Source organism: Prionailurus bengalensis, chromosome E2 (genome assembly GCF_016509475.1).
Source record: "Prionailurus bengalensis isolate Pbe53 chromosome E2, Fcat_Pben_1.1_paternal_pri, whole genome shotgun sequence".
NCBI lineage: Eukaryota > Metazoa > Chordata > Mammalia > Carnivora > Felidae > Prionailurus > Prionailurus bengalensis.
Window position 1 is genome coordinate 23379310 of NC_057352.1, and position 70787 is coordinate 23450096.

Consider the following 70787-nt stretch of genomic DNA (forward strand, 5'->3'; position numbering starts at 1 on the left):
GAGCAACATCAAGGACAAACACACTTGTGTAAAAACTGGCTGGATGAACAAATCCAATGGGTCCTGGCAGTTTAATGCAATCCTATCATGGAAGGAATAACAGTCCCCGAGTCACGTCTATTTCTTTAAGATCTGTGTCGCCTGCCCATACACATGTATTTCAGAGGCTCAAAGCCATCTCTTCATGCATGAAGAGAGGGTGTGAGCTGTTTCACCTTCTCCCCATATTTCCTCCTCAAACTAGCAGTGAATCCAGTAACAGTGAGTATACCTGGCTGTGTCATTGTCATCTCCACGTGGGCAAATGCACTGCACAATTACTTTAAACCAAGAGGGAAAAAGTGGTTCTTGATTTATATCACACCCCTTCCCAGCGACCTTCTTTCCTTGCAAACCCAGGCTGGAGGTTCCTCTGACTTCTGGCTTCATGAGGTCCCCTGTCCCTAGTGGAGGCTGGGAAAGCATTCCCGTCTGCTCTGTGTGGCCTTGGCCAGGTGCCCGGGGCTGTCCTCCAGCCTGGGCTGTATCCAGCCAAGGGTGCAGCTGGCATCAAAGAACAGGAGGTCATGGCATCCGGGCTTAACATTCATACATGCCTGCAGAGAGGTTATTTCAAAGTTGTTTTTTATTCAACTGTTATTCAGCAATATACAATACAGTTTATAAACAAGTGTCTGACCTTGTTTCCAATCTTTATTTAAAAATAAATATTATTGACAGTGAATTTTAATTATGATAAGATGTATCTTTTTTTAATCAAAATGTCTCAAAAGAAATAATTTACTTTAATAAAAAAAAGGAAAGCCCCTAAAGAAAAAAAGTAAATAAAAAAATCCCTAAACACAATAATCTACTAAAAATATTTTGCTTTGTCAGAAAGGCTTTGACCCAACATTTTTACATAGTATCCTAAAGATAACTGCTCAACAGTTCGTGCAAAATGAACACTTGGAGGAAAAGTTTAGAAAAGAAAAATACATTGAAGTAGAGAACTCACTGATCCCATGCATACCGCATGGTCCAAATTCCATCTTATTTGGAAACTAGATGCATTATTTTAGGTGTTCTACATTTGTGTAACTTCCCCAAAAATATGATTTATTTTCCACATGGACTTGGTCATGCTTCTCAGTCTCTCTGTGTCCATCTGGTGATGCGAGCCTCACGCCGGGTCTGGGCAGGCCGTGTGGGCGGGCTGAGGTGCGGGGGGGATGGCTGTGTGTGTCAGTGCCCCACCAGCAGGCGAAGAAGCTTATGCAGAGCCAGCAGGAGCAGGGACAAGAGTGGGTCTGTGGCGGAGCTACGGCCAGTGCCTGCAGGGGGTGAGAAAATGGGCACGGTCAATGCCGGATTCACGAGAACCTAGCGGCCACGGGCAAACCCAGGAGAATGAGACGTCCTCCAACTTGGACATCTTGACCTCAGTACTCAGCTGGTGCCTAGTGGCACTTCTGCACAACGATGAAGCATTTTGCTGTTTGTTATTTACAGACCACACGTTTTAGGAGCCTACTGTGGTCAGACACCAGGTACCCCTGGCCTAAAGCTGTGTGTGCTAGATCGCAATTGCAGTTCTAAAGTCCCAGTTGTTATTTGAGCTGAATAAGAAGACAATATGCCAGCCACCACCCCCCTGCTCTCCCCAGAACTATATTGGAAAGTGCCTTCTGCATCAAAGGCCCAGCTTCCCCTCTCCTCCAAGGATACTCCATGATTGCACACAACTCCAAACCTTCCAACCCCTGTCTGAACTACACAGTTTAGTATTCACAGATGCCGTCTTAGGCATCCTGATGTTTCTGTGAGTCTTGTTTTCATGCACTGTTGGTCTAGCCTACCTTAGGGTCAAAGTGGGGAACTCAGAAATCATTGGTTGATGGAGGTGAGGGGTTCCTGGTTCCTAGGTTCTTGGAGGAGTGACCCTTGCACTGTTCTAGTGAGGTCACTTCCATTTGCTTAACTGGGGCCCCTGGCCCACCACTGGAACTGTAACATGTGCCTTCATCCTGCCTCCCCTGGGCTGCCTGCCTGGTGTCTTGCCCATCTGTCATTGGGGTCTGCGTCTAGTGGAAGACCTTCGGTGCAACTGGAGGAAAGCCTACCCGTGAATCACAGGCTTTTCCCTGGAAGGTGGGATGCTCCAGGGGTCCTGAGAGGAGCCAGGGAAGAAGTGCTACCCAAACCGTGGGGATGACGTCACTGTCACTGCCACCCTGCTTAGGGTCAGACTGCATTAATGTAACAGTTTCTAGCCCTACCCTGCTCACTTGTACCATCTGGAGGCCTCTCTCCTCCCTTCACTTCAGCCAGCCAGCTGGGCTGGAGCTCTGTGCCTGGATGGAGAGAGGCAGGAGGCCCTTCCCTGTGCCAAGCAGATGGTACAGAGGCCGTGGCCGCCTCTGCTTATCTGCCCACGGGAGCTGCAGCCAGGCAGGCCGGGTTTCTGGCTTTCCTGACCAGGCTGGGCCTGAATCCATGACCTCCCCCTCTCTCCAGTTGGAAGAGCCATTAATCTTCTATCTAAGGTGTTTCCCCCAATCCCAAATCCATCTTGTTCTGGCAATAACTGTGTCCTGGGCCTTAGTGTCCCTTTGTGAAAGGAGGGGGTAGGATAATGATCCAGGGGCCATTCCTGCTGGAGACTCCAAGATTCTATGTGCCCATTTTGGGAAACACAGGCTGGGTTCAAACATCTGAATGAAAAGGGGGTGGGAGCCATCTGCAGTGCACATCTCACCCACCATTACCTGTTTCCATGCATGGTCTGAGACCCCGTGGAGAAGCACAAGGACAGGACAAATCCAGGTGCGCTAACCTTCCTCTTCAGACACTAATTTTTTACACAGTTGTCCCTCCTGGCCCTGCTTGCAGCCTGGCAGGAACTGACATTCTGCCCCTTGCCATCCATCCATGGAAAGGACCACGGTGTGGCCGTCACTCCCAAGACTCGGGTCCTCCTCCTCTGCTGCTGTCACTGCCACACATCACTGGGAAGAATGAGGGTGGACGTGGTGACGGGTGTGTTGATGGATGGCCAGGTGCCTGGGCTCAGGTGCACGGAAACCAGTGGTGCTGCTGGCAGAACGCTGCCTCCTGGCCACACAGGGCTTGTGTGCCCAGACTGGGCCCATTGGCCTCCAGATCTCCTGGCTCAGAACTTCACGCTCCTGCAAACCCAACACGCAGCCAGGTGCAGGCAGGATAGAAACAGCCACACGAGGCCCTGGAAAGCAGATGTCCATGTGCAGTAAAACACTGAGCCTCAAGACACACGGGGGCAGGACGAATGGCAATTGGGCTCTCGAGCTGGACAAGGGAAGTGTTGCCTGTGGAACTGGGGACAGAGGAGATGTGAGGAGACATTTTAATTTGCCTCCAGAGACTGCTGACTGGCCTTTCCCGCTGTCACAATATCACCTACTCACATTGAAAAGTTTTAAAATTGCACAAGACTTTCCAAAGACCCCGGGTTAAAACAAGCAGCCTGCCACTCTGTTTTGGGCCAGAGTGGGAGCAGCAGGGGCCAGGGGCTGAAGTGGTGGCTCCTGGAGACCAGAGCCTGTGGAGGGCAGACACCAGAGTCTGTGGTGTCTCTGCTGGTGGATGTCTGTGGGGGCTCAGCCAGGGTTTGGCTCCTGGGTGGCACCTCATCTACTCCCTGGCCCAGCGTCACCACAAAGGGGGCCAAGGGAGGTGGTCAGGGGCAGCAGGCTGGCACCTGGGAGAGAGGCTTTCAAGCAAGCCAGCTATGTGACCTGGGGGAACACCCTTTACCTCTCTGGGCATTGTGCCACCCACTCTATAGAATGGGGATGCGCATATGCATGGCTCTGTAAAATTAACACGTGCTTGGCATGTCTTTCCAGGTTGGGGTCCAGATCAAGCAAGATCACAGTGGTAGATTGCAAAAATGGCCACAATCTCCTTCCCCCCTCACCTCTTAGATCCCAGCATCCACACCCTGTGAGAGTGCGTCCCCCCCACCCCTCCGAGAGTCTGGGCTTGGTCACATGACTTGCTTTGGCCAGTGAATATTATCAAATGTGAAGTAAGCAAAGCCTTAAAAAAGTGCTTGTCTAGGGGCGCCTGGGTGGCTTAGTCGGTGAGTGTCTCACTTCGCTCAGGTCATGATCTCACAGTTGGTGAGTTCAAGCCCTGCGATGGGCTTTGTGCTGACAGCTCGGAGCCTGGAGCCCGCTTTGGATTCTGTGTCTCCCTCTCTCTGCCCCTTCCCCGCTTATGCTCTGTCTCTGTCTCTCAGAAATGAATAAACATTAAAAAAAATTTTTTTTAAGTGCTTGTCCACTGAGGCTTGCCCTTCCTCTGTGCCTCTTGTAACCCACTGCCTATGAACAAGACTGGGCCAGCCTGCTGCAGGATAAAAGCCATGACACGTCCCAGCTGGGCTCCCTCTAGCCCAATCAGCCCTCAGCTGAAAGGGCAGCTGTCCACATGAGCAGGAATGAGTCCACAAGAGACTGGCAGGGGAGTTTCCCGACTGATCCACAGGATCATGAGCTAAATAAATGGTTCTCGTGTCATACCAAAGCCACCGAATTTGAGCGTCCTCTGTTACACAATTACGTAGAGTCAGCTGCTCTGAAAATAGATACAATTGAGAAGGGTAACATAACTCTTCTCTGAAAAGCGTTGGAGAAAATATATGGGGGGTTGTCCTTCCCTCAAGAGGGATGCTTTCCTCTTTTTAGGAAAGAGGACATGGCTACTGGTCCCCCTTCACTGTCCCCAGCGTCTGCTGCCTCAGTCCCTGTCTTTGCTTTCCTGGAGTGAGGCAGGACTTCCCTCTATTGCCTGGGGCTCACCTGGACCCTCCAGGGCCAGGAGGATGCCTTTGGCTCAGCTGAGGTAGGAGCTCCTATCTTGGCCTCTGCAGTGTGGGGATGGCTCTGTTCCTATGAGGCTGCTGTGTCTGGATGCTAACAGTCTCTGTATCTATTTCCTCCCCTCCTAAGAGCACCAGGAATAGCACTGGAACACGCAGAAGTTTATTTGTCATGATTAAGCTGGAAAATCAGGCTGCTTGAAATCAGGCTGGAAAATCAGAGGTGAGGGAAGCCCTCTGATGGAATAGTGGCTGATTCATTCTTTGATTTAACAAGGATCATCATTTTGCTAATCATTCTTAAAGAAATCAAAGCTGCTTTGGCTCTGCGAATATTAGCTTTTATCATTGAAATGGTGAACAGGATAAGACACCTGCTGGAGCCATTTAAGAGGCTCCCAAAGAAAACAGTGGGGGCACTCAGCCCCCATGGGCACCGCAAAGGCACCAGCCAAGCTGCTTCTGACTGGGAAATCCCACTTTTCCATTTACACAGCAATGGCAGAATGCCAAAAGCCCTGTCAGAGAACAACACAGAAGCTTTGAGGCCTGGTGATAAAAGTGAAGGAGGAGGTTTTGCTTGGGTCATTCTCTGGGACCCTTGCCTGCACTGGCTGGAGGCTAAGCCCATGAGTCAGGTTCCTGGTGGGACAGTGCCTGCAGGGGAAGCAGCTGCCCACTCCCACTCTGTCTCAGACTCCCACAGGCGTGGGTGCACTGAGGGGACCGCCCCCGCTCTGTGGGCATCAGGAGCATGGTGAGCCGCTCCCCAGCTGACCAGTGGGGACACTAGCCAGGGAAGCCACTGTCCTCCCTCCATGTGCCCTGCTTGTCCTTCCCAGGGTCACAGATGGTTCCCTGGCTTCGGGGGTGACGTCTGCCCTGCTGTGGTCTGTAGCCCCTGTCATGCTGGCCGCGGGCAGGAGGGAGCTAGGGGCCTGCTGACAATGTGCTTGCTGTACTGGAGGGGTTGCCTGGGTCAGAGCTTTGCAAACAGTGCCCCTCAGAGTCCAGGGTTGTTCAGGGGCTGTTTTTGTGTTTGTTTATGCTATAGCTTGAAAACTAAAATTTGGTTCAAGTTTGTAAAGAATAAATAAAATTCAGATACATTGGAGGCCTAGCTCTACCTCCAGAAACAGATCCTGGGCTAAGTTGGAGGTTCACTCTGGCCACAGCGTGATGCCTGGCCTTTCCCCGTCCAGCATTGCACTAGAACATTCAGAAGCTGACTACAGCAGCCAGAGAACTAGTCCAGTCTCTCTGGACAGAGCCATCCCACCAGTAAGCATGGGTATCCTGACATAAGGACTGTGATGGGGATCTTGGGGACAGTCCCCTCCATGTCACACAGAGCAAGGCCACATGAATATTCTGCATTTCATGCTGTCACAACACATCTCTTAAATATAGGCTTCTAGGCTAGAAAAGGTAGGAAGTCAAGTGAGTGCCCTGGACAAGACCCCTGTCAAGGCCAATGCTCAGTGCTGGGCCTTTGCCCTTTTGCTCTGCCTCAAAGTGAGAGAAGACGGCTGGCCCCAAGAGGCAGCAACCTTCATGGGCTGGCCTTGGACATGCGCTTAGACATGGGATGGAGGCCTGTCTGGACTGGCCCTCGCTCCCATTCCCATCAGTGCCCTGCCCATCCTGCACCCACAGCAGAGGGCCAGCCCCCAGTCGAAGGAGAGGACACCCTCTTAGAGCAACCCAGTGCCAGGGTGCAAGAGGCTTCTCTCTGGGTTTAGAGGGGTTTGTGGAGTCAAGCAGAGAGGGCATGTAGGAGTCACCCTGGCCATGGTGGAGATGCCCGTGATCTGGAAGCACCAGGCCAGAGCTGAGGGCAGGGTCGGGGACACTTCTGGGGCCTGGCCTCTCCCTCTTCTTCACCCTACCCCCTTCTCCAGCCCTGCCTCACTGGCTACAAATCACCATCTCCTGCAGAGCCCAGGGGCAACAGCAAGGAAAAGGGGAGGAAAGAAAAATGGCCACTGGAGGCTCAGTCTTGTCTGCAGAGGGGTCTGACTTGGCACACACAGTTTCAAACATTACAAATTGGGGCGCTTGGGTGGCCCAATCGGTTTAAGCGTCAGACTTCGGCTCAGATCATGATCCCATGGGCTCAGATCTCCCTTCATGGGCTCAAGCCCCGCATTGGGTTCTGTGCTGACAGCTCGGAGCCTGGAGCCTGCTTTGGATTCTGTGTCTCCATCTCTCTCTGCCCCTCCCCTGCTCACGCTCTATTTCTCTCTTTCAAAAATAATAGACGTTAAAATTTTTTTAAAATAAAAATTATGAATTATAGGGGCACCTGGGTGGCTCAGTGGGTTAAGTGTCCAACTCTTGATTTCAGCTCAGGTCATGATCTCACGGTTTGTGAGTTTGATCCCCGCATCAGGCTCTGTGCTGACAGTGTGGAGCCTGCTTGGGATTCTCTCTCTCCCTATCTTTCTGCCCCTACCCTCTTGCTCTCTCTCTCAAAATAAATAAACAAAAACTTAAAAAAATTATAAATTATAATCCAACATGTAAAACTCAGAGACCTTTACCTGAAAGCACAGATTCAGGTAACCCTGGGCATGGTTTCCTCCAAGATACATGACCAGTAGCCGGCTCCTCTTCCAGCAGGAATCTGCTGCTCCTTGCTTGGTCCTGATCCCCAAATGGACCCAGGGTGGCTGCTAGTTCCCTACTTGGCCCTCAAATAGTTGGGGCTTCCTTTGTCCAGCCAGTCTCATTCCTCTCCACCACACTGCCTGGGGCTCGGTGGGGCCTGAGTTTGCAGCCTCTGAGCCTCTGCTGTAGCATCCAGGAGGCCTGGCCAGTGTCCCGTCTTGGTTCGTACAGCACTGTGTGAAGCTGGCTCTCCCTGCTCTGACGCTTCTGGCTTTCCCATGGCCGCTGCGCCCACCTCCCTGTGGTTCTCTACCTCCCCTGGATGCCGTGGCGAGCAGCCCGGGCAGCCCGGCCACAGCTGAGCGGGAAGATGCTGCCTTGCAAGGAGGCTGCTTCCCTTGTTGACGTTTTAATTAAAGCCTCTTCATGGATATTTATTCAAAGGGAGTCAGCAAGGAATAACCGGGCACTAACAGAATTGGACAGAATTAATTTCTGCCATAAAATTAATGTGTGCTGGTAACTAGGGCAAAAACTAGGCGCAACCAGTGCCGTTGGGCTTTAAAGGAAACAGAGACGTTTGGAAGGAGAGCTGAGTGTGGATGAAGAGATGTAGGAGAGCAGATGGGATGTGGGTCCCTTGGTCCCGTGTTGATCCACCCTGCTGGCCTGGCCTGCCCAGGTCCTGGGTTCGAACACAAGCTGTCCTCTGGTAGCCTAAGTGTCCAGGCAGTGGGGGGAGCCTAGGCACTCCCTGGGGTGAAGGGGGGCAGAGGCAGGTGTGGGACACTCATTTTAGCCTTGCTTGCTGTGCCTTCTCTTCCTTGCCATGGCCCGAGTGACCTCCTAAAGCATCTTCTTGTCTCCACAACACCCACTGCTCACCCCCTTCCTTCAGACACACCCAAGAACTCTCCCTGAGGTGCATAACCTCGATGCGGCCCCTCTACCCACAGGAGAAAGAACCTCCGGCTCATTGCCACAGCTAGGACTTCTCTGTGACACTCCCAAACAACCTCACCTTTGCTGTGCCCGGCCAGCTGACCTGCACTCCAGTCCACTGTTCCTGGTGAGTGCCTACAGCAGACTCTGGGCTCACCTGCAGAACCTCCTTGTCCTTTGTCTAGTTCTGACCTCTGCCTCAAGACTGGAACAAGCACTACCTCCTCCAGGAAGCTCTCCCTGAGCACCTAGGCACAGAGGGCTTGGGACAAATGTCTGTGCTGTTCATGTGGCCCTTTGTCTTCTCCCCTTCTCCCCCCACTCCCATAAATGCCTTTCTTACAACATGTCCTACCCCTCCACCTTTCTGGAAGCCCAAGCACCAGAGGGCTGGCCTCAGACCTCCTCCTCTCCTCTGCCCCCAGCAAGCAGCCCCACCCCCCGCAGGGAATGGATCTGATGCTGGAGCAGATGACCAGCAGTGGGGAGTGCATGGCAGGGGGCAGACCCAGCCAGGCTCAAGCAGATAGAGGTGATCAGCTTCAGGATAACTACAGCAAAGCTGGCTAGCTCTTGTTCAGACAGGCACTGTCACAGGTATATTACATCAAATACAATCCTCATAACTGTAGGAGTCACTCTTTTATTCCTACTCTACAGGTGAGGAAACTGAGGTCCAGAGATGTGAAGCAAAGTACTCAAGGCCTAGGGTTGCCAGAGAAAATACAGGACACCAATTCAATTTGAATTTCAGGTAAACCATGGATAATTTTAAGTACATGTATATCTCAAATACTGCACGGGTCCTACTTAACCTAAAATGCTACCTCTTGTTTATCTGAAATGCAAATTGAACTGGGGGTCCTATATTTTTATTTGCTAAACCTGGCCCTACCAAGGCGGCACTAAGAGAAACGGCAGAGCCCAGACTTGCACTCAGACAGTGTGGCTGCCGTCCACACACCTACCCACCACATACGCCACCTCTCGGGACCAAAGAGCCAGACCCTTTCCCCAATGCCTCGGCTTGACCCCAGCCCTAGGCTGCTTCCAAGGGAGACCTCAGGGGGGATGAGATGTTTTTCTGTATTTTAACCTTCGTAATAGCTTTTTATGCAGCCAACTTTGTTGTGAACGCCTTTCCAGCTTCTATTTCTTTTGAAATTAGATCTTGCCTCAAATGATCCTTTAATGGTGTCGCTTAATGAAAATGGTAAACAGGTCTTTCTGTGTGGTCAGGAGGCTGGCATTGGTAGGGCTAGAGGTAGCCCAGACCACAGTAAGCATCAAGGTTCTCCCCATGCGAGGGTGGTGGGGGGGCCTCTCTCAGTGCTGCTGGGTCCAGGTCTCAGGGGGATCCCCCACTGCCCATCCAGATTGTCTGAGCTCTGAGCCTGCAGGATGCTAACAGGCACATGATTCTGGGTTCTCAGTGCTGAGAAAATTCTCTCCCTTCACCCTCTCAGTGGACTTAGGAGGTAGAAGCCACTCCCCTCTCACAGGCGAGACCCAGAGAGGTTAAGTGGCTTCCCTAAAGTTGCACAGCTAGTAGGCAGTACAGATACAGGAGTTAATCTGCAGTGACTCCCTGGTACCTGTGAATCGAACCTAGATTCCTTAGCCTGCTCGAGGCTCTTCCTGACCTCAACCCAGGGTCATTTCTGCCTCCCCTGCTTCCATGATGCTTCAGATGCCCCCAGCCCCAGTACACTGGGGTGCTGCATGGAAGCCACTCATGCTGTCCACTTCACTAGTCAGACCTATCCTGTCTCCTCTGGCTGCCCACAGCCAACCCACCCTTCCCTGCCAGCCCAGCCCAGAGCCACTTACAAGGTGGCTTCCAAAACAGTTCTCACTCTGTGCACTTCTCCGCCCTGGCCCACCTTTGCTGGTCCTTTTACCCTCCCTTCACATCAGCTCTCTCCTGACAGGGCCACGTTCTTGACCCACATCCACTAGCTCTAAACAGACATGTCCCTACCCAGAAAGAGGCCACAGTGCCCTTTGCAAACACAAAAACACTTCACGTGCAAACACACGATGCCCCCCAATCCCCCAGGGGCTCCATCCCAGGTTGAAGACCTAACTCCTGGCCCCACCCCAGACCACCTTGCAACTTCACCCCTCCCTTACAGCCCCACCATCATCCGTGCTGCTCACCCCGTGTCACCTGTCTGCCTCCTCTGCACCCCCAGGCCTCCCTCAGACACTGCATCCCCCAGACTCCAGCTGGAGGCTCCCTGCATCCTATGGGCTTTACAGCAAGTTCTGATCCTTCCCAGCTATGTTTGGTGGCCACGGAAGGTCTACCTTTTGACTCCTCTCTCCCACCACCCTGTGCGCGTCCCACACATAAAATATTCATCAAATGAATGAATGGGAGTCCTTCTTAGGTGTCCCCAGCTAGTCTAAGCAGCCACGATGCACCAGACATCCACCAGATGCTTCATGCTTGGAATCTCATTTTTCATCTTCAAATACAAGCTAGTGCTGGGGGCCCATCGCTATCACCCTGATCTGACCTTTCAACTGCCCGAGACTGTGTGCACACATCTCTTTGTCCAACTTTTCCTCAAACTAGTTTCACCATTTCACATTCATTTTCCCTGTATTCCGATTTCTTCATTAAAAAATTTCTGTTCTATTAGGTCACATGCAGCTTTGAAAGCCACTTCAAATTATTTTCTTAAAAGGTGGCATACTCACACACACACACACACATAATTTGTATACTCTATATAATTTATATACTTACATATTACACACACACACACACATATATATATATATATATATATATATATATATATTTGGACTATATCAGTTGCTTTCAAATCTCCTAAAGCAGTATAACCCCCATTTTAAGCTAATTGCTGCATGGAAGCCTGATATTTCAAACCATTAGAAAAACAGAACAGCTCTGTTTGAAGCTGGGGGTAGGGCTGGGGCTCAGGGTTCCAAGGAACACCGTTTGGGAACCATCCACCAGAGGCTCAGGTCTGAAACTCACAGACCTGTGGATGCTGGGGTACTAGTGTGCCCATTACACAGATAGGGAATGGGCTTCAAATGAGTGGACCCTGCCCCTCTTTGGGGGCATCCTGCCCTTTTTAAATCCCTCATGTCCCCTCCATAGCCTTCATGTCCCTTGACACAGAGTCTGCCTCACATCCCCTGGCTCACGCAAATGTTGGGTACTCACTCAATGCTGGTTCAGTGAAGGCTGTTCAGTGTGTGGGTCCTTGCCTCAGCCTTCTCCCCCTGCTCCATGGAGGTGGGCCTGGCCAAGATGAGGAGGAGTGACAGACAGGAGCCTGAGGGCCAGGGAGGAAAGCCTGGAGGCCCCTGAGTCTGGCACGGCTGGGACACAATAGCAATCCTTTCCTCTAGGCTCTGCCTCCATGGTGTCTAGATATTTCTTTCTGTTTCATGCTGAGGACTTTTCTTCAGAACACAATTTAACTGAAAAGGTTAACACATTTTAATTGCCCAGGGATAGTGCTCTGAAAATTCTAGAACATGTGCTCATTAAATAAAATTAGCACAGAGGAGCTGCCCAGGATATGTCACGCATTAAAATATGACTCTGTAGACTAGCATGCATTATGAATTATTGCCTTGTGTATTTTTTGTTACATTAGTCTTTAATGCGAATACAGTTATTCATCTGCTCACCTGGAGATTTGATTTTTTAGATGCTTGAAAAAATGTATCCACGTTAACTTTTACATGGACAATATTCAGCAAGTCTTGGTCAGGCTGCATTCACCAGAGTAACCAGAGTTCAGCGCTCATGTCCTTCACTGGGAGTGATGCTGGTGCCTTGTAAAGGCTGAGGTGTTGGGGGAGCTGGAGCAGGCTGGGGACTAGCTGTGTCTACTCACCCCACCCATCTTACTATGGTCTGGGGACTGCAGAGAGAAGCAAGGGCTGGCATGGAATTCTGGGCCTAGTCAGTTTGTGCCATGCCACCACCTGGGACCTTTCTCCCTGTGGCCTCTATCCTAGAAGATATGGACTGAGTATGCAGTGTAACATGTGGGGAATGCCAACGCTGGGCATGTCTGCAGCCCCAAGCCCATTCATCCTGTAATACCCAACTTGTCTCCCACGTGGGCCCATCTTCCCATTCCTGTTTCAACCACGTATCCACTCTTCCTTCCATCCCCCCACTCACCCATTCACTCACCCATTCACATTCTTCCTTCCACCCATCTACACCTCATTCACCCTTCCATCTACCCATCCACCCACTCATCCACCTACCCATCCATCCATCCATCCATCCACTCACTGATTCCTCCATCCACACCTCCACTCATCCACCCATCCTTCCATCCTTCCATCGACCCACCCATCCACTCATCCTTCCATCCATCCACCCACCCACCTATCCATTCATCCATCCACTGATCCCTCCATCCACCCACACCTCCACTCATCCTTACATCCAATCTTACATCCGGTCATCCTTCCATCCACCCACCCAAACCTCCACTCATCCTTCCATCCATCCATATTTCCACTCATCCTTCTATCCATCCCATCTACTCATTCTTCTATCCATTCTCACATCTATAAATCCTTCCATCCATTCATCCACATGTCCACGTGTCCTTCCCTCCATCCACCCATCCACATGTTCACTCATCCTTCCTTCCACTCATCCCCTACACTCTCATCCATCCATTCACATCTTTTCCTTAACTCAGACACCAGCTACTTGTTTATCTACCTATCCACCTATCTATCCAAACAGGTAGTCCAAAACCTGTCATCTCTTAGCAGGATCACTGCCTCTACAGTGGTTTCTTCACATCTACTCTGTCCCCACTTCTGTAATCTTCACACTGCAGCCAGAATATCAGTTCCAAAAACATCATGCCTCACCACCCACTTGTTCCCCATGCTGTTGCCTTAGGACAAAGCCAAAGCTCCCATCTCTATCATAAGGCCTTATGGAGTTTGAGCTCTGAACTACTCTTTACTTAAATTTCCCAACCTTCTTGCACTGTTGGTGGGAATGCAAACTGGTGCAGCTGCTCTGGAAAACAGTGTGGAGGTTTCTCAAAAAAATTAAAAATAGATCTACCCTATGACCCAGCAATAGCACTGCTAAGAATTTACCCAAGGAATACAGAAATGCTGATGCATAGGGGCAGTTGTACCCCGATGTTTATAGCAGCACTTTCAACAATAGCCAAATTATGGAAAGAACCTAAATGTCCATCAACTGATGAATGGATAAAGATGTGGTTTATATATACAATGGAATACTACTTGGCAATGAGAAAGAATGAAGTATGGCCTTTTGCAGCAACGTGGATGGAACTGGAGAGTGTTATGCTAAGTGAAATAAGTCAGGCAGAGAAAGACAGATACCATATGTTTTCACTCATATGTGGATCCTGAGAAACCCAACAGAAGACCAGGAGGGAGGGGAAGGGAGAAAAAAAAAGTTACAGAGAGGGAAGGAGGCAAACCATAAGAGACTCTTAAATACTGAGATTAAACTGAGGGTCAATGGGGGGTGGGGGGAGGGGAAAGTGGGTGATGGGCATTGAGAAGGGCACCTGTTGGGATGAGTACTGGGTGTTGTATGGAAACCAATTTGACAATAAATTTCATATAAAAAATAAAATCTTGCTTAAGGCATTAAAAAAATAAATTTCCCTCTGTTCCTTTTCTTGCTTTGCTGCCCCAACCATAGTAACTTTTTGTCAGGCCTTTGTACTCCCCTGCTCCCTCCTGCCACAGGATCTTTGCACATGCCACCCCCTCTTCCCCGAAGGCTCTACCCACTCCCTTTACACTCTCTCTTTACTCTTAACCATCTTTCAGATTATGGCTCAAGTGTCACTCCCTCAAGGACCCTTCCCTGACTGAGTCAAGTCCCCCTATTCTTAGCTCCTTAGAGACCCATGGGTCTCTCCTTTAGAGTAACCAGCCATGGGTATAAATTTCCACTTGCCATGTGACTATTTGATCAGTGTCTGTTTCTCCTTCTATCAGACTCTGAGGACCTTGTAGGTCTTATTCACATTGTGTCATCCATACCTAGTTCCTGCACATAAAAGATGCCCAATTTGACATTTGTTGAATGAATGAATGAATGAACTAGTGCCAGGCCCAATGAACATGGAGTAGGGAGGATACAGATATGAGAAGGAACTGGGCCTGTCTCCCCGGGGCATCAGTCTGGATGGGGTAATCAGCTAGGCACTGACTCCATGACAGGGAAGGAAATGTTGGGGGCCCTGAGACAGCAGTGGAGCCCTTCTGGGTACTCAGGGTGGATGAGACTCCTTTGGCTGCAGGGTCAGCAAAGCCTTCCTCCCTTTTGTGAAGTGATCTCCACTGGTGCCACCTTTTCTGAGTCCTTCTTGTGCCCCAGATAAGCCCTGAATTCATTCTCAGAGCACTTCTTGCTTATTCTGACTGCCATGGTGAGACTGTGAGCTTCTTCCTGAGGTGGGGGCTGAGTCTACCTAATGCTCTGGGAAGACCCCTGCCCCTTGGCTCTGGCCATACCAGATATAGTTGGCCAAGAACCCCCATCCTAGCTCAGAATGAGCCATGACATGATGTCAGCTCTCCCTCCCCCAGGTTTATTAAAGATCCTTCATCTGGGCCAAGTGGCATTTGTATGAGAATCAATTGTAATAAAAGTTGCTATAAGGGGACTAGTGTTGCAGCTGGGCTTTCCTGGCTTAAGGAAAACTGACATCCTCCTGAGGAGAGCTGATGGCAGGGGGCCAGGGATCAGCAGAGTGAGGGGCTCTCTGTCTCTGGCGACAGCCAGTAAGAGTGAGTGGGCCTCCTTTCTGGTGAGCCTGTGTAGGCTCCCTATGCTGGTGGGAGGCAGGCTCACGTGGGGCAGGCCAGGAGCGGTCCTGGTCTTCTGGCCCTGCAAGCAGCCTGCTATGCTCCCAGCACCTCCTTCTGGTGGTCTTTGTCCTACCTTCTCCTCACTGATCCTTGAGTACCCCTTTGTTGGCAGGCAGCAGGCACTGTGAGCCACCGGGAGGGCATTTGGGTAGGGCATGAATAGGAAAAACAAATGCAAGCACTCGCATGGAAGAGCCCAGGCATGCCCAAGCCTATGACAGTGGCCCCAGTCCCCATCACTTCATAGGCCCATCCCTGTGAGGCACTGGGCTTGCCCACAAAGTCTCCTCTACCTCTACTGGTAAGAGTCCCAGTGAGGAGGACATGGGGCACCTCCTCTCCAGCCCAGGCCTGCTTTGGAGGCTCTTTGGCTAGTTGACTGACACTGAGGGGGTTGTTCCTTCTGTTTCCTTCTCCTGTGGAGAGGCTCTCGTCCTGTGCTGCAAACACCAGCCTCTCCTCAGAACTTGGCTTTCTAGCCACTAAAGGGCCCCCCTCTTCCCATCACAATGGCCTCCCTGCTGCCAACAACCTATAGAACAGTGAAGCAAGACCAGGCATAACACAGGTGCACAGTGAGGCCTACAGGCAGGTGTGCAAATGTGGTGGTGTAACTTCGGGGCTGGACGTGAGAAGCCATGATGAACCTGTCCTTGCTCACCAAGGAGCTCCGAACTCATGGAAAATAGCCACAGCCAGGCAAGGACGAGGATGTGGCATCCTCCCCATTTCCTACCCTCCCCCTTTGAAGTGGCACAGAGAGAGAAGGACAAAAATAGCAACCTGCTGAGCCATTTGCAATCTGAAGGCACTCTCTGTTCTGAAGCTAGCTCATCAGCTTCCTTCCATCACCTTTAGCTCCATGATGCTCACAGAATGTGCAGAGGGAGAAATGTCTCGGAGTGAGGTCTCAGATAGAAGCACCATGAAATGATCCTGGACAGTCAATTCCATTCTTGCAAATAATGCAGAGAACAAGAACCAACATCTATTGAGCATTTTCTAGGTGCTAGGTCTCCTGAAGCTCAACTCTTTCTGTGGATTATCTCCTCTGATGCTGTCACTTGTTCTCTGTTATGGGTATGGGTGCCATCCAGATGAGAACAGATACAGAAATCACATGTGGGGTGCATGGATCAGGATTTGAATGCAAGTGGTTGGACTCATGCAGAGAATGGGAAGCACAGGACTTACAAAGGTTAAGAAGGATAAGGCACATACTTTGATATCTGGGCTGTCAGAGCTCTATAGGGCCCAGAAGTAGGGAGAATGTTATGTCACCCAACCCTGGCTTAATTATGAACCAGCTAGCTGAACAGTGAGGAGCATTTGAAATGTCAGGAGGAAGAAAGAAATGTCTGGAAAAGGTGGTGAGGATAACTTCCTCCTGAATTGTTCTCAACCTCTTTTGGGTTTATGCTTTGTCTCTTCCACCATAACCTGTCTCTTAGGTTGCTCCTGAGAGAACTGACCTCATCCAGGCCCCTCCCCCTGGGCTCATCCCTTAATGGGCACTGGGTGTCCAGCAGGTGCACTCAGGAGGTGCCCTGTGTACAGGTGGCCTCCACAGACACCAGTGGTCTCTTCCCCATTCTGGCAAGGTGGTCACTTCTGAGCTGGACAGAACAGAGCCCCCAGGGGTAGCTAAGTGTGGGTGGATTATACGTGGGGAGAAAGCTTTTGTAATGTCCACTTTGGCTCTATTTTGTATAGACAGAGCTCCGCCCTCCCCTCAACATTCCACTTGAACCATAAGCACCAGAAGCCCGTCCAAAGTAGCTTTGATGTTTCAGCCCAGGGGGGTGGTAATGCAGAACAGAACAACCAATAATTTCTAGAAACAGCCTCCCCTGGGATTGCCAACACAAGGACTTCACAAGACCTGCATCTCAAGGGCCATCTCATGGAGGGTACAGGTCTCACCGGCCACTGAGGGGCTGCTGCTGAGCCCCTCCAGCGGCCACTTCCATGACTCACTGCACAATAGCAGCTAGCCTGAGCCCAGAGCAGGACAAATTGGATAAGTTATCTTAGTATTTATAGTACACCTTCCCCAAGAGCACCAAAGCCACTGACAAGCAAGTTAATTTTCCCAGAAGCCCCACCCCAGGGAAGGAGGTTTGTCACCCTTTAAGAACAGGTAGGGATCAGCAGTTACAGGTGCTGGGCCTGTTTGCTGGTCGTCTTAAACTTTCCTGCAGCCCTTACATAAGACAAAGGGAAGCTTCTCACGCTTCGGGTATGAGTTTCTGAGAGATGCCTGGTGATAGTCAGCAAAGCATGGGGGAATAGAAAAGATAATACTTTTTTTTCTCCTGTGCTGCAAAGATGTGCTAAAACCAAGCTGCCTTCTCCCATAAAGCTCAGGGGTTTAGACCACAGCCAAGCCCTTGCCTTGGTCCACATGGGGCAGAACTAATCAATATCGTATTACAAAAGCACTTGACCTCATTTATCCCCACAGATGCTTGGGGAATCCTTAATATTCAGAGCTTTAAAATTGTGCGCCTGGCGTATTTAATGAGAAGCTCTGTGGTGGGTTTGGCTCCCAGTGACATTTAGAAAGGCCGGCTCTCGGCTTTTCTCATGGGGGCTGCCACCCCAGCTGGGGAAAGGGTCTGGGCCCTGGGGATGGACTGTGAGATGAAGTGAGGCAGGAGGAGTTATGGAGAATGGCAAAAAGGAGGGAAACCTGTGATATGTGCGTGTGGCACATAATCAGTGCTCAGTAAAAGGTAAGTATTATTTATCACCATTAAATCCACAGTGTAGCCATTTTATCCTCAATTTGGGGTCTCTCTTCTGAGAGAATGGCCACGCAGTGAGCTGGCTAACGACTGGACAAATGCCATTCCATTTGGTGTGACTTTCTCTATTTGTGTGGTACAGGACAGGGAGGGAGGTGAGGCCTCCAGAAGCTTCCGCAGGGCTGACCTAAGCAGGAGGACAAAGCCCCAGGTGCCCCTTCAAGTCAGAAATCGCACACTGTCTACAGGAAGCCTCCTCTGATTGCCTTAGCTGGAGTAGGGCTAGCCCCTCCTGGGACTCCCACTGACACAGACAGCTTTGTCCTGGACATACATGGGCGCCCTTGCCACTCTTGAGCTGGGCCCATGGCTGGCCTTGCCAGTTCCCACTCATGGCAATCACATGACAGGCTGATGAGGGAGAGGACGCCATGCAGCCAATAATCACACACATTTGCTGCTGTCAGGGATGATGCAGGCATCTCTCGCCAGCTGTGAGGCTCAGCCATTTTCTTTATGAAATCCTTTAATTTTCTCTTTCAGGATGCCCAGGGAGCCTCTCCCTCTCTTCTCTGGGACAAATTGTGCCAGATTTATTTTCTCTTTAATTATGATCCTCGTGTCACATCGGAGCTTGAGGGAAGAGTGGATTGTTTATTTAAGCCAATTGTTTTTGGGTCCTCGTGGGTCCAGGGAGATGGGAACACTGGGTGACTGCCGCCTGGCCCTGCTGGCCTAGTTGGGGACTTTCCCAGCTCCGTGGAGATTGTCCCAGGTCATGCCGGCACCATTTCTGCCAGCTTTGTCAGCCACGGGGGCATAGGTTGAGAGTGAATGCCTTCACCTTGTCCACAGCCCCCTTCAGTCATGGTTTACGGTTGCCATGGAGACACCCAAGGATGCTCCCCTTGATGGCTCCCAGCAGTAAGAGCCTCTTTAAAGCCAGCACACCCATGGCCTTGGCTGTCTTTCTCTCATTAGGAAATGAAATATTGAGAGCCAGTTCTCCGTGTGGGCACCAGGCAGGAGTTTGCCACATCAGCCGGTTCTCTGTAGGGGCCAGGGCACCTCTCCCTGGAGCTGGAGCCTTGAGGCTAATTAGACGTTCACATGCCACAAGATCTGAGCCCCAGGTCCTTGCAGAGGGGATCCTCTTGCCAACATGCAAGCCATTCAGTTGCTAACTGTATTCTTCTGAGGCCACACTTAGCTTCACTGTGGTGCCTTTCCGGATTAGAAGGGTTTGTCTGGAAGGTACTCTGTTTTGTTTTCTCTCTTTCTCTCTCCCTCTCTTTTTTTTCTAGAAATGGCAATCAGCAACAAAGTGTTCATATAAAATAGGTCAGTGTTCAGATTAATCAGGAGCCAGATTTATGAGAACGTGGCTAGGAAGGGGCCTGGTCTCCTGTGCCAGCTCTGCTGTGCTAATCCAGCCCATGTTATTTTTAAGCACAAATATCAAAACGTCTCTTGACAAATGAGACGTGAAATGAATGAGTTTTTGCACATAAACTTTTAGTACAAATATGTATTTGGCTGTGTTGGGTGCAAGTGGGGCACAGGAAGGGTTTCCTGGCCTGGCTGTGCAGAGGCTGAAGGGTGAGAGATTCAGGTCAGTACCCGCCCCCCCCCCCGACCCCACCCCTTCTCTGGCATCACCAAAGTAGCTTGCTTGAATAACAGAGTACCACAGTACTGTCTGGGACTTCTTCTGACTTTCTTCCAGGAGTAATCACTTAACCGGTGACCGTCTGGGGAGGTGGATTGGGACCACCACTGAGGCTGCCATTCTGAAACAGCCAGAGTGACCACTTGACCCGGCCTGGGATGACCTTTGGGTTTGTCTTGGAGCTAGGGTGGAACCTATCTTCCGCTCTCTGAGAGTCAGGTTATTCCCTCTGTTCCTCCCCCCCCCCCCCCCCCAATCCACTTTCTCCACTCTGCTCTGAGCCTCTGGGCACTGGTCCATATAGGCTGCATCAGCCAGCACCCTTGCCTCTGCTCTTAGGGGGGTTTGGCCAGTAGGAGGCCTTGACGGGAACTGGAGGGCAGGAGGAAGTTGAGGTCCTTGCTGGGCCATTGTACCAAGGCCACAGCTCCTGTCAGGCAGGTCACTCCATCTGGCGTGCCCCTCTGGGTTATACTAATCACTCCCCCTTTGCCATTAGAGGTGCTAATGGCTCCCACTGCCACTAGCCCTGGGGACTGGCACTCACCCTTCTCTGGCTGTCCTAACCCTGTCCACACCTTCAAACACTACTTTCATCGCCTCTCCCCCATAACCCTGTTTGAATGTGCCATTTGCTTAGCCAAGCACCCTGACTGATAGACTCTGTCAACAGTCTATCACCTTGCTTGTGAACCAGGTGGCAGTGGTCGTGCCTGGTCCCCTGCCCTCTAGGCTGCTAAGAACTGAGCAGGGAAGGCCAAGCCTGAGGTCGCTGTCTCAAGCTCCCTCTCCAGCTCATGCTGCTGGCAGCTCTGGGTGATTGGCTGGCCTGCTGCACCCCAGGGAGGCTCAGCAGGACTACACACGGCTCAACAACACAGCCTTGCAGAAAGGTTATTAATGCCTGCCGCCAAAAGATAGTCTTCAGACTTTGCCCCATCGACAGCCCCAGCTTGGGTGGCTTCGGGTGGTGGGCAGGATGGGACATTTAAGACAGCATGGGTCTCTCCTTGGGATCAAGGTAATTCAGGTATGTTTGTGGGTTAGAAGTCAGCTAACCCATTTCTCCATGCGCATATCTCCAGGGGTGCCCACTGTACTGCGACTCTCCCAAGACCTTCACCTGGAGACAGGAAGATGTAGGCTTTCTGGTCTTCTGGCAGAAGGCCCACCTTCTGGCCTTCTGAATGGGAGTTGGAAAGAAACTTGGGGTTCTTTCTGAGATGTGTCTACGTGGTTCCTGGCCTATTCAGGAGCTGGCAACAGTTTTGGGGTGACAGAGACCTTAGGGGCCACCATACCCCCATCCTGGTGGCACTTCCCTGCCAGGGCCTGATGGGAGCCCTCCCTGCCCTGATGGGAGCCCAGCTGGCTGTGCTTTTTGGAGGGAAATGCACACTACAAGCTACTCCATGGGAGGGCAGAGGAACTCCAGCCTGGGCTGCTGCCCTGATCTGTGTGGGCATTAAAATACTGCCCTGTGACTGGCAGATGCCCAAGGCCCCACCTTCTGGGAGGTCCTGGACACTGTGCCATCAGAACTGAACTGATGTGAGGACCCCCAGATCTCCCAGAAAGAAGGGTACTTACTATCTGTGCCACCCTCCACAGACAGGTTCCCTGTTGGGATGAGTTGCCCTAGAGCCCCCTTGTGGCCAGCCCAGAGACTGAATATTTGACTAGCAATGCAGAGCATAGTTGGATCAGCCTTGGTTCTGCTCAAGGTGTCAAGGTTCTGGCCAGGCGGAAAGGGAGATTCAAGCAGGAATGAGCTCATAGCCTTGGTCTCATTAACACCTTTTGTGAGCACTACCAAGTTTATTCTCAAAGATCTCTTTCATATAATCCTTCCTTGACCAAAGCCTTGACCAAAGTCTCTGTTGGATCTGCTGGGCATTCAAGGCCCTCAGCAGCTTGGCCTCCAACTGCCAACCACTCAGCCTTATCTCCCCCATCCCCTCCTCTCTGGCCAGAGCAGGTAATTACCAAGGTGATGACAACAAACATTTACATAGAAATCTCCATACTGAGCTCCCTCTGAGATCAGGGAATACCATTCTATTTTACAGATGAAGAAATATGTTCAGACATGTTAAGCCACTTGCTTAAGTCATACAGCTAGTAAGCCGTGGAAGCACAACTCACATCTGGGCTTCTGCCTTCCAAATTCTTTGCTTTGCCACTCCACTCATGGTCTGTAGAACATCCCATAAGAGTGCAGCAGAGGTGCTTTTTTTTTTTTTTTTAATCATGCAACTAAGCCAATTGCAAGTCAATAACTACTTTTCCAGCACACTTACTGTGTGCTAAACAGAGATGGCTAAGTCCCCCCAGGATTTATGCTCTCCTTCTACCCAGAAGAGAGGAGGTCAAAAACAGCTCCTAAGCTAACCTTGCATCTATGGGGCACCAAGTGGCTTAGTTCTGGCCAAAAGGTGAGGGTGAAGGTAATATATACCACTTCTAGTCCTGGGCCTTAAAAACCTGCCTTGCCAGTCTTTACAGCAGCTTTTCTCTGAGAGAATTAACCCCTACCAAAGTTATTTCAGTGGCTATTTTCTCAATCTTCCAAAAATTATACACACTCTTCCCCAGAGCTGCCTGCCCTGGCAGTCAGTACGTTTTCCTGTTCTCTGACTCCCCTCTGCCTGCCCACCTTCCATCTCCCCCAGCCCTTTTGGCTCCCTAGGAAAGCAGGCCTTAACATGTGGGTGCTCTCCTAGCAATGACAAAGCTCTATCCTTACTTCCCCATCCCCCAAGAGGGCCCAAAGGGGACTATTTACAGCACAGCCTGTGCCTAGGACCATTCTGGACTTAACCAAAGAGAGCAGAGGCTACTCAGCCAGGCCCAACCACACAGCCTTGGACAAATTCTGTCTGTTCTATCAGTCAATCAGCATCCAGACGCACCATGCCTGAGTGGTAACCACCTCCTTCCACTCTGGATGCTAGCGCCCCACCCTCTAGACTCTAAGGACCCCAGGAGAAAAAGGTCTAGTTCTCCAAACTCATCATGAGAGGGGTCCTCACACTGGAGCCGCTTGCCTACTCTTACCCAGAATTTGGGGGAAGGCCGCCCCTCCCCCCTTCGTAAATACAAGTCTTGAAAGCTTCGAAGAACCAGCAATAAACAGGAAACAACAAGAAGAGAACCCAAGGGAGGCTGCAGAAAACTTGCCCCAGGCCCACGCACCCACATGAACTACCACCACTAGGCAAACCCAAGTGCCAGAGCAGGGCTGCCTCTCTGGCCAGAGCCACTCAGGACCCTGTCCCCGCAGCCCCCGTTGGAGCGCGCCCCCCTCTCTGCACACGGTCTTACCTGAGCCGTGCCTCTGGCGCAGAAGGACCGCCTGGCCCAGTGGCGGTGACGCTGACGAAGCAGCGGCCGCAGCCGCGACAGTGGTGGCGGCTGCGTGGGCCGCGGAGGCAGCGGCCGCCTCTGGGACTCCGGGACCTGGGGCAGCAGGAGGACTCCCCGGAGGCGGGCTTTTGTCGCCGTGGCCAGGGTCGGAGGTGGCTCGGCCTGCGGCGCCGGTGGCACCCAAGTTGTTGGAGTTGGCAGCGCTGGCGGGGCCGTGGCGACGCGGACCGCTGCTCTGAATGTGGGACACGGCCTCGGCGGCCTGCATGTTGGGCGGCGCGAAGCGCGAGAGCACGCGCAGCAGCGCCTGGGCCTTGTGCTCCTGCGTGTCGTCGTCGCTGTAGTCGGACACGCGGCATTCGTACACGCCTTCGTCCTGCCGCCGCACGGCCGACAACCGCAGCCTGTGCGAGATGTCATTGCCCTGGACGCGCACGGTCTGCAAGACAGCAGGGGCTGGGGTCAGAAGGCCGGGATGGACAGGTCCGCGACGCGCTCTCCCTGCCGGCGAAGTGCACCTGCGCCCAGCTCTGCCATTGCGCCCCCATGCCACAGCACCCCAACACCTCTGGACGCAGGTTTGCCTGTCGCGACCTGGTTTTCCTTTCATTCCGTGGCTCCCCAGTGGCCTGGGGCTCCCAATCCTGATTGGATCTTGGATGGCCCTACCCATTGCATCGTGTCCCCATCATCTTAACCGAATTCATCACGTTGCATCCTCCTGCCAAACTATGCTTCTGACCTTCAGAGCTGCAGAACCTACCCGTCCTTCCTCCCTCCTGCATCTTGGAGAAGTCTCAGGCTCGGCCTCCTGTGGCTAACCACCCTCTTTGCTGCACGGCCTTAAGCCCAGCCCTCCACATCTACTCACACCAACATTCCTTTACTCTGGATTTCGGAGGGCCTGGGTAGTGCAGGAAGGACAGCCACTCTGCTCTCAGACTACACATAAAAACTTGCCCCCCCACCCCTCCAGCGCTTTACAGCTAACCTTCCGCCCTCCCAAGGAGGCGACGCTGAGGTTGCTGTTGGGTCCCCAGAGCTTTGCTACTTTGCAGTCTGCTTTTCAGCGCGGCAGCCTGAAGCTCCCGACCAAGCTCTCCTCCCCCGCGTCCTGGAGGAGACGTGGGCAAGCAACCGCTCTGGGGCCCTCACCCCGGAACTTAGAGCTCTATGAGGCCCTGGTGGTCTCCAGGCCCCGATACTTCCACGCTCCAGGTGGGGAAGCGTAGACGCATCTCCTCCTGAGCCCCACGACCCCAGCGTCTCTCAGCGCCGCCAACCCCCGCCCCACACCTTCTTCCACAACGAGCCCACTGCGCCGGGCATGGGACCCGGACCCCAGGCAGAGGAGAGGGCTGCGGCGGAAGGCGCCACCTGGGCTCTGGGTGTGTGTATGTGTGTGGAGGAGGGGTGGGCCCACAGTCGGAGCACACAGGTCGCTGCTAGCGCAAGGAGCAGCGCGCTCCAGTTGCTGGGAGACATGCCAGCAGAACAGAGGCAAGCGGATGCGCAGGGGCCTGAACGCGCCGGCCGGCTGAAGGAGAGTTTTACAGGTGAGCGCCGAACGGAGAAAGGAGATTCAGGCCTGGGACCCTTGATTTACACAAAAGCGAACCCGATTCCGCTAGCGGCGACAGATGGCCCCCCGACCTGCCAAGCAGCCGACTGTGCAGGGCTGCGAGTAAGGCCCTACACCGCGGCGGCCGCTGAGCCTTTCTAAAAGGGAGGGAGATGTGGGGCGCGAAGCGGCCAGAAGGGGTCTCCCGCGGCCCGCGCTGGGCTCCACACTTACGCTGATTTTAGTTGCATCCTTATTTGTTACCTAAAATGCAAAGAGGGAGAGAGACACATTAGGCTCTCGGCCTTCAGGCTCCGGGGAACTCAGATACGCCTCCGGCAAGGGGACTCTCTGCGGGCGGGCTAGGATTCGAAACCGCTCGGGAAGTGGCCGGGGCTGAGGGCACGAAGGACATCAGGATCTCCTGGAGTTTTACCCTGAAGGAAGCATGGTGCCTGACCTAGGAGGGGCTGCCCTAGCACACCTGCCGGCCAAAGAGGAAAGGCTGGATTGCCAGCAGGGTGGGAAGAAAGGCTCATCACCCTCCCTGGAGCATCCTCATTCCCTGCAGTGTTTCCCTAAACCCCGTGGAAAGCTGGATGGAGGGGCCGGTGTATCTGGACGGGACGCAGAGGGAGACGTGAGCAGTAACTCTGGGTGGGACCTTGGGTAGAGGGAAGCTGTGTGTATGTGTGTGTGTGTTCGAGTGTACGTAAGAGACTGGTTTAAGAGGCCTACTGACAGTGGGAGCCTTCCCTCCGATTCTGAGGTGCACTGCGGGCCTCTGGAACCCAGCCAAGAGGAGCTTAACTCCTTGGCCCTGTGCCCCGGGGACCTCGGAGTAGCAGAGGGCCGGGAAAGCCTGGCCCTACCAAGTGGTCTTCCTTCAGGACCCAGCACCCATCTGACTCCGGTGCCCGCAGCCAGCAAGCAAGAGCAGTCGAACTGGATGAGGTGTCGCTTTTTAGCGGCAGGCTGCAGTTCGGGAGGTTTTAAGGGAAAGGAGAAGGATTACCAGGATTTGTGGGTAACGATTGCTGCTGTTGAAGATGCTGTGGGGATGGGGAAGGTGGGAGATGGGCTGCTCCACCAGTGCGCGCCCTGCCTTTTCTGCCAGGATTACCCCAGCCGCCCCGGCCTGAGCCGAGAGAGCGCCGGCGCCGCGTGGGCGGCGGGTTACCTTGCTCCGGGCGCCGGGCACGCTGAGCGCCAGCTCGTGCAGCAGCTCCCGGGGCGGCTCCTTGAGGTACCACCACTGAATCTCCAGCGAATACGAGGTGGCTCCGCTAGCCCGGAACGCGCAGGGCATTTCGATGTCGTCTCCCTCCCGTACTGTCACATCTTTGGGGACTTCGGTAAATGTAGCTGGGGGCGGGGGAAGAGAGAGGCGTGACCAGCTGTGGGGCGGGGGCCTGGGGCAACCCTAAGCGAGACGGTGCGTCCCCGGCTCGCCGGCCTTGTGCTTGCCACCCCCAAGCCACAAGCGTGGCCCAGGCGTTAGCAAAGTTCGGTCGAGCGGCTGCCGGGCCCTAGCAGAGACCAGCTACCGCTGCAGGCTGCTTCCCTCAGGATCGGGCGGGGCAGCAGGGGCGGCTTACGCTTCTACCCGGCGCCCAGCCGCACTGCCGGAGCCAGGCTGGGGCGCGCCGACTCCCGCTCCCCGCGAGCCGCCTCTCCGCAGCCCGAGCACGGGTCCGGCTCCGAATGACCCCGGCTCGAGCGCCGCAGCTGCGGCGACCCTTTGCTGCTCTCCTCCCCCTGCCCCTCAGGGCCCGGGCTGAACACCGGGATTGTTGGAGACCGTGAAGCCGTCCCCTTCTCTTCTTCCTCCTGCTCCTTGGCGACCGGGACAGGCTGGCTCTGGCGGCCCCAGCAAGGATCCCCTGAGCCCCCCGCGGCAGCAAAGTTCCCGCGCTCACCGTCGGCCACGAAGAGCAGCAGGGCGTGCAGCAGCAGCGGCGGCAGGTATCCGAGGGCGCCGAGCCGGTTCCGCTGTTCCATCTCCCGCGGGGGGCGCGGCGGCGGCGGGGGCCCGGGCGCGGAGAGGCGGCGGTGGTGGCAGCGTGGACTCGGATCCGGCTCCAGCTCGGGCTAGGACGCCTCCGAGCCTGCCATGGCCCCGCGCGGCGCCCCCTCCCCCGGCCGCCGGCGGCCGCCAATCAGCCCAGCTCCCTCGCCGGCTTGCCCGGCGCGGCTCCGGCGGGGGGCGCTGCGCGGGGGGCTCAGGACGCGAGGTCCCGCCGGGAGGCTACTGGTGATCTGTCCGTGCCTCCTTCTATCCCGCTGTCCACAGGACGATGGGGAACCGCAATTCAGTCTCTGCCCGGCGGGCCGGACAGAGGCTGGGCCGCCCCGGGACCCATCCCTTGCCAAGGGAGTGCGCGCCTCAGAGCTGCGAGCTTCTGCTTCCCAGTCTCCTTATGGTTTGGCTCCCGACTGCCACCTCCTCTGGCTCCCGCCGAGCTCTCCCGCCGCCGCCCCCGCTGGTCCCTCCGCGGCTCTTTCCGCAAGGCGAGTGGGCGCTCAGCCGCGGCGCGCAGACCTGGCGTCCGACCCAGTGCAGCGCGGGGAGAGCGGGTCCGGCGTGGCGGACCCAGAGCCGAAGAGAGGCGGGGAGAGGGGGAAGGGAAAGGGAAAGGGAGGAGGCGGTCAGTGGCTAGGCGCGGAGCCGCCTCCACCGCTGCATCACCCCCGCCCTTCGCTCCCCTTCCACAGCCGGCACCGCCCCCGCCCCAGAGCGCCCCCCGCTCCAGGGGGTCGCTTGGAGGGCCCACAGTCTCTGTGGTTGGAGCGCAGCCCCGCCCAGCACCCGCTTTGGCTGGGGGTCCTCCCACCCAAACTCTCCCTGGCTTCTTCCCAATCTCCCTCTCCCGAGACGGCAGCTTATCCTGCGTGCCCCGCGGCCCTCTCCGCAGACCCCCGCCCTCAACTGCTTACCCCAGTTTGGGCAAAGAGCTGCACCGCTCTTTGTCCCAGGCCCAGGCCATGGCTGGTGGGTGGGCGCCAGGGGCCGGGGAGAAGGGCGGAGCGCTGTGTTGGGCTGGGGACGAGGCCGGGTGACGGAGGCGACGCCGGGAGTCTGCAGTGTGCGAGCGAGAAGTGAGCGCAGAGCGCCCGGCGAGCAGGTGCCTGTGGCGCGGAGAGCTCACGAGCAAGCCAGCGAGCAGCGGCCGTGAGTGACGGCAGAGGCGGCGGGGGTGGGGTGGGGTGGGGAGCGCCCAGCACGACTCAGGGCCCCGGAGGTTTCCAAGCGGGGGTGGGGTTCCTGCACCTCAGTCGTTGGCCCCTGCGTCCCCACTCGTTCCTCGCCGGTCGCAGCTCTCGCTTTACCGGGTGCAAGGAGGGGGGATCCCCAGGCAGCTAGAGGCAAAGGTCGGGTCCATCGCCGCTTTCCGGAACCCATCCCCCGCCCCTGCGTCCCTGGCATCCCGGTACCTCTCCGGGCCCTCACCAGGAGCCTGCCCCTCCCCAGCTCTCTGCGGGAGTGCAGTCTGGCCCCTAAAGGGAAACGTGGGGCTGGCTTGTGGCTCCGATGGGCACACAGTTGTAGGGGCAAGTCCCGCAGCTCGGCTCAGGTCTCTCTTGCTTCCTTTCTCATGGGAAACCCAAATGGTCTATTTCAGTGTATCTCCCTACCCTCCTGGCCCTAACCTCTCAGCTCTGTCCTGCTGTTGGGGTGAGAGAGCAACCCCGCGCCCCTGCGGTTCACGCGTCTGCTTTCCCTGATCACTGGCTTCCTGGAGGCACCACCAGAGGGTTTTCCCAGAGCCAGGGAGAAGGAAACCCAGAGGGCAGACACATCACAGCAGCAGAGCTGGTCCATGCTGCCCAAAGCACGCCCTCAGTAGAGAAGTAGCTTTAGGCCCTTCCTGAGCTTTGCTCTTACCAGTACGATGCCCTGGACAGCGTCCCTTTGCCCTTCCTGGGTCTGTCAGTATCCTCATCTGTGACCAAGGAGTCATTTCCACATCCTCAGGCTACTGCTGCTCAGCTATGGAGCCCTTGTGTGCCAAGGTCTGTGGCTGGGAAGGGAGGAATGTCTAGGGCCTTCCTCTTCTTTCTATAGTTTCTTTCTGGGGAACTCAACCCAAAGAGGCAGTTGCCAGGTGCTGTCTCCATTTTTGTCCCCCGTAGGACCAGGAACTTTTCCTTAGCAACTTCACCTTCCTTTACACACTGCTTTGGGTTGCTGAATGTGAGACCCTGCAGACCCCACTGCTGTCCTCAGCATCTGAAGGGAGGGGGCAGACTTGCACTGTGCTATACAGATTCAGGACCTTGATGGGATTCTAGGAAAGCAGATTCTTTTGGGGACTGATACCAAGCAGAGTTCTGATGGCAAGAGAACTGATGGCCCACTGTGCGGTGGCCTGCCTGGAGGGGCAATCTCCTGGCCTGATACCAGGTGCAAGCAGAGATGGATGGCCAGTATCACGGATATATGGGGGAGAATTTCTGCAGCTAGAGGGAGTCACACCTATGTTATCAGTAAGATTTGCGAGTCTTCTGAACCGTACCACCACGTGGGATAAGGTGTATCTTGCCTATTGTGTGAGTTGGTGTTATTATTAACAAGAATAATAGCTATACTCTTTCATACACTTTCCATGTATCGGGCACTGGGTATATACTTTCCACACATTAGCTCTCAACCTGACAGTCAAGCCATCCTCCTCAAACAGAAATCAGATCACTCTTTCTCTGCTCAAAACCCTACAGTGGCTCCTTTTTCATTCAGGATAAACACCAGCGGCATTGTAATGGCTGGCAAGGTCAAACCAGCTGCCTTCCCTTTCTGCCCCGCCCTGATGTCCTCATCTTATGTTTTCTGTCCTTTCCCTGGTGATGCTCCCTAGCCACACTGGCTTCCTTCCTACAGCACAACATACTTCTACAGTGCAACAGTGCTTCTACCCCGGGGCCTTTGCACTAGCTATATCATTTGACTGGGATGCTCCTTCCCCGGACACCTGGCTCACACACTCTGTCATGTTCTGGTTTTTGTTAAGAAGCTGCCTTCTCAATGAGGCTCCCTGGGACCACCATATTTCGAGTGCAATCTGCACACCCCTTTCCCCAGCAGTCTGCTTACCTGCTCTCCTTTTTTTCTCCTTTCCTTAGTACTAACCGCCTTCCAGCATATGGTACAGCATCCTTATTTACTGTATTTCTTGTTTGTGGCCTGTAGCCTCTACTCGGATGGGGGCTCTTTGACTGCTTTGTTCACTGATGCATCTGTGGCATCTAGACAGGGTCTGGAATAGAATAGAAACTCAGTAAAAAACTTTGGAGTGAATGAATGAGCTCATTTAACCCCTGTAACAACCCTATGAGGTAGGCACTGTGATTTAGCTGCATTTTAGAGATACTGTAGCTAAAACTCAGAGAGCTTAAGGAACTAGCTTCAGGTCACACAGCTAGTAAGTGGCAGAGTAAAGCTTCAGCTCAGATCTATCTTAGTCTGGGGTCCTAATTCTTAATCAAAACACTGAAATTTCCCCTATTCCAGGTGAGACTCTTGTCTCTCAGTACCTGGAGTTGGTATGGAGAGCGGGGACCCTCTGCCCTTGATTAATGGCAGCCTGAACTTGTCTCACAGCTTCTTCCCTGCTTGTTACAAGGTGCACAGCAGTTCCATGTCCGGAGAGACTGTTTGCTCTCCCGTCCCCGCTGGCGGACTGCGAGGACAGCAGCTGTGCCCTTCTTTTCCGGGTCTCTAACTCCCAGTGGGGCCAGCCCTTGCTTAGGCTCAGTAAATGTTGCAACTAAGAGTGCTGTTGGTTGTGGCAGGAAGGTTGTTGTTTGCATCTTTCCCCCCTTCTGCAGGGGAGTCGGCTCCTCGCCACATCTGCAGTGACCTGTGGGATATGGTCTCAGTCGGAGGCTCTAAAGAAGGCATCTGTGATGGGGCACGTGTGTTGCTCCTCTTGCTCCCTTCTCAAAAGGAAACTTCTCTCTGGGGACACAGTCACTCACCCCACTCACCCCTGCCAACTGCCAGTCCCTTGGGCTCCCACAAAGATGCCCTGTTTGGAGGAAATGTTGGTCATGTGAAATGAGTCTGGTTTCCCACTGATGGACTCTTGAGAGACTTTTCAGAAATGTTGTGTCTCTGAAACTGTTGTTGTCTACTCATCAACAGCTCATCAGTAGGTAGTGACAGGCACCCTTTAGACTACAAGGTTTTTCTTTCCCTTTCTCCCTCCACAGGCTCCAAAATGCCTGCAGAATCATTGTGTAGAGGGGCCTGGAGGTGAACCCTCCTGTAACGTGACCAGTAGGCCCTCAGTGTACCTGACCCACCAATGGGGCTGTGCATGGGCGCTTGCCCGAGTCTACCTCGCTCTGTCCTGCCCGTTGTCATTTTGTGCTGCTGTGACCCGGCTGCCAGTTGGGGTATGCTGTGCTTGTCAATACCATTTTGTGGATGGATTCACTAGACTCTCAAAGGCACTTCAAAAAGTGTTATTTAAAAAGACTGCCCAGCCTTTCGTGAAAGTACCCTTAAATTACAGCCCTTAAGTGAATGTGTTTCCTGCAACTCACTTTCAAAATTTATTTCTTTTAATGCTCAGGTCCTCTTGGAGTTTTGGTTTCGATATTCTTGTCTCGGTTGACCTTTCCTGTCCTCCCCATGCCTCATACAGCAACATTGATTTTGGGTAATGTATTTTGATTTTAAGATGCAACCCATCCATAAACTTTTCTATCAATAATCCCGGCACACTCTGTGTACCCGACAGCTTAAAGGAAAATACCATATTTATGGGGGCTTTTATTTTTGGCCAGTTTAGTCATTCACTGGCCTCACTGTCAGGGGATAAGGGCCTGAAGTCCAGCCCCAGGAATGCTGCCATCCAAGGGCAAACGTCAGGTCAGCTGCTCCAAATGGTGGAGTATGGCCCTCTCTGCCTGGATGATGGGGAGGAACTGATGACTGAGTGCCCCTAAGACACGGGGAAGGCAAGCGGAAAAGCTCACAGTCTGGGTTTCTGTTGTCGTCTTCCATCCCCACATGGAGACAAGAGAGCAGCCTCTGCTCATACCGGGCCTTGGGGCCATCAGCGAGGTGGGTCCCCCCTTGCCCTGTCCCTGCCCGTGCATGCTCTGAGAAGCAGGCATGGCTTGCAGTCCCAGGTCTGGGCTGTCATTGCTGTGTCGGTGTCACTGCTCAGGGTCCCCTGTGCCTGGGGCTGTTTGTTTGCTTGTCAGAAACAGGATTGATTGGGCTTGTGGATTGCCTGGAGAGATGGAATGAGAGGAGAAACTCCAGGCAGAGCCTGCCTGCTTCACCTCAGACATTTATCCAGCCAGCATGTCCTGAGAGCCCAGTATTCATTTATCCAGCGCATACCTGTGGGTATGGACTTTACAGTTTGCAGGGTGCTGGGGACCCCGCGGCATCCTGCCTGCACGGAACCTGCATTTCAGCCCAGAAGGGGGCAGAGGCACACCTGCGAAGAAAAAACAAAACTGATCATCTCAGTGGTGTGTAACACGTAACCTGCAGCCCACTCGCGCACACACGGACATACCTAGTGGGAGTCTTGGTGGACACAGGAAGACCTGAAGTGGACAGACAGGCAGAGACCTGGGAGAGGCAGAGTGCTTCAGGCAGAATGACATGGCAAGGGTGAAGGCCAAGGGCAGGGCAAGGTGGGGAGTTGGAGAATAGAAGGTGGCAGAGCCTCATAAGTGAAGGGTGCACAGTTGGGACAGGGAGGCAGGTGAGGGCACATGTGGCCTTCCAGGCACAGGAAGGATTTCTGTGCCTAGAACAATGGGGCTCAGAGATTAACAGGACATGGCTCTGGTCATGGGGCTTAGAGCCTAACGGGGAAGCAAATAGTGGGAGCTGGGTCCCCTCTGGCAAGACTTCATGGATGTGTGGCCTTTTTGCTCAGGAATGTGCACAGAGAGGAGTTTGACTGGCTTCAGTGGGGGTGTGGGTAGGGTGTGTCAGCATCCCAGATGAGTAGCAGCCTCTGCAGGGGTGTGGTGGCGGGAGATCTGGGGAGTTGGTGCGGCAATGAGAAGAGTCCTGTGTGACGAGACCATTGACTAGCATTGAAGGTAGCAAGGAGGAGGTCTGACTGAGGGCACCGTGAGGTAGTGGTGGGAGCAGGGAAGCTGGCAATCTGGGGAAAGGATAGGATGGGACGTCGGGGGTGGGGGTGGGGGCAGGAGCTAGGCGTTGTCACAGACCTCTCATTATTTGGATCTAGCTCCAAGCAGGGGCCTTGTGATGAGACCTCACCTCCCTCTCCTTTGTCATCTCCCCACTTTCTTTGCGCTTGAGAGCTGGCTCTGACAAACAGCACACTTGGCATGAGGAAGGTGTGAAAGTTTTAGGGTGAGCCCCACAGTGTTTGAGTCCCGGGGGAAAAATGCCTTGTCTCACCCTCCCTGGCCTGTCTGAGGTGCCTTGGACACTGGGGTTTGGTTGGAAAAGCCCCCAAACCTCAGTTTCCCCAACTGCAAAATGTGATTTTAATTCCCACCCTACCTCCTTTCTCTTCTGCACCGCCCATGAACATGCCCAAAGGTGCTGGGCCAGGCTTGGCAGGAACAGCAGCTGGGCAGGCTCTGGGGGCTTCAGACGCCGTCTCTGATGAGCAAGATCCTGCCTCCTGGCCTAAGTTATTGATGGCTCAATGAAAAATTAAGTCAAAAGCAGATTAGAACAAAGCAGAGCAAGGTGGGGTCCGGGGTTATGGAATCAGATGGGCTTCGGTTCAGATCCTGGTCTTGCCTTGGCCTCTTGGAACCTCACTTTTCTTATCTGTAAAGAGGGTATCCCAGCCATGCTGACAGCAGGAGGGGAAACAGGAGCATTGATTTTTGAGATAAAGTGTTTGCAGCAGCTGGCTTAGCACCTGAGGTGTAGAACCACCACCAGCAGAGATCCACACACTAAAGTGCACGTCTTGCTGGCTTTTGTGTTGTGAGGAATGTAGGGCGGGGGACTTCAGGGAAATGCCTGGCCATCCTTGAGCCCTGGTGCTTGGGCAGGGTGGTACAGACGGGGCGGGGGGAGGTGACCAGTGGAGCTGAGTGTCCACTAATGGATCTTATTACAGCCTGTCTCTGTGTTATTTATTTAATCATTTGCCAAAGTAAATCTTACAGACCCATGAAGAGTTTATTTTTTTTAATTTTTAATATTCCCAATGCACTTGGGGTTTTATTTCCCACTAGATCTATTAGTTTAATTTAGTAGAGGACAGGCTGTATACTTAACCAAAAATTGCTTTGACATTATGGAGAATTAAGAGGCCGGGGCCAGACGGATCTGAGCAGATCGATCTGTTTGAGATAAAACCCTGTTAGTTCCCTATGTGCTTTCTTCACCTTAATGGTGAGGATGTTGATTAGAAAACACAGAGCTGGCTAATAATGGCCAGGGGTCGGACAGAGGGTCAGGGCTCCGGCTCCGATTCTTTCTCCAGACCCACGGTAAGGTCTCCCCTGTGGCGAGATGTTGTTTGATGGTTCCAGTGGAGATGTTTTTGGGGGCCAGAGGTGCCTATGGCAGCCCCCCTGTGTCTGTGACTGACCAGCCTTCTGAGGAGTTGGCCTCATGGTCAGGGAATGAAGGCCCTGGGGTGGTGCTGTTGGGGCAGCGATGGAGTGGTTGAAGCCTGGTGTGTCGTAGTTGAGTCTCACTGCCACGCTGAGCTGAGTCTCACCTCCCCATCAGAGGGCACCGCGATCCTTACCTCCCAAGGCTCTTGTGGGGTTCAAAAGAGCTGATGCCCACCAAGTTGCTTTGTGAGTTGTCATGGGGATCACTCATGCTGATGATTGTGGTCCTGTGTCCTCTGCATTTCTGGGCCCCAGGAGCAGCTCAGGAAATTCCTGTCAGGCTGACCGACGGCTCTATTTCCAGGGCCCTAAGGTTTTGGCATCTTTCCAGGCTACCACCTAGAAACTTCTGAGCAAAGCATCCCCGTGGGGGACTTGGGGTCATCAGGAGGTACTGCAGTCCTCAGGCAGCTACCCCCATGCCCAGGCGGTGCCGCCCTTGGTGCCACTACTTGTGGATGGCTCTGAAGAGTGAGGAAGCAGAATGGGCGCTCTGTCCCTACCACCATCCTGAGCCACAGTGGGACCTACAGGTCTGGGGAAGGCTCACCTCCTGCCCCTTCTGGGAGCCCCAGGACTGGACTGAGGCTGCTTCCTGCAATCCCACTTTGGAGCCCTGTGGTCTTGGCACACCAGCCCTGCTCCAGCCCAGGGTCTGCCCACCTGCCTGTCCACCTGCTCTTCTGACTGATTCCAGCTGACAGACTTTTCCTCCAGGAAGCCTTCCTCATGATGTCCTTCTCCTGCCTGCGCTCAGAGCACCCCTTATGACTGGGTTAAGCTCTCACTTCAGGAAGGCTCAGCCCTGCTGTCACCCCACAGGCCAACTCCCGTGAGGTTCTGGAGGCTACTGGGGCTCTGTGTTGAGAAGTACTCTGAGGCCACATCTGGCCTCATCAGAAAAGCTTGCTGTCATGGATAAGTGACATCTGCCATTGCCATGGGTGGGGGAGGGGGAGATGGCAGGATTTGCCACCTCTGGAGGGGCTTCCTGGGCTCCCTGAGCTCTGGACAGGGCCTCCTTGTCCCTCCTGCTTTCCCTGTGAGGCCAGCACACATAGGTCTGTGCTTAGAGTTGGCAGAGTTTGGGAGCAAACATGAGGGCCCTCGGGTCCCCCCTCCTTGTCCACACATAGTGGCAGACACAGGCGCCTGCTTCTGGTAGCACCTTGTTTCAGCCTGCCTCCCTGCTCCTGCCCCAGTTGGGTTACCTGCAGGAAAAGAACACTGGCCTGTATCTTCCTGGACTTTGCCCGGCATGTGGCAGGTGCTCAATGTGCGCTGGATGGCAGGGGGATGAGGCACAGCTCCTGGCAGATTTCTCAAAGGAATGTCTGTTTTTCCTGGTTTCATCCTGGACGGCAGCCCCTCCTCACTGTTAGGCTCCAGTAGGTACCGGACCAGGGTCAGGGGAACAGGCTCAAGCTCCGAGTTTAACATCATCTTTGGCTTCACAGCCACAGAGCATCTGGTCTGGATGGCCCTGGAGGTCAGCCGTCCCTTGCTGGGGTGCACCTGGGCAAATGTGTGGGTCCAGAAGAGATGGAACCACCAGGCAGGGGCCCCCACCCTGGCCTGAGCATACTGGACCCTGGCCTTCTGGGCTCCTGGTCCCTCGGTACTGATGCCCGGGTCTGGGAGAGTCTCCTCCGCACCGCTGTGACCTTCACGCCTGACTTGCCCCTTTAGAGTTCCTCCCGCCCGTAGACTGGCAGCTGCCAGAGCTGCTCGGTTTGTGAAATGTCAGTGGTTTAATATCAATTCTGGAGATTTTATTGCCTTTCCCCCCTGTTTTCCAATGGGATTTTGATCCAATCAAGGCCGATCCAGAGTGACGGCAGATTTGTGTTCCCGTCCGAAGTTGACAAAAGGTCACTCTGCCTGGGGAGCCAGGGGCTGCCTTGGCTTTGCATGCATGTGATTGCTCTCTCATCCTCTGGGCTCTGGAGTCGGGCCACGGCTTTCCTCCAGGAGAGCTGTTTCAGGTGGGTATGTTTCCTGCTCCCCCCAGGGCCTGTTGACTGGACCCAGGCACCTGGGGATTTAAACTCGGGCAGTAGCCAGCCACAAAATGCCTTCGTTTTGTTTGCAAAACGTCTTTGATGCTTCAGACCTAAATTAATTTTTCACAGTAATGTTTCAAAATGTCATTTTTCCCTTTCCAAGGGCGGAAAAATGCTGTTGAATAAGGTTCTCTGTTTGGGAAGAGGAGTGAGGCTGGGGAGAGACCAGGCCCCCAGCCACACTGGCCTGTGCCCTGTTCCTCCTCTCTCTGCTCAGCTCCCTGCTGTCCCCAGAGAACAGGACACCGGTCCTGCTCATTTCAGGTCAGGGTGCTGGCAAGGGTGCAGAACCAGGTGTGAATTTTTGTCAAGTTCTGATCTTGCTCTGTGGCACTTTAGAGAAGTGGCATTCAGAGTTTCAACCCAGCCTGGCAAGCCTTTCGAGAGTGCCTGGTGGGTGTGTGGCTCACAGTGGGCTCTGCAGGTAGGTCAGGAAGGGCAAACCTGGACAAGGAGGAGGAAACTCTGGTGGGCTCTGTGTTTGTGGAGCTCCCGGTGGGGGTCCTTGAGAGCACTGGCCCCACAGGATGGCAGCACTGCGGCCTGTGCCCAGGCATGGCTCCTGGAACCCCCAGCTGGGGACAGGTGGGAGGAGACCATGGTGGCCAAATTGAGGGGAAGGAGAGGCAGTGGGCGGTACATTTGTGCAAGGTGACAGAGCTTAGGGTGACAGCTGGGGTGCTTCATGGTGAGAGTGGCAGAGTGCACCTGGAGTAAACCAAAGGGGCATGGCTCTCCACACTCCTGCATCCCCATCTCTGGACAGGGGAGGGGCTGGGAGGGTGGCACCCTTGGGGCCTGCCATCAGGCATTGCCATCCTCTGTCACTGTGTGGTTTGCACACACGTCCTACAGCAAGCAGCCTGTCCCCTCAAAGACTATCTGGTGTAGGCACACTCTCCAAATGAGCCCAGCCTTCTACCGAATCCCTTTTTCCAGGACCTGGGGTCCCAGGGGTGTGACCTCAGGGCACAGGAGGTGGGCACCTGCAATGTTTATGTGCACTGACAACACATTTGCAGGGAGGATGTGTGTGTGTCCACACATGCACAAGTGTACCTATTACAGATGGTGTAGCTCTCATATGCGTGCAGATGGCATGCCTGTGCCCAGACAGCATGCCCTCCGTGTGTGTGTTTGTGTGTGTGTGTGTGTGTGTGTGTGTGTGCAGAGACAGCATTTGCTTGCAGGGACAACTGGTGTGGCAGACAGCATAGATGTGTGTAAGTGGTGTGCATATGCCCAATGTGTGCACAAATGGTGTGTATGCATGTGGAGTGTATGTGTGCAGGCTGGTGTGTCACACACGAAGGCTGGGTGGCAAGTTGCAGCCAGGTGGCTGGCTGGGCCTCCTGCTTGCCTCCTGTGGGCATGAAATGGGAAGCAAGAGACCCAGATTTTCCCACCCTCCTCAATGTCTCCTTCTCCCCTTTCCTCTCCCCCTCCTCCTCCATCCTCCTTAGTCCTCCTCCCTCCCCCTTCCTCCTCCCTCTCCCCATCCCTCCTTCTACTCCTCCTCCCTCCTCCTCCCTCTCCCCCACTCCTCCCTTCTCCTGCCTGGCTGCTCTGGGTGGGTGAGTGGATGGGGACTCTGGGCAGGCTGCAGTCCAATACCTCTCTTCAAGGTGCGAGGTCTGAGGCCATCCGGGGCCCAGGCAGAACTGCAAAGGGCAAAGGGACTGGTGGGGATCACTGGGGAGGGGGGAGGACTGGGGCAACTGGTGCTCTCATGCCCCACCTAGAGGTGGCCCGATGCTCCAGTGTTTCTAGTGAAGGTAGAAATCCAGGTTTCTACGCAGGATCTAATTTTTAAATGTTGGTTCCACCACAAAAATAAACCTCCGGGATCTGCAGCCTACACCCTGGCCCAGGGGTCCTGTTTGCCTCATGGGTTTAGCATGCTGGGGCCTCCGGGGCTCACCTCTTACCAGCCCCAGCCCAACTGCAGCTGTCCTGGCAGGAGTCTGGTGGAGGCCTCTCCCTCTCCCAGCCAAGCCTTATCTGAAGCCCGTGGAGACATAGAGGATTGGGCAGCTCCCTTGTGCACCCTCTAGGGATACTTGTGAGACTAGAGCTTCCTATGAGATATGGCCCTGTGGAGTTTTCAGACTCACCTGAGTTTTCCATCCATTTCAAGTTTGGGTGAGGATGCTGTTCCTGAATCTGGCTCCCCCACCCCCACCCCAGTCCTAGATCTCTCACCTGCACTGGCTTTGGAGGGCTGGGGCCTGGTGCTGGTGTCAGCCAGGATCCACACCCTGTCACCCTCACAGCCTCCTTGTGTCTAGAATTCCTCTCCCTTTTACAGGTGAGGAGGCTGGGCTCACACACAGGAAGAAGGTGCTGGGCCATAGGTCCTGCCTTGCCTGCTTTGTCCCTCCCTTCCGGGCTTAAGAGCCCCAGGCTGGGGAGAATGAGGGCTTGTGTCATTCCAGGCCTTCTTGCAGAGGCTGACAGAGACCACCACCTACCTTTCTCTCCCCTTCCTCTGGGGCAGGTCTGTGTCTGTGTCCTCACTGTCCAGTCCTCCTCAGGCTGGGCCAGCACTCCATGCCTTTAGTGCAATGGCTCCCAGTGAGATACCTCAGTGCCTCAATGTTCTCAAGTGTAAGGAACACTTTTTAGTCCATATCTTGACCTTCTACACATTCTCTTCTTCCTGAAGCTCTAGCCTTGGCTTTTGTGACTGCAGGTCTTGGTTTCCCTCTTCCTGCACTGGCTGTCTTACCTGTCTACTGGCTGTGTTACCTGTCTTATAGGGGGCTGGCTGTCTTTGCCAAGCCACCGGGCATTGGAGGCTTGGCAGCTTGGGCCCAGGCCCTCTTCTCTGCCTCCACAGATGGAGGTGGTCCTCTGTCTGTGTGCACTTCCACATACATGTCACAAGGGAACCTGACCAGCCTGACCCTCTCCAAAGCCTGGTCCTCTATGAACCTGGTAGTTATCTCTGGCTTAGTAACTGGCCTGACCCTCCCTATAGCCTGGCAGGAGGGGTTTCAATGCCTTTCTCTCCGCTGCTCCCAGGGTGGGAGCAGCTTGTGATTTGACCTTTGGGATATCTCTCAGATTTATCCATTTCTCTTCATCTCATGAACCACCATCCCGACCTGGCCTCTGCCACCTCTACCTGGATGATGCCTAGTTGTCCCATGGCCCCAGCACCTAGCACTTGCCTCCCACTTGGGAGAAGCCCTGTGAAAATTTCCTGGGGCTGTGTGCTGGAGGGCGGTCCTTCTGGTGCCCCCTTGGTGGTCTGTGGCTGCTGACCTCCGTCAGATGTGTCATCACTCAGGAACAAGAGTGACGTCCAGTGGGCTTTACTCTCTGCATAATCTTCATTACCCTGCATTGTGTATCTACCCAGCGCCCAGCAGAGAGTAACCTGCAGTAAGCATTTCTTGAACAAACAAATGAGTGAAGGCGTAAATGTGTTTACGCCCCAGGAGAGAGTTACTAGTGTCATTCCCATCTTGCAGATGAAAGTCTGAGCTCTGGAGCAGTTTAGTGATACAGTCAGAGGACACAGTCCTGGTTCTAGGTGGAGCCAGGGTGAAGCCTGTTCCACCAGCCAGCAGAGGCCGCCAGGACTTGTCACTCAGTGGGGGGGGGGGGGGGGGGGGGGGGGGGGGGGCGGGGGGCCCTCAGTCCCTCCCACCTTCCTTCCCTGTCGGGGGATCTCCCCTCGTAACATCTCAAATTGGGGGCTGTGTAGACACAGCTACTGGGTTAGTCAGTGCAGACTCTAGTGAGCAACTGGGTAATTATTTCCAAAAATATTGACTTGTAATGTGAAGCAAGCTCTTCTCCATGCCACCCGTCAGCAGAAAATTGCCTTTGGTATTAACATTTCAAGAACCGCATAATGTGAATTGATGTAAATGCATAATTAGATATAATAGCCTGGGAAAATTCACTCTTATTTATAAAATTGGGCTTGTTAAATTAAAATGGGAGCTAACGATTTCCATCTCACTCTTAAAACATGTCCGAGGCTTTGCCGCCTTGCTTTGCACAAGTCCTCTATCAGTAGTTGCCTGGGTATATCGACAGCTTTAGGGAGACTCTGGAGAGGGGACACCCTCTGAGGAGGCAGGGACACCACCTGTCCAAAAGGTGGCTCCCTAGTATCATAAACGGGCCTCTCAAAAACATTTTAATCAACATGCAACAAATGACAATCCCTGAGGAAAGATGGCTGGGTGACAATTTCCCCAGCCCTCATTCTTCTTGTAGAATGGGGAGCCAGCCCCCCTGTTGCACCCCAAATCTGAGGCTATTGTGAGGGGTGGGTACGATGCTGTGTGCAAGCACAGTGGAGTGCAGGAATGTGCTCTACAAATGCTAAGAATGTGCAGAGGGCAGTGAGGAAAGAAGACCTCATCATTGTCATCACTATCAATACTTTTTCATTCATTCAACAAGCGCCCATTAAGCATTCTACCCATGCCAGATCCTGTGCTTGGTATGGGGTGTACAGAGTTGGAGAAGATATGATTTCCGATCTTTTGGAGCTCACCATTTATCTGGGAAGACAGGAATTTAAACATGTCTTCATTTTGGTTGCAAGTGACAGAAAAACAATTCACACTACCTGAAACAAACAAAAAAGAGGTCTGTTGATTCACAGAACTGGAATAGATTTCAGGCAGAGCTTGATCCAGGAACTCTTGTTCTGTTTCTCTCCCTAGGCTCTTTCTCTGCACGTTAGCCTCATTCTCTCTACTCTTTAAGTTTCCACCCCCCAGTCCCCACATTGTGGAGGAAGGTGATACTGGCTTGCTGTTCACATTTATAGTTAATAGTTAATTTTTTCTAAAAGCTTATTTATTTATTTTGAGAGAGAGAGAGAGCAAGTGGTGGAGGGGAAGATAGAAAGGGAGTGAGAGAATCCAAAGCAGGCTCCCCACTGTTAGTGTTCAGAACCAGATGCAGGGCTCAAACTCTACCTTCTAAGCCAACAGGGCCATGAATAGCTGATCTTTAAGGGAAAAGCCTACAGCTCTTTCCAAATGGAGATAACTCCTCCCCCCACACCCTATTCTTCTGGAGTGAGTGGGGCCGACCATTCCCTGCTTCAGAGATGTAAATGTGACCCAGATCTTGCCAGTCAGAGCACTCTGAGCCCTGTCCATGGTAATAGGCTCAGAGATCCACAGGGCACTGGCTGGACGTCATGTGCATGTCATAATGAGGAGTCTGGCCACAGCCATCAGGAAGGCAGCACTCCCTGGTCACCACAGTGCTGGGCTGTGAGGATGGCCAGAGCCACCTTTGCATCCTTGGGGGAGAAGCCAGAGCTGACCCATAGAAAGATCATCTTATGATGTTATTGATGTCCCTGGTTCAGCCATGCCTGGAGAGAGGTGTACCCCCATAGTCCTCACTTCCCTAGCCAGTACCTTCCCATTTTGTTTTCATATCCAGGACCCCAGTGTCTGTCCGTTAAGACTGGAAGAGTCCTGGCAGTATCTGTCCCAGTCTTTATCCCTGATTAAAAATCACTCCCTGAATAGTGGTCCATAGCTGGTTTTTATAAGGCTCAGCCCCCTTATAGAAGCTCTCCCTGAAGTGCTCATGGTTTCTTCTTCCAACCCTGTTGGCACATTGTGTGTCCCTCTTCTGTGACACGGACTGTGACCTCCTGGGAGGGTAGGTCCCAGTGCTCTGCCACTGAGCCTTGGAGGACCTGGAACTCATGAAGGTCATCCAGACTGTCTTCATCCAGACCTGGAACCTGCAGTGAAATCCAGGGGAACAGGCCCCTCGCTGGGCTGCCCTGGGGAGTGTGTGTGTGTGTGTGTGTGTGTGTGTGTGGAGACTGGTGTAGAAATATTCCTTATTCCTAAAGAATGAAGTGTTTGATTAATAAAACCCAGGGAAGAGGAAACATAAAAAGAGACCTGACTTTGGATATTTTTAGTGAGTTTTCACAACGAGGGCTCTGAAGGCCCTCATGTTCTGTGGTGGAGCATTTGGGCTCTGGGGGCACGGTCTGTCTTAACCTTGCTATCAGCACCTCTTGGGTGCCTTCCTGGGGTCTTGGGTTTTGCACTTGTGAGTGGTTGCCCACAACATTCCCTGGACCATGCTGGTCTACCTGTCAAGCAGATGCAGGGTCCTACAGCAGAGCCATTCAGACGCTTCATGTGTCCTGTGTCCTGCTTCCTCTCCAAGCAGAGAGACCAGCCTTCGTAGGAAACAGTCCTTCCCCTTCCTTGAATCTGCCCTTTTGCAAGGATCATGGGAGAAACACTCCAATTCCCTCTTTACAGTGAAGAAGCTGGGGCCAGAGTGGGAAGGGGCAGGCCCAGGGGCACATGGGGGTCAGGGCCACAGGCCAGGCCTCGGGCTTCAGCCATGGCCAAACCTAGGAAGCTGATTTAGGACCTGATGCTGAGTTCCCCTTCCTGGCCCCACCTGGCCCACTCTGGGGCACAGTGGGGACCCGGAGGAGGGGTGTTTACAGTCCTGCCCAGGCATCCCCTGGCCCCTTTCCTCCTCCTCCTTCCCCTCCCCCAGGGGACACAGGTTCCCTTTTCATGTGGGAAGAAAGCTGCCCGCTTGTCTCCAGGAACAGCTGGGCCTTGTCCCCTCAGCTGTGGCTCAGCGCCTGCCGCAGGCCACACAATTCCTGCTGTGTACTGGGGAACCAGGGGCCAACGGAAGCAGCTTGGCCCCGTCCCAGGAGCCGCAGGGGGCACTGGGTCTATGAGGCTGGAGGCAGGCCTGGGGGAGCCTGGAGGCAGGCCCGGGGGAGCCTGGATCTCCAGGGCATCTGCCTTCTCCCACAGCCCCACCTAGGGGACCCGCATGGGCAGAGGGGGAGGCTCTGGGCCTCCTGAAAGGGATGCTGAAGGCTTGTTCCTTTCTCACTGGCCTCCTTGCTCTCAGGGGATGTAAGCAGCCGATGAAAGCAGCTATGGATTTGCTCCCCTTTCTGTCCCCTCCTCTGAGCTCAAGGCCCCCAGTGGGCTGGGAGCTCCTCCGCAGGGCAGAAAGGAGAACAGTGAGAAACAGCTGAGTCAGGGGCAGGTTCCCAGCCTGGGCCTCAGGGGTGGCATTTATTTCTGCCCACTCCACCCTCAGCTCCAAGGGGCTGGGCAGCCCCTCACACTGTGCAGTAGTCAAGGACAGAAGCTTTCATATTTCCCGCCACCCTGCCTGCCTCATCTCCCTCTGCAATGTGGGGCTCCTTGGGCAGCCCCAGCTCCGACCACAGCTTCCCCACTACTAACCATAGCCTCATGGATGGAGGGTTTGTCTCAGGATGCACCTTGCTCTTATACCAAGTGCTCTGCAAGCACCACCTCACTCACATCAAGGGGAGGCATGTGCTATATGGTCCTCCTTTTGCAGGTGCAGAAACCAAGTGTCAGGATGGTCAGGGAGCTTGCCCAAGGCCACACAGCTGGCCAACCTAGATCTTTCTCCATCCAAAGCCTGTGCTCAGAACCAACAGGCTCCATGGCTTCTCTAGTGCTTTGACTCTGGCTGCTGTTTCTTTTGCTTGGGAAACTGTTCTTTCTTCAGATGACAACCATTTATTGAGTTCTTACTCTGAACTTGTTCATGGTCTTACATTCTAGAAGGTGAGTCAGATAACAAACACGTGACTAAGAAAGAAGAGAAATAGAGCAGGCAGTTCTCACTGCTCTGCAAAGAATTTAAAAAGAGGGGCATGCCTCGGCATGACAGGGTGTGCGCTTCAGCAGGGCAGTCAGTGAAGGCTGCTCCAAGGACCAGGGATTTGGAGGACAGATGGGGACAAGCCATGTAGAAGCCAGAGAAAAATCATGCTGTGCAGAGAGAAGAGCTGGCAAAGGCCCTGGGGTGGGGGAGGGTGTGGAGTGTCAGAGCAATGGTGGGCGTGCTGTGGGTCTGGAGCTGCATGAACGGGCATGGAAGGTGGCACATGAACACTCCCAGGAATGAGGGAGAGCTGCCATGTGGCTCATGTCACTAGACTCTATTGTCCTTTCTGGGAGTTGGGTCCATCACGAGCCCCTTGCTATCCAGGTATCCAAGCGGGAGATGAGTCCCGACAGTAGGTAGACATCTCTACTCAGGTAGTCGAGGGACTGACATAGGAAGAAGAATTGACATGAACTATATGGCCTCTGAGAGTGGAATCCATCCTCCTGTGGGAGATGGGTTTTAGGTGTGTTTAGCAGTCACAGATATTCAGGGGTTAGAAGAGTCACCCTGAGGGGTCGTGAGCAGCCTGTCACTGGTGGAGTCCCAGGGGAGCTCTGCTTGGAGTCTGGTGGAACAGCCAGCCCTTGGTGGTGGAGCTGGGGTCTTGAGTACCAAAGGGGCACGACTAGCCCATACAGGGGTCTTCCTTAGAAATCTTTGTAGTGCTGAGTGTGGGAGGACGTCGATACTGGAGAGGCGGTGCACACTTCCTCTGGCCACTGGCCTTCGGGTGGCTTGGGTCAGACTGCAGACTTCTCTCTGAGCTCTGGGCTGGAATGTGCCTGGTGCTTGATAAATTTTGTCACTTGATTGATTTCATCCTGGCCCCAGAGGGAAGTGAAGGAAAGATTTCTTGATTTGAGAAGACCAAATTAGGAACAGATGTCTTTTCTAGCTATTAATAAGCGGTTGGGGAACAATGGGACTTATTTTTAAAGGAGCCCACAGCGTGCCGGTTGCTGCTGTCCATTTGAATGTTTTGTGTTGGAGCGATTCATAATTGTGGCAGTGGAGAGTCATTTGTGGGGAATGACAGAGATTTCCCCCCCACCCCCTGATACTCGATTCAGGTCATGAGCCAGAGGGTCTAAATTTAAGTTCTTCCCCAAACTGTTCTGCTCCCCAGTAAGGGCCCAGAACACCGCATGGTTCTGATAAATGGGCACAGCACAGAATGGTTTTCCAGAGGAGGGGGCGGGAGGCACAAGACGTGTACCGGTTGGCCCGACTCACCTTTTTATTCTTCAGTAGAGAAGTCTGGGGTTTGGCTTTAGGCAAATGAATATAAACCACCATGGAAGCTATTAGTAGCATTATTCACACAATCACAATTGTTGAAAATTAAAATTGTCCATTACTCTGTGTGCGCGTGCTTTCTCTGCCGATTGCAATTTCAAAACTAACATCACTTAGCTCATTGAAAATAATACTAGTGAGGAAAATGGTTTTTCTTTTTTTAAAAAAATTCCTTAATATATTTTGCTGTAATGTATTCCTGTGAAGAAAGTAAAGTTAATTATGATGCAGACAGTAGAATTATCTGACTTGATTTAACACGGCAGATTGAGTCTGTGTCCCGGTTCTGCAGCAGACACAGACCCGGGAGGGGGATTGTACTCTGGGGCGGTGCTACTTCTTAGGCACGAAGCTTCATGCGCTCACAGGGGGGCAGGAGAGTGTCTGGCGGGAGACACCCAGCACCCCTTGGTGGCTTCTGGTCATTTCTGAATGAGGCTTGGGCTTGTCCATTGGGACCAAGCCCTGCTGGGGGTCCTCCTTCTCTGGTCACTTGGGGCTGCTCACCGCCCCCTGGAAGTACCTGCTCGGAGAGTGTAGCAACTGCCATTGGTGTGCCCGTGTCCCCAGGTCACTCACTGTGGCCCCACACCAGCAGCATCTTACTGTTTGTAACTGCAACTCTGCCTGTGTGTCCCTCTGGCCGTGGAACATGTGCTGCTACACATCTGGGAGCCAACACCCCAGGAGCAGCTTTCAGCAGTGATGTCCACACCTTTCCACCTTTTGGGTGGGGCAACTCTGAGGTCTGCAGTGCCCCAGGGGTGCCCGCGGGTCGCTCCTAGCAATAACCTGCTTACTGCCACATCCTGCACTGTTCCTTCCCAGTCCCCTAATAGAACTCCTGGAGCTTAAAGTCTATCTCAGGGTCTGCTCCCTGGGGTGGTCAGAGTAGCAGAGAGGATGCAGGATGGCTCAAAGGGCAAGGTCAGGGGGTCTGACTAGGGCCTGGCTGCAGCACACCCTGCTTCTGCTTGACTGTGCTCCAAGACTGGGCAGTGCCCGCTGACCGATACACTGATGACCTGCAGGCTTCTTCTGCTGCCCCCACTCATCACGGCGCACTGCTCTAGCCGCCAGTTTCATAAGCTGAAGCCTTACCTTCAGGATATGGGGTCCTTAGAGGTAATAAGGTTAACTGAGGTGTTAAGAGTGGAGTCCTAATCTGATGGGACTGGTGTCGTTATGAGAAGAAGAAGACCAATCTTCCCTGCCCCCATCCCCATGCACAGAATAAAGGCCATGTGGGCACACAGAGAGAAGGTGGCCACCTGCAAGCCCAGAAAAGAGGCCTCAGCCTGGAACCTACCTTGCTGGCACCTTGATCTTGGACATCTGGCCTCCAGAACTGTCCAAAAATAAATGTCTGGTGTCTAAGTCACCGAATATCTGGTATTTTGCTATGGCAGCCTTAGGGGACAAGTACACACACTCATTGAGGCGACTGTGTATTTCTCTGAGGCCGCAGCTTTGAGGGCCATGTTCAGAGCACATCTCTCTGAAGAGGGGAGCCTCTGCACCACCACCCCCTCTCCACTGCCTGCCAGCTTCCCTGTGGTTTGGGATGAAGCCAGGAAAGGGCTCTATATAGGTAATAGAAGGTATATAGTCCTCATACAGGCTTAGGTCTTGCCAGTATAGGAGCCCTAGGTGAAGAGGGTTTCTAAGTGTTCCTGGCCCGGGCATCTGTCACTTTGCTGGAATGCTACCTTTGCCTCTTCTGGAACCTCAGTATCCTTCCTCTTTGGGGCATGTTCCCTTGCTCAACCATGTGACTCTGAGGGAGGATGAGGCTGCTGCCAGTGCGGGGTGTGTGATCCAGGTCACCAAATCAGTGGAGCCAATGGAGTGGCCCCACTTCCCATGCCCACTTCCTTCCCCAGGAAGCCAGGAACTTGTGAGCCCTGGTGCTGTGGCTGCCAGCATCCAGCTATTATAAGGAAGTGTGTCTGATGGGATGCTGCTCACTGGAGATGAGAGGAGAGAGAGTCATGACAACCCCAGTTGTCTGCTGATCCCCTGGACTCCACCCTTCCTGGGGTTTGGCTCCTGAGCCCATTAACTCCCCCAGTCCCTTCCTGATCCATCTTGGGTTGTTTCTGCCTCTTGTCACTAAACGTTCTGCCATACCCACAGTAAGTCATGTTTGTCCAGCCACAGGGGCCCCTCGCTCATTATAAACTGAATAACTGACTGCAGTGGCCATGTGCCTCATCCTCTGGAAGATCTGCTCTGATTCCACCATCCAGTGAAAGTCACTTACCACCGAGTTTCTCTGACTGTGGCAGTCCCCAAGCCAACCAAGCAAGAGGCTGAGGTGGTCCTCAGGAAGCCAGGCCGCAGAGGGAATGAACAGGACATTAGATGTGGCCCCTTCAGTCACTTTGGGGCACAGGGTTAGAGGAAATGGTGTCATGGGGAGACCTCGGCTAACTCTCCCCGGCACCCGTGCAGCACCATCCAGGAGAGGAGACCCTGACCTGAGCAGAGGGAGGAGGTGGGATGGTGGGGTGAGTGCCCTGTTTGCCGAGCCAGCAAACATTACTGATGCCCAGGGCAGCTGGGGAGCACAGAGCTGCATGCGGTGTGGCCCGCTACGATGATCCATGGCAGTGACAGGCAGTGATAAGGATAAGCCTTGGGCTGGACTTCAGATTTTAAGCCTGCCCGTTTCTCCCCATCCTCACACATCTGGTCATCAGACCTTGCATCATGGGCACGGGGCCACCATGGAGGCAAGATGTACACAAGTCGCCGTGATGCCAGGTGGGAAGGGAAGCCACTCTAAAGGCTCTCAAGTCTTCAGGGACTCCAGGGCTGGCGTGGCCACATTCGCAAGGAATCGCAAATGCCTACATGGAAGGACCATGTAGGGCTCAGCTACATGGCCAGCTGATGGCTGACTCAGTGTCACAGTGTGTCCTACAGCTTGGACTTCTGGAGCCACCTTGGCCCCTTCCTCAAGCCCACACTGTTTGGGAGTCTGCCTGGTGAGTCTCTGAAGCCTCCTTCCCAACCACGCCCTCTGCCTGACTTCCCAGAGACGGCTTCCGATCGTATGCCTGCTGAAGGCTTCTCAATGATCAGCCTCACTGGTTGACTGTTCCCAAGCTTCACATCGCTTGTGAGGAAGTCCTTCTTGCTATCCAACCACATACCATTCTGCTGCAAAGTGTGATGATTGTTTTATAACTTGTTTTGGGGTTGAGGGTTTTAAAGAAGGAAGAATCATTCAGAAATGGCCCAATCTCATTAACTTCATCTTTTTTTTTTTTTTTTTTTAAATTTTTTCAACGTTTATTTATTTTTGGGTCAGAGAGAGACAGAGCATGAACGGGGGAGGGGCAGAGAGAGAGGGAGACACAGAATTGGAAACAGGCTCCAGGCTCTGAGCCATCAGCCCAGAGCCTGACGCGGGGCTTGAACTCCCGGACCGCGAGATCATGACCTGGCTGAAGTCGGACGCTTAACCGACTGCGCCACCCAGGCGCCCCATTAACTTCATCTTTTAACAGCCAAAGTATTTCTCTGGACCAAAAGGAATCTTTTTACTTCCCATCTTTCTATGTCTTGGGTGGGGGCTCTGGCTCCTAACTCTGCTTGCGTCAGGCCTCTCTGATGTCTGGAATCTCGAGTAGTTTCCTGGAGACAGATGGCATTGATTTTTGCATTTGTTCCACCATGCCTGTCTCTCACAAAATATTAACATCAGCTTTTGACATGGAGCTCCTGGAAACATCAGAAACAACTTGATCTGTGACTTTATAAAATATTGGTAACACATTAGACATGGGGCAAGTTTCAGAGAAGGCACTATTTTTCAAGCAATTGGAGAATTTTGGAGAATACCCAAATTATTGCTCTTTTTCGCATATAATCTTCTTGCCTCTTCTTGCACCTGATATTTTGACAATTGGGTTGTGTTTCAGTAACTTCACCATAGGAGGCAAGGATTGACCAGCTTCTGTGTACCGGCACAGGGAGGAACTCTGGGCCAGGGGTCCACAGTGGGGGCTCTCTGTGACTTCCGGCAAGTCGCTTCCCCTCTTTGGGCCTCAGTTTCTCCATTGCTGACATCGGGAGCATGCTCCCTTTCCTTTCTACATCCCAGATGCCTAGATATATTCACTTACTGATTTTTAAAGGGAGAGTTGGCGTACTTGCTTGCTCTCTGTTTCTCTGTTGGACATAGAAAGTCTCTGGACTTATTTGACCTTGAGCATCTGAGTGGCGCTCTTTATCATGCAAACAGAGAATGAGGGAGGTCCCATGGCTCTGCAGAAGGGGACCCCCAAGACCTCCTGTTTTGTCCTCGCAGAGCTCCAGGGCTGGTTGCTGGGGAAGATGGGGCTTATTTGCTTAGACCCCCAGTCCCTAGTCCCCTGGAGGGTCACACCCAGGTCTTGGCTATAGCAATGAGTTCTAGATTCCAGTAAAATGGATTGTGACATTCATCTCCACATGAGGACTCTATGGGAAAGCCCATTTCAGAAGTGGACAGTTAGAACCAGCTTGAATTCAGTCACTTCAGGAACTCAAGAGAGGAGAGGGAGCTTCCTCTCCTGGATTCCTGTCCCCAAGACTCTTCTCTGTGCTACCTTATGTTAGCTCTTCTGCTCAGGGGAACCTGAAAATGCCATGCCTGGTGCAGACACTTGAAGAAATTGGCTTGGACAGGAGACATTTAGCGCCAGTTACAAGGTCAGGCAATTCTAACTGACAGAGATTGCACAAGGTGGTCTGATGTCCCAAATGCCCAGCTCCTGCCCAGATGGCCTCTTCTTTCTCTGGTTTAGCATGATCTGAAAGAATGTGAGCACCACAGAGACCCTGCCTGCCTTAAGTTCCTAGGGCCCTCAGAGCCAAGAATAATGCTAGGCACACAGAATATACTTCTTCAGTCACTCACTCATTTGTTCATTCAGTTCTGAACACTGGGCCAGGCTGGAATCTGGGCCTTTCAGAGATGGGCCACATTCAGGTTGGCTGGAGAGAGGTAGGCCCCTATGACAAGCCAAGGGAAGCTGGGAATGAGCCAGGAATTCCAGTGTGAGACCTGTCAAGCTCACGGTTGGGGATGTGCTGGCTGGTGCCTCTCACCTGCACCCCACCTTTTTTCTGGGGCCCTTGGAAACCTCGAGCTCCTAAGTCACTGTCCTCATCAATGGCAGCCTTTGGGGCTGACCATACACAGCTCTCCCACAGGACCACTTTCCTTGAGGAAGTCAGCTTGGATTTTTATCAAAGTTCCTATATGTATTTTTGTCCTTTTAAATTCTTATTTAAATTCTGGTTAGTTAACATACAGTGCAATATTAGTTTCAGGAGTAGAATTCAGTGATTCATCACTTACATATAACACCCAGTGCTCATCATAACAAATACCCTCCTTGAAATCACCCGTTTAGCCCATCCCCCACCTGCCTCCCTCCATCAACCCTCAGTTTGTTCTCTATCCTTAAAAGCCACTTATGGTTTGTTTCCCTCTCTCTCTGTTTTTCCCCCTTCCCATATGTTCATATGTTTTGTTTGTTAAATTCCACATATGAGTGAAATCATATGGTATTTGTCTTTCTCTGACTGACTTATTTCACTTAGCAAAATACACTCTAGCTCCACCCATGTCATTGCAAATGACAAGATTTCATTCGTTTTGATGGCTGAGTAATATTTTATTATATATAATATCTTCTTTATCCATTCATCAGTCGATGGAAATTTGGACTGTTTTCATAATTCAGCTACTCTTAATAATGTTGCTGCAAACATTGGGGTGCATGTGCCCCTTTGAATCCATATTTTTGTGTCTTTTGGGTAAATACTTATAGTGCAATGCTGGATCGTAGGGTAGTTCTATTTTTAATCAAAGTTCCCTTTAAGCTGATGCTTGATCTAAACTTCTCCTGTTCTCTACCCCAGAATTTTCCTTCCTGGAAATTAGCAGGAGAGCTGCAGCCCTCCTGTGTAGGTCTTTGGAAGCAGATGTAGACCTGGGTGATGACAGCAGCTGGGGCAGATTCTCTGAAGCACAAGGCTGGTGACTGGATGGACATGTGTCTTGGTCACATAGGAACTGTTGCGTGCAGCATGTGGTTCTGCCTCTGGGTTGGCTCAGTGGGCTCTGCCACTTGCCAACTGCTTTACTTGACAATTAGCCTTGGGAATGGGATGTGCAACTGAGACTTAATCAGGAGTATTAGCAGGAGCTTAGCAGGTAAACATTTATAGGACAAAGGAAATCCCAAATTGCACCTAGAAGGGCCTTTGGAGGGTGCTTTGTTGGAATGCTTGTAGTTGCAGGTGATAGAAGACAATTATATACCTGGATTAGGCAAAGAAGGCAGTTTATTGACTCAGTACTAAAAGACTCAGGCTTCAGGCATAGCTTGATCCAGGGCTTCAACCTCTCTCTATTTCCATGTGTTTGCTTTTCTTTGAGATTAATCCCCTCACAGTCTCTCCCACGTGGATGCCCTTGCTGTCTATAGGCTGTCATCTGAACAGGTTAGCAGCCCAGGCAAAAAGAGAGCCCTCACCATCCCCAGTGGTTCTAGCAAAAGTCTTAGGAGTGAGTGCCATCAACCAACCTGAGTCATGTTTTTGTACCTGAATATTTCTTTCCTCCCCTCTTCCCTCCCTCACTCTCTTTCTTTGTCTTTCTTCCCTTTAGGAATAATGAATTTATTGAATTTATTAAAAATGTGTTATCATAAACAATTCAAGCAAAAATAAAAAAATTAGGTGGTGGTCATTCCATATATCTCTTTAAGAATATATACAGATACATAAATAGAATCAGTTTGATAAAATGGGATTATTTCACACACCTCTTCAAAAGTAAAGTTGTCAAGTTTTGCTTGAATTTAACAGTAACAGAGCAATGTGTCTTCACCTTGGAAAAACTTTCTTCTTCTCCTTCTTCTTCTTCTTTTTTTTTTTCAACGTTTATTTATTTTTGGGACAGAGAGAGACAGAGCATGAACGGGGGAGGGGCAGAGAGAGAGGGAGACACAGAATCGGAAACAGGCTCCAGGCTCTGAGCCATCAGCCCAGAGCCTGACACAGGGCTCGAACTCACGGACCGCTCACGGACAGCGAGATCGTGACCTGGCTGAAGTCGGACGCTTAACCGACTGCGCCACCCAGGCGCCCCTCTTCTTCTTCTTTTTAAAGGGACAGAGAAATTGAACGCACACACGAGCATGCATGAGACTTGGGGAGGGGCAAAGGGAGAGAGAGACAGAGACAGAGACAGAGACAGAGACAGAGAGAGAATCTTAGGCAGGCTCCAAGCTCAGCCTGATGCAAAACTCTATCCCATGACTCTGGGATCATGATGTGAGTTGAGTCTCAAGAGTCAGACACTCAACCAACTGAGCCACCCAGGTGCTCCAGAAAAATGTCATCCTTAAAGAGTCCCTAAGATTAAGAAAAAAGATTGTGAGAAACAATGTGAATTGAGAGTCATTTTAAGGATGTTTCAATTCCAGACCATTTCACCTGGCTCCGTACTCTGAAAGATGAAGAAACTAGCAGGGCTTCCTTCTTTTTTTTTTTTTTTTATGATTCTTTGTCTATTTTTGTTCATCAGATTATTCTTTTACCTTGTCTAAGTTTGTAATGCTTGGGTTCTCTTCTACAGGGTTTCCTTTTTCTGTATTTTATTGTATTCAGTGGTCATTTTTTCATGACTTTTCCATTTCAAAGTTTTTTTTTCTATTTTGATGTTCTGTTTTATTATGGAATAGCTATTTTTCAACAATCATGGGTTCTGTGTTGTCTGATTTCTTCATACTAGAGAATGCTTGTCTCCTGATTTTTAGGTTTCTTTTTTTTTTTTTAAACGTTTTATTTATTTTTGAGACAGAGAGAGACAGAGCATGAACGGGGAAGGGGCAGAGAGAGAGGGAGACACAGAATCAGAAACAGGCTCCAGGCTCTGAGCCATCAGCCCAGAGCCTGATGCGGGGCTCGAACTCACAGACCGCGAGATCGTGACCTGAGCCGAAGTCGGACGCTTAACCGACTGAGCCACCCAGGTGCCCCTTGATTTTTAGATTTCAAGGACACTGAGACGTACATAGTTTTGCCTTTAAAAAACAGCTTTTCACCAGGCTTTGCTTTAGAGACTTCTAGGTTTGAGGATTCCATACCTCTCCATTTTTTCCCCTAAATGCTATCATTTTGCCAATTTTCTTTACCTTTTGATATACTTTGCCTGGATTTAACTACCAATTAGATTTTTATTATTTAAATTTTTATTTATTTTTATGTTTATTTATTTTTGAGAGAGAGAGGAAGAGGCAGAGTGTGAGTGGGGGAGGGGGCAGAGAGAGGGAGACACTGAATCTGAAGCAGGCTCCAGGCTCTGAGCTGTCAGCACAGAGCCCAATGTGGGGCTCAAACTCACGAACGTGAGATCATGACCCAAGCCCAAGTCAGATGCTCAACTGAGTCACTCAGGCATCCCAGAATATCTTCCTTCTTTCATTTTTTTGCCCTTATGCTCAGGCTATTCAGCAAGTGGGTATAAATATAGAAAAGTTTCTAAGCTTATTTTGCAAGGTGAGTCTATGCCAGGCATCAACATGAGACAAAGGAAGCCAAAGAAGACTGTGGAAGAACCTTGTTTAGAAACAAAAGTTACCTATAAAATATCAGTACATCAAATGAAGCATGAGATCATAAGAGATACACAGTGTGTTCAAATATGGCTTATTGCAGCAACAAAGGACGATTCAACATTGGGAAATATACTAATGTAATTACTCCTCTGAAAGATTAAATCATGTGAGTCTCTTAATAGAGGCTGAAGCAGCATTTGATGCAATGCAATACCCATTACTGATGAAAAAGAAAAGATGATTAGCCATCTTAGAAAACATCATACTTACTGTCCATTTGAGAGGGAGCCTTGGTAAGTCATGGTGGCTGTAAGAACAATTCAAAGGGTCACCACCGAATTCCAGTTTGCCCGGGATGCAGGGATTCCTGGGATGTGGGACTTTCAGTGCTAAAACTGGCAAAGCTTGGGATGATGGTCCCCATATATGGAAGGTGTGGGTAGCAGCTTGGGCAACAGAAGAATAAAAGAATCATTAAGCTGTTCTGCAGAAGAAAATGAAACTTTTTTTTTTTCATTCCAGAGAGGGAGGGGAGATAAGAGAAAGAGGGGCAGGGAATGAGGGGGAAGAGGCAGGAGGGTGCTAAGGTGGTATTGTGTGGGTGAGGGGCACTCTGAGGTGTGGGCTAGGGACATTTTAGGAACAGGATGTCTGATGCTGATGCAAAGCTGTGTTTTCATGATGGAAGTCTCAGAGCACTGTTTCCATCTCTTCCCTGTGCTGTAGGTGTCCCAGCCAGAGCTGGCTTCTGCCTCCCTTGCTGGGGAACTGACCCCAGCTGATTATATCCCCTGATCCCCACAGCCACCAGCTGGCTGAGTACACCAGATACACAAAACATCGCTCCCTCCCTGTGCTGCTGGGGAACATAACCTAAACCTACGACATTTTCGGGAGGATGTGCAAGTTGAGGATGGCTGGCTGTCCACCTGAGTCAATACAATAGGAGCAGAGACTGTGCAGGGGAGCAGAACCCTGGGGCAGAGGCGACCACAGGGATCTGCCGAGATCTTGGGGAGGTTTCTTCATGAGTGGGGAGTTGGAGTTTGGATCAGTCTTATCTAGACCTCAGAGAAAGGGGAGGCTCCAGCCTTCATCTGTATTACATAGATGGAGACTCCACAGGGCCAAGTTACCTTGTCCAAAGTCTCACCATAAGACACAGAGCTGAGATTACAACCCTGATCTGTGTGAGGTAAGACTGGAGGCTCTAACCATTGGGTGAAGTTGCTGGATGTAGGACTTTGGGCTGGCTCCTTCCCCTCTCTATGCCTCACTTTCCCCAAGAAGGTTGTGAGACCAGTGTGAAGCATCGTGCTTGCTGGGGACAAGCGAGGGGCAGGAGGTCCTGGAGTTTGTACCATGCAGCAGGTGGGCTGGTTGATGGCTAAAGTGAAGGGGGAGCTGAGAGATTAGGGGTCACCAGCAGACATAGCTTAATATGCACCTTTTTCTTTAAGAACAACATCTGCATCTAAGTAGGTTACACTCACTGTGGCTTGTTTGCATCCTTCTTTGCTTAGAAAGCAAACTCTTTCTTCAAAGCTAAGCTTCCTCCTAGGCCTATGGGATTAGCACATACTCCAGATTAATGGTGCCAAATTAATGCGATTTAGTGTCATGGCTTTCAAAAGCTGTGGTCTATGTATACAGCTACCTTTTTTTTTTTTCATGGACCAAAATTTAGGACACTTGGACCAACAAAAGATACTTTTCTCAGTTGTGCATTTAACCACATTAAATGTCTCACAAAGTTATGGGAGGCACAGCACATTGAATAAATCACCGTAGTCTGATAGAAGGAAATGATACAAGATCAGGTCTTCTCTGGAAGCCCTTCTCTGGTTGCCATGTTGATCTCAGTTATGAAAGAGGATAATCCAGTATCTTCAGCTGAGTGATGCTTGAGAAACTCAAAAGGTTGAGTGCTTCCCCAGCTTCAGGAAAGTAAGACAACAGATTCTATGCATTTTCTAGTATGGCTGGGTGCCCTACACCTGCATCCACATATGTGATACAGACAGGGTTTCTGTGAACCAAATAAAAAACAGCTGATGAATCCCAAACCCACTGTCTCTTTTCTCCTGTGTTTAATGAGAGCCAGACGAGAATTCCAGCTTGGGTCATATTTGGATGTATCCCCATCATCCATGAAGCCTGTGCTGATCTGATGCCCAAGACAAGCCTACTGAGAAATTAGGGATCTTTACATTCATCTTCCACTGTTTCTGGGCTCAGCTGTCATCAGGAAGTGGTTTCAGAACCCTCTGTTCCCCAAGAGGCACCCACACCTCCCCTCACCGCAATCCTCAGGAAACTGCATCCTTTCACAGTGCCATTTAGCTCTAAACGATTATGTAATTACATTTGTAAATGTAATCCTGTAGGGCATTATTCTAATTATAGCCCACAATCCCTTTCAGCAGCTTTCAGAGAAATAATTTTTGCAATGAAATGGGGCTCTTCAAGCTGCAAGAATGTCCGAGGTGCCTGGGCATACACAGTCACATCCACCTGCTGGAGTCTACACACCCTTGCACTCTCTTAGGAAGGGGAGAAAAGGGTCCAGTCCACAGAAGCCGTTCCTCATGAATGGTCCAATGCAGTGTACGTCTAAATTGTAGATCCCCAAACGACTCTGAGAAGTTCCTGTTCTCCCAATAACTTTGCTCAGCTCCTAATTGCTCATTATGCATTCTTTAAAAGTAGTTTCGGGTGAATTTTATGATATGTAAATTACACTCAATAAAGTTGTTACAAAATAAAGTAGTTACTAAGTTAATTATAATCAAATACGGAAACGTACGTATCATACAGGTAATCATTGCTGTGGGTCCAGGGCAGATCACGTGAGATTATCACCTGGGAAGGTCTAGAGATGGAGATTGAATGATTCTAAGATTTGATTAGCAGAGGTGTCCGAAGTGAACGCTGGCAGCCATTTGTCTATAATAAGCAAAGTTGTTTCTTCCCTTGCCTCCTCCCACCGCTTCTCCCCTCCGCCCTCTACTTCTTAGTTTTTGAAGTAATTGTTCATTGATAGAGGTGGAATTTTCCCAGTTGTGCCAAAAGTTTCATAGAGTTTGTTCTTTGACATGCACTTACTTTAGGCATGCCTTAGTACTTAATCTGTGCCTTACGTTGTGTTCTCCCAAAGTCACTCATTTTGTACTTTCTGTACAGTCTGATTCAGAATTTCTGCCTGCATAATTGCCTTCTCCATTCATAGGCATTCTTGGAAAAAACAGAACTTTAATATTCAAACATTATTGATTACTAGTATGAAGTCACCTTAATGTTGTCATCATCATCATGAATCCACCTTTTCAATTAATGTGTGTTGGTTATAAACAGTCATATACGTATGGCATTTCAATGTTTGAATCTGATAGCTGGAGTTAAAATGCAGGGGCAGGGGATGAGCAAGTGCTGGATCAGGTTTTTGTGAGCCTCACAGGTTGGATTTACTTGCTGGCTCTTTGTCAATGGAGGTCTGTGATGTCCATTCACAAGTTCTGGTCTGGCCCTCACACTGAAGTGTGGTGCCCATTTCATGTTTAACATAGAAAACAGTTTTATCTTGGGAAGATTCCCACAATATTTATTTCAACAGAGTCTATTATTAAAATGGTCTACAATAAACATTCATATTGCATTATTGTATGCGAACAGTCCTGTATAAATGAAGTGGGAACCTAGATGGCCCTCCTTCTTAGGTTATGACAGGGGCTGCTTACTGAAGCCTGTTCCTTTCTCCTACTTTCTTTTTTTCCTTTGCTTCTTTCTGTCTTCCTTTTCTTTCTTTCTTTCTTTCTTTCTTTCTTTCTTTCTTTCCTTCTTCTTTCTTTTTTTTCTAGAGAAAGAGGGTGCAAGTGAGTGAGGGGCAGAGAGAGAGAATCTTAGGAGGGGCAGAAGTGGGGTGGGGGGAGAGAGAGAGAGAGAGAGAGAGAGAGAGAAAGGGGTGCTCACCCACAGCAGGGGCATGGGCTCACTGAAGCAGGGCTCGTGCTCATCCCAAGTGGGGCTCATGCTCACCAGAAGTGGGGCTCAAGCTCACCCCACGTGGAACTTGAACTCACCAACTGTGAGATCAGGGCCTGAGCCAAAGTCAGATGCTTAATGACTGAGCCACCCAGACGTCCCCTTTCTCCTACTTTCTTTTGATACGGTTTATGTACCTTTTCCTAATGTATTGGGTGCTCAGTTTATTTCTTTTATTCTTGTTCAGTAATGAAATAAACCAAGGCTATTAATTTTCCTCTGAGCCTACTTTTGGATGAGTCCCCTAAGCTTTGATATGGCAGTCTGAATGCCTTGTTGTCCTTTTCTAAATAACATGCAAATTCTATTTCTAAATAGCATAAAAACCAAGGGTTTTGTGGGAGAGTTTTAAATTTAAAATGTTTTGAAAGCTCCAGAGGATTAGGTTTTAAAAACTATACATTTATCATTCACTTCTAGTCTTATTGTGTTGTGATGGAAAGATTATAGCCCATACAATTTTACATTATTTTAGAAAAATATATTTATTTTTTATAAACCTACCATGGGTGCTGGAAAATCATCTGTATCTTCTATAGGAAATGAAATTTATTAATTTGTAGTCAGGTTTTCAGCATTTTTGTTCATTTTGCTTTTTGTTAACATTCTGTCCAAGGCAGATCAGGTGGGCTGAGGGGCAGGCTGTGGGTCCTGGGAGTGCTGGACTGACTGGGAGTATGGGCCTATCCATCCTTTCTTCTTTGTGGAAAAAGAGCTCAGGCATTGGGTGACCTGGATTTGAGTTCTGGCTTCAGCTGCTCATCACCAGTGTGGCCATTTGTGGAGTGGGAATGGAAGCATAAACTAGGCAAGGCTTCAGGGAGGATCAGGTGAGAGGAAGGTGAGGAGAGTGTCCGCCTGGCCCTTCCCTTATGCCTCTCTGAGGGCGCCCCTCTGTCCTGCTGCATAAGAGACCATTGCGGGTGAAATGATGCAGACATCCTGCCCAAGAGGGCCTGGGTGGCTGATGCATACCTCAAAGAAATGATGCATAGATGTGCTTGAGGCATATTTGAGTGGTTGGTGGGGGGCGGGGCGCTTTTCTGGGAGTGTCTCTCAAATCCCACCAGGCAGGAAGCTTTCCCTTGGTCTCTGACTTACGGAAAGTGTTCAGGCCAGCCTGACTGGGGCGAGACCAGTCTGCTCCTGCCCCATGCTGCAGGTATGAGCCAGGCAGGACTTCTGATTTGGCAGTCTCTGCTGCTGGGGAGCATGTAAATGTGGGCAGGGGATGCAGCTGGCTAGTAGTCTGGGACAGGAACTCAGGTCCTCAGTCCCCAGGCCCATGGGCTCGGGTCATATGTCCTGCTTCTCCTAGCATCACTGCCCTCCTTGAACATCCAGACCCCAGGGAGGGCCAGGGTGAACTGCTCAGCGGATGCCGGGTCCAGGAGAGGCTTCCTCCACTGCCCCAATTTCTCTGGGGCATCTGAGGTTTGGAGCTGGCTGCACCACGTAGATCAGAGTTAGTCGGCAGTCCCTAGTAAGGTCAGGAGCACAGCTGACAAAATGTACACATCATAGCCTGCAGAGATGAGGCCAGGAGAGAGGCGAGGAGCCCTTACAGGCTGCATCTGCTAGACTCACACTAGGCTCCCCCATCTCTGCTTCCTTTGGTCTGGGGCCCCTGCCCACTTACTCCCAGGCCAGGCCTCACATGAGTCCCTCTACCTTCCTCTCTGTGGCCTGGAACCAGAAGCCTCAGGTGGTGTCAGTCCTGCTAGGAAGCCCTGGCCAGCTGGTCCATTCCCTGGGCCTCCACTACATCATCTGCAAAGTGGGGCTGGGCAGACCCTTTCTCCTTCCTCAGGATCAGTGCACTGGCGGCTGAGAATAGACTTTGGGAAGGGTCAGGCACAACACTGAGAGGTGCTGCGGGGCAGAGAGGGTGTTTGTCAGCTGTCTGCATCCCTCACTTCAGCATCCATCCTGGCCCTCGGCCACTCCCGAGTGGTCTCAGAGGAAAGTGCCCTCATCCTGCGTCATCTCAGCCTCTGCTGGGGGCAGGCTGGCACAGCACTTCAGAGAATCAGTTTGGGGTCAGATGGACCCGACTCTGTGACCTCCAGTAAGTTTCTTAGCTTCTCAGCTTTAGTTTCCTCACCTGAGAAATGGGGGTCACAGGTCACAGGTCTCCTTCAGAGAACAAGTGAGTGGGGAGTGCTCAGCAGAAAGGCTCTGCTAGTAAATCATCCTTAGCATTTCCCCAGGCAGCGGCTGGCCCACACACTGCACTGAGGGCCCCTGGGAGGGCAGGCAGCCCTCGGGACTTGCTCTCTCCAGGTTTCGTGAAGTCATGAAGGCGTGTTCCTGGGGAACACAGTGGGAAAGGAATAGGCTGGTGGGAATTATTTTAGTATATTTTTAACAACCGGTTTTTTTTTCTTATTTTCAATCCATTTCCACAAATCTCTCCTGATACCGAGCTCTCTCCATACACCTCTCCTGGTCACCTCTGGCCCTCAGTTTATCACTGTCCTTGTTCCAGTCCTTCCTGGAACAGTAAATCTGAGTTCTGTAGCCCCAGTCAATGAAACACCCTGACATGAAATCGTTCCCCCTGCTCTCCTCCTGAAAATCCCTGCAGTGCCTCCAAGATCTTTCTGGCCCAGGGAATAAATCAGAGTTTCTCCAGTTTATATTGAGGATCTGATGTTCTCCTTTGGTTCATCTCTGCAAACTGGAGGCAGAGGAGAGAACTCCCAGAGCTGGTTCTGACCTGGAGCTGTTTGGTGAGACCAGGCCTGAGGGCAGAAAGAACCAAGGCTTCATTGCTAGTCTGCACCTGCTTCCTGGCCCCTCAATGTCACAGGAGGACATGATGGTGAGGGAGGGACACACTGTCACACTCAGCTCCCTACAAGAACTTTTGAAAACACTTTTCATTTTAAAACAATTACTGATCGATAGGAAGTTGCAGTAGTGGATCTGGTGCAGCTTTTATTCAGTTTCCCCCGTAGTTACATTTAGGTAACAATAGCATAGGGGCGCCTGGGTGGCTCAGTCGGTTGAGCGTCTGACTTCGGCTCAGGTCATGATCTCACAGTCTGTGAGTTCGTGCCCCGCATCGGGCTCCGTGCTGACAGCTCAGAGCCCGGAGCCTGTTTCGGATTCCGTGTCTCCCTCTTTCTCTGACCCTCCCCCGTTCATGCTCTGCCTCTCTCTGTCTCAAAAATAAATAAACGTTAAAAAAAAACAATAGCACAATATCAAACACAGGAAATTCACAGTGTGGCAATGACAATGTGCATGTTTGGTTCCATGTCATTTTATCACTCGTGTCTGACAAGTGCTTTTTTATTTTTTTTAAGTTTATTTATTTTGGGTGGAAGAGCAGGGGCAGAGAGAGAGAGGGAGAAGGAGGGAGAGAATCCAAAGCAGGCTCCACGCCCAGTGCAAGGCTCAATCCCACGAGATATCACCCGAGCTGAAATCAAGAGTGTTAGACACTTAACCAACTCAGCCACTCAGGAGCCCTGACAAGTGCTTTTAAAGATGCCTCCTAGGTCTATAGTCCAGCCTTCTTGCTGACTTGATGGAAGAGAGTTCCAGTCTAGAGGCCACCATGCCTGCATTCCTGGGCACCAAGAGGGGCATCCAGGAAGTGGAAGCAGTTGGCCTAAGGCTCCAGCTAGAACCCACACTGGGCCACGGTGCCCAACATGGTTTGAACTTGGTACTCTGCAAGCCTTTGTGGAATGCACGTGTAAAGAGCAAAGTGCTTACCTGGAGCACACAGGACAGAGAGATGAAGGGTGTGGTTGTCAGGAGCCCAGGCTCCAGGCCCAACTTTGCCGACTGTTCTGTCTGAGCCTCAGGTTCCTCACCAAGAACATGGGAACAGCACAGCTGCCCTGGTCACCGCCAGGTCTCACTGGAATGGATGTGGATGTTTCCGTGAGCAGACAGTTTCCCCCTTGCTCCCTCCCTCTTCCTGGACTCTGGGCGCCTCCCATCCCCTGTTGAGGCAGAGTCGGCTTCTCTCCTGCTCCCACGTGGTCCCTGAGTCTTTACAGCACTGGCTCAGGTCCATAGGTGGGGTTTTCCTGGTCAGGGAACACTTTGATGAGGGGTCTGCAGGCAAACCCAGGGCTTATGCCCACAGGTTCCAGCTCCGATGTCCCCCAGTTCCCAGACCAGTGTGTCCTGGGACCCGGGCCAGAGCTGCTCCTCACTGCTCTGTCCGCACACTTGCTCTTTGGTCTGGCTCTGCTCATTCTACTCAGAGGTGGCTGTTTTATGTGTACAGACCCTTAGACAGATCTTCTGGGGCTTTGTTTCTCCCACATCCGGCAGAGTAATGATCCTGGAAATGTTGGGTTTGAGGCTCCTTCTAAAATGATTTTTTCTAAAAATAAAGGAAGTAGAGGAAGTGCCACTCTAGTGGGTCCACACAGCCTTTGAAACTAAAAGGCCCATAGGATTGTAGAGAGGCTGTATGACTTTGGGTAAGTTACTCACCTCTCCACCCCTGAGTTCCCTCAGCTCCAAAACAGGGATTGCCAGTCAGGTCCTGAGCCACTGGGCTGCTGTGATTCAGCAAAAGTTGAGTATGAGGGAGAGCTTAATCCGTATTGTGGTAGTTGTTTTGTACATAGGAAACAGATGCGGGAAACGAGCCCACAGGCCCAGAGTCCCACAGAGAATGACAGAGCTGACCCTGCAGCCAGGGCTGGAGTCCTAGCCTGGGTCCATTTTGTAGGCAGGGGTGACAAGGAGGCCCTGACCCCCAGCACTGACTGCCTGCCAGGGAGATAAGCCTCACACACTCAAATCCTTCATGCCTGAGACCCTTTCTCTCCAACTTTGCCTGGCTTCCCTGACTGGTCCCTGGGGCAATCAGGCTGTGGCTGGCCCTGGCCTCCTTCATCCCACTTGAGAGAGTGGTAGGTCCTGGGAGGCTGGAGACCCATCTTTCCTCAAAGTGGAGGACAAAGTCCTTGGAACTCATTCCTTTTCTTTATTTGCCCTCTATTTATCACAAACCCCAGTGGGGTCTTGGGAAAGTGGCCCCTCTCTGGACCCAGCCTTCCTACCTGCAGCTTCGGTGCCCTCCATGCCCCTCTCAGCTTTGACAGTTCAGGCACCAGTGGATCTTTTTGTCCCCTAGGGGGTGCTCAAGGTCCCTCTAGCTCTGCTCTTTCTGAGGAGGAGCAGGGTAGGTAAGCTTCCCCAGTGTCTGGAGCAGTGTCCTGAGCCCACTCTTCCTGGGCCCCTCTGGGGTGTCCGCTGCACCAGTTTTGCCCAGTCCTAGAGTAGACACTCCTACTTTTTTGGTGAGTATGCTACATTCTTGGCATTTTCCCCTGGGTGTACGGAAGGGCTCAATTCAGAGGGTGAAAACCGACCATGACCTTAGTGGTTGAGAGGCCAAAGGCTCATTTTCTGCAAGGAGGTGGTAGGCAGTGGTTAAGAGCAGGACTTGAGAGTCAGCCAGTCCTTATTTAATCCCACTTCTGTCCTTTATGAGCTGAGTGTCCTGGGCAAGTTATCTAACCTCTCAGAGCTTCAGTGTCCTTAAGTCATCTGTCTTAATTTAGGTTCCCCTGAAAGCAGAGGCTGACTGAAGAACTTGGGTGCAGATGATTTATTTGGGAGTTGATGCCAGGAAGCAGGGGTGAGAAGGTGGAAAGGGAATAAGAGGGAGGAGGAAGGCAAGGGAGTGAGTTGGCTACTGCTGTGTGCAATGGTGGCTCACTCCTGCTGGGGGACCTCTGAAGTAGCTCACAGAACACCCTGCAGAATTGTCCTTCCAAAGACTGCAGATGGAGGTATTTGTCCAATGACCCCTATGCCCCGCTGGATAGGGTTGCCTCCAGGAGTCCCCACTCCTGGGCCGTTGACCCCCAGCCTTGGCCCAGCTCCCATGCTGGAAGACTTCACTCTCTACCCTTGGAAGGAAGCTTTGTGGCAGAGAGCAGAGTAGATGTAGAAGGATGTCCACTTGTGTGGACCCACCCACCACAGTGTCCCTGACATTCCAGATGGGCCAAGGTGCAAAGGCATGAAAAACTCCTGTGCCCCTACCTTGTTGGGTTGATTTAGTGTAAGCTTCTGTCCATGGTAGTAAGTGCATGATAAAAGAGAGCTGCCTTCTATTATCCTTGTTGTGGTGATGGCTGTATTATATTACTTGCCTGCCACTAGCCAGCCCATAGACCAAATGGTAGCCTGGAGACCATATCCAACCTGTATACTTGTTTAATTTGGTCCAGGGAGACATACAGCCTTTTAAAATTAGTTGCCACTGTTAAAAACTTGAGCACTTTTATATAAAAATTGGGAATTCTGGGTTTTCTTGAAAAAATTGAAAGCTCTGGTATGATGGGACCCTCATATTCCTGTGTCCAATGTCAGTAACCCTTCCCCAGGTTGCTTCTCTCCTTGGTCTGTTGCTGGTGCCTGGATTCCTATTGCTGGTAACAGGTAGCTGTTTGGGGTGTTGTCTCTACCCCACTTATACCAGGAGTAGGAGCTCCTCTTTTAGAGGATCAAGTGCTCTCAAGGCTGCCCATTTCCCTGGGACTCCCAGTTGGAGTCACACACTTATGTTACCTCCTGGCCCCTGCAGGACTGAGTGAGGATTGGAGTGAGAAGATGTGCTTGGATATGGGTCAAGATGATGTGACAGCCCCAGGGGTATCAGCCTCTGCTGAGAATTGGAAACATGTCCAGCTAGTGGCCTGAAGGCATAAGGAGAGCAATCTCAGACCCCTTCAGCATGCATCCTGCCCCAGTGGTTCCCAGTCCCAGGCAGATGAATAATTGTTCCTGTTGCTTTTAGATGATCTCCTGTCTGGTGGGTGAGACCTATTTCATGGGCACATTCTCAGCCCCAGGATAGCCTGGCATACAGGGGGATCTTACTCCATGGGGAGAGGGGATGAAGTCACTCACTATGGGTGCTAGGCTAAGGCTTGGTTTTGGCAGGTCCAGGGTCCTGAAGAGGAGGCTCCAGTCCTCCTCCTCTCCCTCTTGGGAGCTCCATGGTTAGGCTGGTGTGCAGAAACCTGCAGGACTTCCCACAGCCAGTTTCAATTTTGGGGAATAGCCACCCTGTGAGTTGCCTCCTGCCTGAATCTCTCTAGGGCCCCTGCTGGCCTCTAAGTACTGTGTGTTTTTCCTGATGGAGGTTTTAAATGACTAGTTTGGAGCTTGGCTGCAACAGATCCTGTCCAGAAAACAGAGTTAAGAACAATCAGAAAGACTGATGGGAGAAAACATTGGGAATTTCCTAATTCCCATTCACTTATCTCTGTCCAAGGTAATTAAGCATCTTATGTATTAACATTAAGTGCCTGATAATTTAGCATGGGTAAAGAGAGGAGGGAGGAGGGGGTGGGCTCTTACTTACCAGGACCCCTGTGAGTGGCAGGCCTGGTGTTGGGATGGGAATGCTCAGAATCTGATCCCTAAATAAGCCCCACCTTGCCCCTGCATTTGGGGCTGCTCTCTTGATGTGGGTTTAGTATTTGGGGGCATGTTCAACCCCCATCCAAAACCACTTAACTCCTTAGCTTATTCCTAGTGCTTTGTATTCTACCATTAAGGTACTGGGTGGCCTCCTGGGGTGTTGACTTTATTTTGCTTCTTAGCTGGGTGGACCTTTCCAAGTTAATTAACATCTCTGAGTCCCAGTTTTTCCACTGTGGAATGGAAACAAGACAAAGCTTTCCCAGAGTTGTTTTGACAAATAAATGTAAAAGTCACTGAGGATAAACTCTAAGTTGTTGAGCATAATGCCCACATGATGCACACAGGATAGTGCCCATGCTGGGAAATTTAGGGTATCATAGCTATGTTTCAAGGGCATCAAGTGGACCTGCCTAATGATAATGTGGCCGTGGGACAGTGACTTTGATTTTTAAGAATGATTTTCAGATTTTTGGAGAGAACAACAGAGCTGGCTTTTATCTCTTGTTGCAGCCCCTGCCCCCCCCCCCCCCCCCCCAGGGAGACTGGCAGAGGGATCGAGACTCCTGGAGCCCTCACCCCGTGAGACCCAGGGAGTGGCACTGATAGTGAAATTTAAATTCAGTTGTGGCTTTATCAGTTCCCCCAGAAAGCTGATTTGGATAGGTTGCTCTGGGAGCCGGCTTGGAAGTCCAAAGTGCTAGTGTTTCTCCCACAATCCAGACTTTCAAATCAAAACAGCTTAGCAAGGTGCTTTTAAAACAGCATGTATTGTTTTTGTTCAGATTATGAAAGTCATCATACATACTTACTGGGGATAATTTAGAAAACACGACAAAGTGTAAAGAAGAGAATGCAGTCCCCCTAATGCTCTAAAGAGATGGTTGCTCTAAGCATTTGGGTGAATTTCTATTTAGGCTTTTCCTTCCTTTCCCCCTCTTCTCTCCCTCCTTTTTATTTTTGTTATAGAATAATTCAAACAGAAAGAAACAAAATACAGGCGAAACTAGACAACAGCCCATCCATATATAAATGTGTCATCCATTCATCCCTCTCTCTTTTTCTTTTCTCTCCCATCTCCCCTCCTTCTTTCTTCAGGAAAATCCTTACAGATAGAGCTGAAGACCGTTTTTATACATCTCCCCAGGACCAGTCACTGAAGTGGGGTGCATCCTCCCTTACCAGGTTTTCCACTCTTGCCTCATATACAGGCATCCATGAATGATCACTGTATGTGATCCCACATTTTTTGGGAACGGTGTCATGCAATTTGTATACATCTGCCACTTTGTTTTTTTTGACTCCACATTATGCTTTTGAGATTTATCTGTGCTGACATGTACACATTCAGTTCATTCATTTTAATGGAAAGGTTATATATATGGTATGAATGTACCACAGTGATGTATCCATTCTCCTGCTGGTGGACTTGATGTTGCAGCAACAGACATCCCTGAGAGTGCATCTTCTTGAGCACCTGGGCCAACTTTCTTTTCAGCACACACCCCACAGTGGAATTCCTGAGCCATTGGGTACATGTGCACTTTCAACTTGATTCCATTTTGACAAATTGTTTCTGAAAGTAGTTATAACAATTTTAATTCCCAATAACAACTTGTGAATGTTTTTATTTCCCCTCAGTCTCAAGCACACGTGATATTGCTGGATCCTAACATTTCAGCCAATCTGGTGACATGCTCTGATGCGGGATATTGTATCTCATTGTTTTGATTTGAATTTTTTCTGAATATTAGTGAAATTAAGCAGCACTTCATATGCTTATGGGCCATTAGGGTTTCATCTCTTATGAATTTGACCATTAAACTATTTGTTTCTAATTGCCTTGTAGGAGTACTTTATATATTCTTGATACCAGGATGTTGATTATATGTGTTGGGATATATAGTCTTCAATTATAACTTACTTTTTCAAATTTGTTAATGGTGTCTTTGACACACAGACATTTTAAATTTTAATGCAATCACACATATTATTGTATTCTTTTTGGTGGTGTATGCTCTTGGTATTGTGTTTAAGAGATCCATCTCTAAACCTTTTATAATTTCACATTTATAATTTTACAGGTCCCAGATTGCAGTTTTATAAATAGTAAAATGTAGGAATATATATTTATATGTCAGTATATATGTAAATATTCTTATATACATATATACACACAAAAGATCCATATACATAATTCTATAGCTCCCTCTTTATTATATATGGATATTCATATGGACTTACATAGGTATGTATGTATGTGTAGATAGATATACCATTGTCCCAGCACTATTTGTTGAACCATTGACCTTTCCCCACTAAATGGTATGTCCACTTGTGTTTCCATATTAGCCTGAGTCTATTTGTCTATTTCCGTCAATACCACGTTGACTCAATAGCGTTAGCTCTATAACAAATCTAGTACTTGGCACATTTTCCCTCTTTACATTTTCTTTTTCAAACTGTGTTGCCTACTCTTGTTCTACCCTTCAGTTTGAATTTTAAGATTGGATTGCTAAGCTCAATAAAAAAGAGCATTCCGTTGTCTGTCCATACCAGTTTGTTTATCCATTCACCAGTTGAAGACATTCACATTTTTCCACTTTTTTGGATGATTATGAATAGAGTCACTATAAACATTTATGTACATGATTTTATGTGAACATAAGTTTTCATTATTTTTGGTGAAATACCCAAACCTGGGATTGCTGTATGAAATGGTAAGTGCATGTTTAATTTTAGAAGAAACTGACAGTTTTCCATTGTGGCTACATCAATTTACATTCCTATCAGCTATATTTGAAAGTTCCTGTTACTTTGTATCCTAGACAGCACTTGGTATTGACATTTTTTTAAAATTAGACATTTTAATAAGTAGGTAATACTGTCTTACTGTAGTTTTAATATGCATTTCCCTAAAATGACTCATGATGTTGAGAACCTTTAATTTTTTTTTTCAACGTTTATTTATTTTTGGGACAGAGAGAGACAGAGCATGAACGGGGGAGGGGCAGAGAGAGAGGGAGACACAGAATCGGAAACAGGCTGCAGGCTCTGAGCCATCAGCCCAGAGCCCGACGCGGGGCCCGAACTCACGGACCGCGAGATCGTGACCTGGCTGAAGTCGGACGCTTAACCGACTGCGCCACCCAGGCGCCCCGAGAACCTTTAAATGTGTTTACCTAGGCACATGAAAAGATGCTCAACGTCGCTCCTCATCAGGGAAATACAAATCAAAACCACACTCAGATATCACCTCACGCCAGTCAGAGTGGCCAAAATGAACAAATCAGGGGACTATAGATGCTGGAGAGGATGTGGAGAAACGGGAACCCTCTTGCACTGTTGGTGGGAATGCAAATTGGTGCAGCCACTCTGGAAAACAGTGTGGAGTTTCCTCAAAAAAATAAAAATAGATCTACCCTATGACCCAGCAATAGCACTGCTAGGAATTTACCCAAGGGATACAGGAGTACTGATGCATAGGGGTACTTGTACCCCAATGTTTATAGCAGCACTCTCAACAATAACCAAATTATGGAAAAAGCCTAAATGTCCATCAACTGATGAATGGATAAAGAAATTGTGGTTCATTCATTATAAACACAATGGAGTGATTATACACAATGGAGTACTACGTGGCAATGAGAAAGAAAGAAATATGGCCCTTTGTAGCAACGTGGATGGAACTGGAGAGAGAGTGTGATGCTAAGTGAAATAAGCCATACAGAGAAAGACAAATACCATATGTTTTCACTCTTATGTGGATCCTGAGAAACTTAACAGAAACCCATGGGGGAGGGGAAGGAAAAAAAAGAAAAAAAAAGAGGTTAGAGTGGGAGAGAGAGCCAAAGCATAAGAGACTCTTAAAAACTGAGAACAAACTGAGGGTTGATGGGGGGTAGGAGGGAGGGAATGGTGGGTGATGGGTATTGAGGAGGGCACCTTTTGGGATGAGCACTGGGTGTTGTATGGAAACCAATTTGACAATAAATTTCATATATTGAAAAAAAAATAAAAGCAACTTGTCTAGCTCTAAAAAAAAATAAAAAAAAATAAAGGCGTTTACCTGCTATCTGTATATTTTCTTTGTCAAAATGTCTTTTCAAAGTTTTTACCCGCTTTGTATTGTTTTCCAGTTGTTGAGTTTTGAAATTCTTTGCTTATTCTGGATAAAGGCTTTTTTTTAAATGTTTTATTTGTTTTTTGAGAGTGAGAGACAGAGTGTGAGTGGGGGAGGGGCAGAGAGAGAGGGAGACACAGAGTCTGAAGCAGGGTCCAGGCTTTGAGTGGTCAGCACAGAGCCCGATGTGGGGCTTGAACCCATGAACCGTGAGATCATGACCTGAGCCGAAGTCTGAGGCTTAACTGAGGAGTCACCCAGGCGCCCCCGGGCTTTTTTTTTTTTTTTTTTTTTTGTCTGATATGTGATTTGTAAATATTTTCTCCCACTCCATAGCTTGTCATTCTATTGTCTTTCACAAAGCAAAGTTTTTTATTTCGAAGAAGTTCAATTTGCTTTTGTTTCTGAGTGTAGGTCATGTATGAGGATGTATCTAAGAACTTTCCTAACCCAAGATCATAAAGATTTTATCCTTTCTTTTTCTAGAAATTCTATAGTTTTACATTTGTGTCTACATTTTGAGTTAATGTTTGTATAAGGTGTGAGATATGAGTTGAGGTGGGTTTTTTCTTTTTCATTTCTTTCTCTCTTTCTTTCTTTCTTTCTTTCTCTTTTCTTTTTCTCTCTCTCTTTTTTTTTTTTTTGCTTATATCTACCCAATTGTTTAATTATCATTTGATCATTTGTTGAAACTGTTTTTTTTCTCCCTTTAATTGCATTCACCCTTCCATAAAAAATCCATTGACTACATTTCTCTGGGCCCATTTCTGGACTCTATTCTGTTCCATAGATCTATATGTTTATTTTTTATACTTTCACAGTATCTTTACACAATCACAGTGTCTTGCTTACTGAAGCTTTATTACAAGTATTAAAATCAGGTAGTGGAAGACTTCCACCTTTGTTGTTAACATTTCACAAATTTTGTGGTATTTTCTTTGCCTTTCCAAAGAAATTTTGGAGATAGTTTGTCAATATCTATAAAATTCCTTCCTGGGATTTTGATTGGAATTGCATTGAATCTACAGATTATTTCAATACTGAGACAACAAGCCTTGAATACAAATTTATCACTCCATTTGTTTAGGTCTTGTTTTCCTTTATCAGCATTTTATAATTTTCAGTGTACAAGTCCTACACGTGTTTTGCTAAATTTATACCTAAGTGTTTCATTTTTTGGTAAGTGGTATAAATACAAAATAGTACTGTTTTAAATTTTTTGAATTCCCTTTGTTCATTGCTAGTATATAGAAATACAACTGATTTTTGTATATTTGTCTTGTATCCCATGACCTGGCTACACTCATTTATTACATATAGG

The 70787-nt window shown here is 50.8% G+C and overlaps 1 protein-coding gene across 1 annotated transcript; it reads right to left on the bottom strand.

The window, feature by feature from the left end:
* Positions 1 to 606: 606 nt before the first annotated feature.
* VSTM2B (V-set and transmembrane domain containing 2B) lies at positions 607 to 27811 on the bottom strand. Its single transcript, XM_043599139.1, has 6 exons — positions 27564 to 27811; positions 26546 to 27168; positions 25807 to 25991; positions 24861 to 24890; positions 23024 to 23504; positions 607 to 1313 (listed from the first exon to the last, which is right to left on the bottom strand). Exons 2-6 carry the CDS (start codon positions 26625 to 26627, stop codon positions 1225 to 1227), a joined length of 867 nt encoding a protein of 288 aa, XP_043455074.1. The 5' UTR covers positions 26628 to 27168; positions 27564 to 27811; the 3' UTR covers positions 607 to 1224.
* Positions 27812 to 70787: the final 42976 nt, after the last annotated feature.

Coding starts and splice junctions, on each gene's coding strand:
- VSTM2B (XM_043599139.1), bottom strand. CDS start 26,627: ATGGAACAGCGGAACCGGCTCGGCGCCCTCGGATACCTGCCGCCGCTG. Junction 24,891..25,806: donor TGCCCGGCGCCCGGAGCAAG/GTAACCCGCCGC, acceptor TTTGCATTTTAG/GTAACAAATAAGGATGCAAC. Junction 23,505..24,860: donor AGGATGCAACTAAAATCAGC/GTAAGTGTGGAG, acceptor GCTGTCTTGCAG/ACCGTGCGCGTCCAGGGCAA.